The sequence below is a fragment of the Tachyglossus aculeatus genome, chromosome Y4 (assembly GCF_015852505.1).
Source record: "Tachyglossus aculeatus isolate mTacAcu1 chromosome Y4, mTacAcu1.pri, whole genome shotgun sequence".
Taxonomy (NCBI): Eukaryota; Metazoa; Chordata; class Mammalia; order Monotremata; family Tachyglossidae; genus Tachyglossus; species Tachyglossus aculeatus.
In genome coordinates, this window is record NC_052096.1 from 7,539,710 (window position 1) to 7,600,657 (window position 60,948).

Sequence of the window (60,948 nt, forward strand, 5' to 3'; positions counted from 1 at the left end):
GCTCACAGTCTTAATCCCCCTTTTACAGATGAGGGAACTGAGGGTCAGAGAAGTGACCCTTGGACCTTGGACCCTTGGACCCTTGGACCCTTTGCCCAAGGTCACGCAGCAGACAATTGGCAGAGCCAGGATTAGAACTCAGGTCCTTCGGACGCCCGGGCCTGGGCTCTAGCCATTAAGCCGCATTGCCTCTGTAACCGTTCAGAACCATCTGCCTTCTTTCTTTGGGGAGGACCGCGGCCAAAGCCCAGAAAGGCAGTGGGTTTGCTGAGGGCGCCCCGTCGTCCTTCGCACAACCCTGGGGGTGGTTAAATTCTGGGAGTTCTGCTTTGAGGTTGGGTCCTAAAATGTGCCCCTCTTCCCTGGTGGCCATCCCTTACCCCCATGGTGCTGTGCCTGAGTCACACACCCCGGTGTGTGAGTGTGTATGTAGGGACTTGGTGCATCCCGGGGGGAAAGAGACGGAGTTGATGGGTAGAGATTGATGGAATGCCCTCCCTCTGCCCCTCCGCCAAGCTAGCTCTCTTCCTCCCTTCAAGGCCCTGCTGAGAGCTCACCTCCTCCAGGAGGCCTTCCCAGACTGAGCCCCTTCCCTCCTCTCCCCCTCGTCCCCCTCTCCATCCCCTCATCTTACCTCCTTCCCTTCCCCACAGCACCTGTATATATGTATATATGGTTGTACATATTTATTACTCTATTTATTTATTTATTTTACTTGTACATTTCTATCCTATTTATTTTATTTTGTTGGTATGTTTGGTTCTGTTCTCTGTCTCCCCCTTTTAGACTGTGAGCCCACTGTTGGGTAGGGACTGTCTCTGTGTTGCCAATTTGTACTTCCCAAGTGCTTAGTACAGTGCTCTGCACATAGTAAGCGCTCAATAAATACGATTGATTGATTGATTGAAAAGTAGCTTGGCCAGCCTGGGAGTCAGAGGACCTGGGTTCTAATCCCAGCTCTGCAACTTGCCCGCTGCGTTATCTTAGGCATGGCATTTAACGTCTCTGTGCCTCAGTTGCCTAATCTGTAAAATGGCGATTAAGATGGTGAGCCCCGTGTGGGACAGGGACCGTGTCCAACCTGATCATCTTGTATCTTATTATTAAGTGACGTCGAGTCGTTTCCAATTCATAGCTACTCCATGGATATACTTTCTCCAGAAAGTTCTGTCCTCTGCCGTAATCCGCAACCTTTCTAACGGTTATTCCGTTATCGTCGTTATGGCCTCTGTCTGGCTAGCTGCCGGTCTGCCTCTTCCAGGTTTTCCCTGGACTTTTCCTAGCATTAGCGTCTTCTCCAGAAAATGAGTCCTCCCGATTATGTGTCCAAAATATGCTAATCTAAATCGAGTTATCCGGCCTCCCAAAGACCACGTCTTCTCCAGAAAATCAGTCCTCCCGATTATGTGTCCAAAATATGCTAATCTAAATCGAGTTATCCGGCCTCCCAAAGACCACTTTGGTTTAATTTGCTCCAAAATCCATCATCAATCGTATTTATTGAGCGCTTACTGTGTGCAGAGCACTGTACTAAGCGCTTGGGAAGTACAAATTGGCAACATATAAAGACAGTCCCTACCCAACAGTGGGCTCACAGTCTAAAATCCAGTTGTTTGTTTTTCGGGCAGTCCACGGTATTCACAAAAGCCTTCTCCGACACCGTATTTCAGAGGAATCGATGTTCTTTCTAGCCTGTTTTTTCCCAGTCCAGCTTTCGGATCCATACACTGTCCCTGGAAACACCATAGAGTTGACAGTTGGTGTTTTTGTGGCAATTGTTACATCACACATTTCGTGACTTTTTCCAGGCTCTTTATAGCAAGCCTTCCTAACGTTAATCTTCGGCGTAGTTCCTTTGTTATTGATTACCGATCCCAGGAGGGGAAAATTGTCAACTATTTCAATCTTCTCTCCACCCACTGCAAATGTATTAAAACTTCCAGTCGTCGTGATCTTTGTTTTCTTGACATTCAGATGTAGGTACATTCTTCAGCGCTTCGTACAGTGCCTGGCATATAGTAAGGGCTTGACGAATACTTTTATTAGTATTTATTATTAGTCATATTTATTGAACTTTTGTTGTGTGCAAAGCACTGTACTAAGTGTTTGGGAGAGTACAATATAATATCCAACACATTCCCTGCCCTAATATCCATTAAAAAAAAAGACGAGGAGGACTTTGGCATGGGTCCCTGTTCTAAAATGAGCCCTTGTCCCCTGGTGATCCTCTCTTCTCCCCATGGTGCCATGGCCAGAATGAGTCTCACACACACACACACACAATGGGGGGCGAGGGAGGAGGAGGAGGAGGGAGAACCTGCCTGGCGAGGACCAGGGTGAATTAGTAATAATAGTCATTCTGCTACTTGTTCAGCTCTTACTAAGTGCCAGGCACTGTACTAAGCGCTGGGGTGGATACAAGCAAATCAGTGAGGCTGGTCCTGGGAGGAGAAGGATGTTCCCAGGAATGCCTGCAGCCCAGGTCTGCGAACCAGGAGGTCACCCCTGCCCTACACCCACCCAGGAAGCCCCTCACAATCACCACCTCATCTATCCCCTCCCCACTTTTCCCAATTGGGAGAAACCCCGTCCCCCCCCGACCCTCCCGCGTCCTCCTCCCGGGAGCCGGCCCGAGTGCCCGGAGAGCAGACGGAGGGTCGGGGCCCTTCGCTGGCCGGGCCCGCCGGAGGGCCGAAGGCTTGTGACCTAAAAAAACAACAAAGAACTAAATCCAGAAAAAAAGAGAGCTGCTATTTTGGGAGCCGGAGAACTGGACAGGGCTCCTGGGGACCGGGTGGGAAGGGGGAAGAAGGGGGGGAGGCGGGGAAGAATGGGAAAATCCCTTGGTCCTGGCTTGTCCTGCAGCAAGCGCTGTGGGGAGTCCCTGTGGGAAGTTCAATCAATCAGTGGTATTTTTTGAGCGCTTACTGTGTGTAGAGCACTGCACTAAGCACTTGGGAGAGTACGATTCAACAGAGTTCTTAGACACCCTCCCTTGTCCACGTGCTGACTGTATGCAGAGCACTCTACTAAGCGCCTGAGAGTTGGTAAGTACATTCCCTGCCCGTGAGGAGTTTCCAGTCTAGAGGGGGAGAGGGGCATTAATAGAAATCAGTAAATGACGGCTATAGACGTAAGTGCATTGGGGCTGAAGGGGGGGTGAATCCAAGAGTGCAAATCCAAGAGCATGGGCGACGCAGAAGGGAGTGGGAGAAAAGGAAATGAGGGCTCCCTCTCCCCGAAAAAGGGACTGTGGTGGAACGGGTCGGGGGAGAAAGGGGCGGAGGGAGGGTCTTCTGGCTGTCCTTCTCCTCGTAACTCCTCTCAAATGAACCCGCCTTTCCAACTGGACAAAGCCAGGCGATGGGACAGGCTGAGTGGTGACTTCACCGCAGAGAGGGTTAATGATGGGTCAGTCGGTTGTATTTATCGGGCCAGGCATTCGTTGGATCATTCATCATTCAGTTGTATTTATTGAGCGGTTACTGCGTGCAGAGCACTGGACTAACCGCTTCGGAGAGTGCGATACAACAATAAACAGACACATCCCCTGCCCACGATGAGCTCACGGTCTAGAGGGAGAGACAGACATGAATAGAAATGAATAAATAACGGATATGGATGGAAGTGCCGTGGGGCTGGGGGGGGGATTGTATAAAGGGAGCGAATCAGGGTGACACAGAAGGGAGCGGGGGAAAAGGAAAGGAGGTCTGTTGGGAGGGTCCATGGACACAATGGGCAGTGTCTGCTCTGAAAGGCCCGTCAAGGGCCTTGGGAGGGCGAGGTGGGGAGGAAGTGGAGGTTGGGGAAGGAAAGGTGGGTCTGGGGGTGGGAAGGCAGGGCACCCAAGACCCCGAGGTCAAGGGGCGCAACTCACAGCTGGGTAACAGGAGAGGGGCCTGGCAGTGGGGATAAGAGCTGGGGAGCAGGAGCCAGTGGGCTCCAGAGAGTGTGGGAAGAGACTCCCGCCCCCAAGCCCCATCCATCCATCCATCCGTCCATCCATCCATCCATCCGTCCATCCGTCCATCCATCCACCCTCGGGGCCTCGTTTCCCCCCAGCCATACCCAGCTGTCGCCCAGTGGCAGCCCCCGAGTGGGCGGCAGCGTCACCAGGGCTTGCCCGTTGCCAGGAAACAGCAGCTGGCAGCGGAACTGATGACGCATGGAAACAATTTGGGCCTCAGGGTGGGAGGTTGCGGGGGGAGGGTGACCCGAGTTGCCGGGGTGGGGTGGGGGGGGGTCAGTCTCCGGGGCACATCCACGATCCCTCCCACTTTGCGTCCTCTTACCCAGCGGCGGCGGGGCGGGGGAAGGCCCCGGTCGCCACCAGCCGTGGCTTCAAAAATCAACGATGGGGGCACCCAGCGCCCTTTTGGGGGAAGGAGCTGGGGTGGGGCACGATACCCATGGGGGCTTCCCGGCGTCGATTCAATGGGGCTTGACCTCCCACCGTTGGGGTTTGAGCCGTTGAGGAGCTGAGTTGTGTGTCCGTGTGCGGGTGGGTGTATGTTTGAGGCCAGCTCGCCGTGGGCGGGAAATGTGTCCATCAACTCTCCCAAGCGCTTAGTACAGTGCTCTGCAAACAGTAAGTGCTCAACAAGTCCCATGGATGGATTGATTGATTGATTGGGCCCTGAAGCGGGGCGGGAAGGGATTGGGAAAAGTGAGGGTCGGGCAAGGACTTTCCGGGAAGCTTCCAAGGAAGACTGCCAGAGTGTGGAAGTGGATGCCGAGTGGGGGGTGACCTGCCCCCCTGCCTCCCACGCTAACGAGCGGTCCCCGGGAGTCAGCGGGAAACCGTTGCTAAGGGGCAGTGGGCAGGTGAGGGCTGGTATCTCTCTGGCATTAGGAAGGCTCCTAGGGAGAAGCCTCCAGGGGCCAGCTCCCCCAACTAGGCCTCCCCTTCGGAGAAAAAGCGTGGCTCAGTGGAAAAAGCCCGGGCTTTGGAGTCAGAGGTCAAGGGTTCAAATCCCGGCCCCGCCAATTGTCAGCTGAGTGACTTTGGGCACTCCTCTGGGCCTCGGTTACCTCATCTGTAAAATGGGGATGAAGACTGTTAACCCCCCATGGGACAACCCGATCACCCTGCTACCTCCCCGGCGCTTAGAAGAGTGCTTTGCACATAGTAAGCGCTTAATAAATGCCATTATTATTATTATTATTTATTATCCCCACCTCCCGTAGTTGGGGCTGAGGGAGGTCCCCCCCCCCCCAGCCCACTGCAACTTTTCTAACTCCCTGTCTCCTCCCCTCAGCTCCGCACCAGTGAGTCTCCCTCGGCCAACCAGGCTTCCAGCCCCGAGGAGAAGGGTGAGTGGGGTCCAGGGCAGCTGAGAGGTTCCTGGTGGTGGGGAGGTGGAGCCCCGGCTCCTGGGCCGGTCCAGGCGCGTTGGGGGTGGGGGTGTTGTGGCGGTGGGGAGGGGGACGGGACGGTGAGGGAGGGACCCATTCATCACCACCATCCCGCCCGTAGGCAAAGCCGGGGACGCCAAGAAGGCCGAGGAGGAGGAGATCGACATCGACCTGACGGCGCCGGAGACGGAGAAGGCGGCCCTCGCCATCCAGGGCAAGTTCCGCCGCTTCCAGAAACGGAAAAAGGACCCCAGTTCCTGAGCGGCCCCTTCCCCCCCAGCCCCCTCTTCCTCCCCCAGCCTTCCCCCACAGCCCCCTAGACCCCCAGCTCCTTCGATTCTCTGAACCCCATGCGCTCCCGTCCCCGGCCTCCAGCGCACGTTGGGTGCTGGGCCACCCCACCGGTTGCCCACGGCCTCCTGGCAGGGACCGGGCGCTGCCGAGATCGGGGATGGGGGGAAGAGCGAGCGGGGCGGTCCGTGGGCTCAGGGGCAGGACGATGGATGCTGCGTCTACACTTCAGGTGATCTATTTATTCCCCCACACCACTGCGTCCCCTGCCCACTCCCCTAAAGAGCTGAGCCACGGGGGGCTGAAGGAACCTCTCCACCCTGCTGCCCCTCTCGCCCAACCTTCCTCTCTCCTCCACCTCACCTAAACGGCTGTCCTCACCAGTGCATAACGGGTAGATGATTATCCCCAGGCCGGAGGGAACGACTCCTGGCTCTTTGCGCCAGGGATCCCGGGGGTGGAGGTGGTGAGGCCCTGGGTGAGGAGGAGGGGAATCAGGCCCAAGACTGGGCAGCTGGCAGGGGAAACTTCTTGGGGTCACCAGCCCGCCTCTCTCGACCCCCATTCCCCGCCGGCCCTTCAAGTCGTGTCCTGCCGTCTGCGACGTCCATCGCGGAGCCCCTTGCTGCCCTTCTCCAGCCCCTCCCCAAGCCCAACGTGGGGCAGCCCCTCCACCGTTTTAGCATGTTTCTAACTAATAAAAAAAATCTCAAACGGGGGTCTCCGCCCCTCTTGCTTCCTGGTAAAATGGATGGGGGAGTTGGAGGGGTGGTGTATGTGTGTGTGTGTTTGTGTGCACTAAGTGAGGGTGAAGAGTGAGACTGTGGGACGTGTTTCCAGGCAGAGCCTGGCCTGGGCTAGCTCTGCCCCCAACCTAACGTGCCGAGATGGCTCTTTGTGAGGTGGAGAGCTTGGCCTTTGCTTTGCCAAACTTTGCTTTCACTTGGACTACCCTCCCCCCCCGGTTCCTTGTCTCCTGTAGTCCGTTTCCTCCACGGTGCCCTTCGGCTTGCGATCCTTTACTCCTACCCTGGGCCATCCTCTTTCCTGGCACAGGGTTGGCATCTGCTGATTCTGGACTTCCTGCCCTCTGCTACCCTCACCCCTACCCCCTCTAGTTCTCCTTTCCCTTTCTCCTTTCTCCTCTCCTTTCTTTTCTCTCTCTCTCTCTCAAATGGTATTTGGTAAACACTTACTATGTGCCTGCCACTGTACTAAGCATTGGCGTTTGTACAAACTAATCAGGTTGGACTCAGTCCTTGTCCCCCGTGGGGCTCAAAGTCTTAATCCCTGTTTTACAGATGAGGTAACTGAGGCCCAAAGGAGTCAAGGTCACCCAGCAGACAAGTGGTGGACCCGATATTGGAACCCGGGTCCCTCTGATTCCCGGGCCCTGGCTCCATCCACTGGGCCACGCTGCTTCTCCTCTGTAGTCTCCAGGCCACCTCCCCTGCTTCCAGCTCCCCTTTCCCACGGGCCCTCAGATCCTGAGCTGAGAACCTTTGCCCGTTGGTACACCATCGCTGGATCTGATCCTCAGGGTGGTGGAGAGGGTCGGGAGGCGGTGGAGGGGGTCTTTTCCACTCCTTTGTGAAAATCACGGGAAAAAGACAGAGCTGACGGGTGTGGAAAGGTCAGTGTTTATTACGGGCGAGAGAGGGATCTGTGTCGGGGGCAGGGGCGGAGGGGAAGGGAACGTCCGGACTGCGGAGACCCCCAAGGCATCACCCCCCCCCACCCGACTTGGCCAGGGCCAGGCCTCCTGTCTTCCCATTCCTGGTTTACGGTTGTTTCTGAGATGTTCCGTGAGGCCAAAGCCCCTGCCCTCCCGAAGCGGGGCTCCTCCAGCCCTCCACCCCCCTCCACTTCCCCTCTGCCCCCCACCCGGGCCGCTCCCCCCAGCCTCCCCCTCTCTCTCTAAGGTCACTTGACTGTCTGGGGAGGTCAGAGGTCAGGAGTCAGAGACTCCCGCTGCCTGGGCTGGCCCTCTCCTTCAGGGGAGCGGTAGACCGAGGGGTTGGCGGGTGGTGGGGGGCACCCAGAGGCAGCCGCATGACGTCATTGATGCTCAGTCATGGGGGGGGAAAGGGTCCCGGGAAAGGTCAAAACAGAACAAAATGTAGAAGCATTAAAAATAAAATCCCAAACCAGTCCTCAGTGAATATCTGCTCCAGGGGGGTTAACCTGGGGAGGTGGGATGGGGGAAAGAGAGTGGGGGGGGATGACTAGAGAATTGGGGTGAGGGGGAGGAGGCTTGTCTCCTTTTCTCAGTGCCTGAGGGAGGTGGGCACCAAACACACAGCCCTGCAGAGAGCAGCCGGGGTCGGGGGGCTGTGGGGTGGGGGGGAGAGAGGGGAGGGGTCCTGGGGAACCGTGGGGTGGAATGAAACTTACATCTTGGGGGAGGAGTGGGAAGGTGAGGGTGGGAAGGCTCAGGGGGCCACGGTCGGGAAGAAGAAGAAGAAGGGGCGTCGTGGGGGTCAGGGGCCGGGCTGGCGGATGGCGGGACCGGGGCGGTCAGGGGGCCGGGGGTGGGGGGACCGGGCAGGCGTCCCCGGGATCACTTGTCCGAGTCCAGGCCGATCATGTTCTTCAGGGCGTTCTTCAGGCTGGTCCGGCTGGGGGACTTGACCGCGGGCCGGAGATCCGCGCCGCCCGCCTGGTCCCCCCGCAGCTCCATCTCGATGACCACCACCTTGGGGCCGCGGGGAGGCTCCGCCCCCGGCCCCCGGCCCGCCGCCCGGCCCGCTGACCGCTATTTCTTATCCTTGCGGGAATCCCCCATGCCCTTTGACTTTTTGTCGCTGGCGGACTTGGTGAGGCGGCTGTGGTCCAGCATGGCGTACAGAACCGGGGTCTGCAGGGCCGGGGTCGGGGGGGAGGAGAGGGGACAGTGAGGCTCAGGCGTCCCCCGGCCACCTCCTCTTCCCCCCCTTGCTCCCCTCCAGCTTCGCGCCTCCTGAATCCTCTCTCTGTCCGGGCCACCCCCCCCTCGTCCGGCTCCCCAATCCCCATCCCGAAGCCGGACACTTCCCCCCCATCCCACCTCCCTCTCCGGCTCAATCAGAAGCTCCTATTTGATATTTTGGAGATTTCCCTCCCCTCTCCCGCTGCCCTCTATCCCCCTGCCCCCCGATTTGCTCTGATCCCCACTATCTCCTTGGCACAAAGGCCTCCGTCCCTTGCTACCCTCGTGACCGCCAAAGAGAAGCCACGTGGCCTAGCGGGTAGACCCCCGGGCTGGGAGTCAGAAGGACCTGGGTTCTAATCCCCGTTCCGCCAAGTCACTTAACGTCTGGGGGCCTCAGTTACCTCATCTGGAAAACGGGGATTAAGACTGTGAGTACTATGTGAGACAGGGATTGGGTCCACCCCAATTCGCCTGTATCTACCCCATGATTTAGCACAGTGGCTGGCACACAGTGAATGCTGAACAAGTACAACAGTCTCTCTGTTCCACCCCACTGGCCCCCTTCCCTCCCAGCTCCTCAACAGAACTCCCGAAAAGGCTGCCCCGTCCAGGAAGGCTTCCCGGATTGATCCCGCCCCCGCTCCGACGGGCCTGCGCTCCCGTGGCTCCTGCTTTGACCGTGTCCACCTGTCACCGCGGATGTGGACGGCCCGTCGGTTCGTCCTCTCGGCCTCCACTTGGAGACTGGGGGGCTCCGGCGGGGAGCGGGCCTGCTCCCTAATCCCACCCGGAGCCGCCCCGCCCGGGATGACCGACGGGATGACGGACTGACCTGCCGGCCACGCTTAGAGTCCTTCGCTCTAAGTTTCCCCTTCTCCATGGCGCTGCGGAGAGAGAGCAGGGCGGGAGGTTGCCGAGGAACCATGTGGGACCATTAACGAGGTACCATCGTTGTTGTCTATCTCCCCCTTCTAGACTGTGAGCCCGTTATTAATAATAATAATAATAATAATGACGGCATTTATTAAGCGCTTACTATGTGCAAAGCACTGTTCTAAGCGCTGGGGGGGGGGATACAAGGTGATGAGGTGGGGCTCACAGTCTTCATCCCCATTTTCCAGATGAGGGAACTGAGGCCCGGAGAAGTTAGGTGACTTGCCCAAAGTCACACAGCTGACAAGTGGCGGAGCCGGGATTTGAACCCATGACCTCTGACTCCAAAGCCCGGGCTCTTTCCCCCTGAGCCACGCTGCTTCTTGATGCATCAATAAGCATCAGTGCTTATTGACGATGATGGCATTTATTAAGCGCTTACTATGTGCAAAACACTGTTTTAAGTGCTGGGGGAGGGACCGTCTCTAGAGAAGCAGCGTGGCTCAGTGGAAAGAGCACGGCTTTGGAGTCAGAGGTCATGGGTTCAAATTCCAGCTCCGCCAATTGTCAGCTGTGTGACTTTGGGCAAGTCATTTAACTTCTCTTTTAGACTGTGAGCCCACTGTTGGGTAGGGACTGTCTCTATCTGTTGCCAACTTGTACTTCCCAAGCGCTTAGTACAGTGCTCTGCACACAGTAAGCGCACAATAAATACGATTGATTGATTGATTGATTCTCTGTGACTCAGTTACCTCATCTGTAAAATGGGGATTAAGACCGTGAGCCCCCTGTGGGACAACCTGATCACCTTGTAACCTCCCCAGCGCTTGGAATGGTGCTTTACACATAGTAAGCGCTTAATAAATGCCATTATTATTATTATTATATTTTGATGATTTGTACTTCCCAAGCACTTAGTGCAGTGCTCTGCACACAGTAAGCGCTCAATAAATACGATTGAATGAATGAATGTGGGGGAACCTCTCGGAGCCTGCCTCCACAGCGTGGCTCAGTGGACGGAGCTTGGGCTTGGGAGTCAGAGGTCGTGGGTTCTAATCCCTGCTACGCCGCTTATCAGCTGTGTGACTTTAGGCAAGTCACCAAACTTCTCTGGGCCTCAGTTCCCTCATCTGTAAAATGGGGATTAAGATTGTGAGCCCCATGGGGGACAACCTGATCACCTTGTATCCCCCCAGTGCTTAGAACAGTGCTTGGCACATAGTAAGCGCTTAACAAATGCCATTATTATTATTATTATTATTAATAAATGCCATCATTATTATTCTCCGGGCCTCAGTCCCCTCATCTGTAAAATGGGGATTAAGATTGTGAGCCCCACGGGGGACAACCTGATCACCTTGAATCCCCCCAGCACTTAGAACAGTGCTTGGCACATACTAAGTGCTTAACAAATGCCATTATTATTATTATTATTAATAATAATAATAATAATAATAAATGCCATCATTATTATTCTCTGGGCCTCAGTTCTCTCATCTGTAAAATGGGGATTAAGATTGTGAGCCCCGTGGAGGACAACCTGATCACCTTGAATCCCCCCAGCACTTAGAACAGTGCTTGGCACATACTAAGTGCTTAACAAATGCTATTATTATTATTGTTATTATTATTATTATTAATAAATGCCATCATTATTATTCTCTGGGCCTCAATTCCCTCATCTGTGAAATGGGGATTAAGATTGTGAGCCCCACGGGGGACAACCTGATCACCTTGTATCCCCCCAAGTGCTTAGAACAGTGCTTTGCACATAGAAGCAGCGTGGCCCGGTGGAAAGAGCCCGGGCTTTGGAGTCAGAGGTCGGGGGTTCAAATCCCGGCTCCGCCCGTTGTCAGCTGTGTGACTTTGGGCAAGTCACTTCACTTCTCTGTGCCTCATCTGTAAAATGGGGATTAAGACTGTGAGCCCCCTGGGGTGCAACCTGATTGCCTTGTATCCCCCCAGCGCTTAGAACAGTGCTTTGCACATAGTAAGCGCTTAATAAGTACCATCGTTATAGTAAGCTGGTAACAAATATAGTGGTATTATTATCACCCGCTAGCCACGCCCCTCAATCGGGCCACGCCCCTCCTACTGACCACGCCCTCTCCAAATTGGCCACGCCCCTAACTGGCCACGCCCCTCTGACCTCCCCCTCCCTCTGACCTCCCCCCTCCCATCTGGCCACGCCCACCATATCGACCACGCCCTCCCATTGGCTGCGCCCTCCCCTTGGCCACGCCCCCATTGGCCACGCCCTCCCGTTGGCAACGCCCTCCACCCGCCCTCATCCTCCCTCTGACCACGCCCCTCCACTTGGCCACGCCTCTCCCATGGGCCACGCCCCCACTGGCCCCGCCCTCCCGCCGAGCGCGCCCTCCCATTGGACAGGCCCCCCTCTGGCCCCGCCCCTCCCTCCGGCCCCGCCCCCGCCCGGTACCTGAGCCGCCTCTGCAGCGCCGCCCGGCGGCGCAGCCAGCAATAGCGGATGAGGTAGCCCAGCAGCACCAGCAGCAGCACCAGGCCCAGGACGCCCCCGATGACCGCCCCCAAAATCAGCCCGTAGCGCGTTGGCACTGGGGGGGCAGGGGGCAGGACGGTGAGCACGAGGAGAAGGAGCAGAAAGAGGGGAACAAGTTGCAGGCGGCAGCGGGATCCCCCCAATCAGCAACTCGGACTTCCCAAACTCTTAGTCCAGTGCTCTGCACACAGTAAGCGCTCAGTAAATACGATTGAATGAATGAACATCCCCTGGCCTGGAATGCCCTCCCTCTACACAGTGTGGCTCAGTGGAAAGAGCCCGGGCTTTGGAGTCGGAGGTCATGGGTTCAAATCCCGGCCCCGCCACTTGTCAGCGGTGTGACTTCGGGCAAGTCACTTCTCTGGGCCTCAGTGACCTCATCTGGAAAATGGGGATTAAGACTGTGAGCCCCCTGTGGGACAGCCTGATCGCCTTGTAACCTTCCCAGCGCTTTGAACAGTGGTTTGCACATAGCAAGTGCTTAATGAATGCCATTATTATTATTATTATTATTATTATTACACATCTGCCAAGCTAGCTCTCTTCCCCCCCTTCAAAGCCCTACTCAAATCCTGGCTCTGCCAATTGTCAGCTGTGTGACTTTGGGCAAGTCACTTCACTTCTCTGGGCCCCAGTTACCTCATCTGGAAAATGGGGATTAAGACTGTGAACCCCCTGTGGGACAACCTGATCGCCTTGTAACCTTCCCAGCGCTTTGAACAGTGGTTTGCACATAGCAAGTGCTTAATAAATGCCATTATTATTATTATTATTATTACACATCTGCCACGCTAGCTCTCTTCCCCCCTTCAAAGCCCTACTCAAATCCTGGCTCTGCCAATTGTCAGCTGTGTGATGACTTTGGGCAAGTCACTTCACTTCTCTGGGCCCCAGTTACCTCATCTGGAAAATGGGGATTAAGACTGTGAGCCCCCTGTGGGACAACCTAATCGCCTTGTAACCTTCCCAGCGCTTTGAACAGTGGTTTGCACTTAGCGAGCGCTTAATAAATGCCATTATTATTATTATTATTATTATTATTACACATCTGCCAAGCTAGCTCTCTTCCTCCCTTCAAAGCTCTACTCAAATCCTGGCTCTGCCAATTGTCAGCTGTGTGACTTTGGGCAAGTCACTTCACTTCTCTGTGCCTCAGTTACTTCATCTGGAAAATGGGGATTAAGACTGTGAGCCCACTGTGGGACAACCTGATCGCCTTGTAACCTTCCCAGCGCTTTGAACAGTGGTTTGCACATAGCAAGCGCTTAATAAATGCCATTATTATTATTATTATTATTATTATTATTATTATTACACATCTGCCAAGCTAGCTCTCTCCCCCCCCTTCAAAGCCCTACTCAAATCCTGGCTCTGCCAATTATCAGCGGTGTGACTTCGGGCAAGTCACTTCACTTCTCTGTGCCTCAGTTACCTCATCTGGAAAATGGGGATTAAGACTGTGAGCCCCAGTGGGACAACCTGATAGCCTTGTAACCTTCCCAGCGCTTAGAACAGTGGTTTGCACATAGCAAGCGCTTAATAAATGCCATTATTATTATTATTATTATTACACATCTGCCAAGCTGCTCTCTTCCCCCCTTCAAAGCCCTACTCAAATCCTGGCTCCGTCACTTGTCAGCTGTGTGACTTTGGACAAGCACAGGGAAGCAGCGTGGCTCAGTGGGAAAAGCCTGGGCTTTGGAGTCACAGGTCATGGGTTCAAATCCCAGCTCCGCCAATTGTTGGCTGTGGGACTTTGGGCAAGTCACTTAACTTCCCTGTGCCTCAGTTACCTCATCTGTAAAATGGGGATTAAGACTGTGAGCCCCCCATGGGACAACCTGATCACCTTGTTACCTCCCCAGCGCTTAGAACAGTGCTTTGCACATAGTAAGCACTTAATAAATGCCATTATTATTATTATTATTTTTCACTTCTCTGGGCCTCAGTTACCTCATCTGTAAAATGGGGATGAAGACTCTGAGGCCCACGTGGGACAACCTGATCACCTTGTATCCTTCCCAGTGCTTAGAACAGTGCTTTGCACATAGTAAGTGCTTAACAAATGCCATCATCATCATCATTATTATTATTACTGAGAGCTCACCTCCTCCGGGAGGCCTTCCCAGACTGAGCCCCCTGTTTCCTCTCCTCCTCCCTGTCCCCCTCGCCCTACCTCCTTCCCCCGCCAAAGCACCTGTGTATTTGTACAGATTTATGACTCTATTTATTTTTCTTGTACATATTTACTCTTCTGTTTATTTTGTTAATGATGTGCATAGAGCTGTAATTCCATTTGTTTTGACGACTTTGACACCTGTCTGTTTTGTTTTGTTGTCTGTCTCCCCCTTCTAGACTGTGAGCCCGTTGTCGGGTAGGGACCGTCGCTATATGTTGCCAACTTGGACTTCCCGGGCGCTTAGTACAGTGCTGTGCACACAGTAAGCGCTCAATAAATACGATTGAATGAATGAATGAATAGCCTTATACTCTGCCCTGTCCCCTAATTGGAATTGACTTTATTGCCCGCCATCTCCTTTCATTCAATCGGATTTACTGAGCGCTTATTGAGTGCAAAGCACTGTACTAAGCGCTTAGTGGGCAGGGATCCTGTCCACCAGCTCTTCTGTAGCATGGATTCCGAAGCACTTTTAGGACAGTGCTGTGCACCCAGTAAGCGCTCCGTAAATACCACCGATTGATCGATTGACCGACTGGCAGGGATGGTGTCTACTAACTCTGTTGGACTCTCCCAAGCGCTTAGTACAGTGCTCTGCACTCAATAAGCCCTCCACAAATGTCACTGATATATTGATCGGCAGAGATAGAGAAGCAGGATGGCCTAGTGTGCAAGGGCCCAGGCTTGGACGTTAGAGGTCATGGGTTCTAATCCCATCTCCGCCACTTGTCTGCTGCGTGACCTTGGGTAAGTCACTTCACTTCTCCGTGCCTCAGTTGCCTCATCTGGAAAATGGAGATTGAGATGGCAAGGCCCATGTGGGATAAGGATTTGTCCAACCTGATTTTGTTGTATCTACCCCAGCGCTTAGAATCGTGCACATAGTAAGCCCTTAAAAATACCGTAATAATAATCATTATTATTATCATTATTACCTTTTAGACTGTGAGCCCACTGTTGGGTAGGGACTGTCTCTATATGTTGCCAATTTGTACTTCCCAAGCGCTTAGTACAGTGCTCTGCACATAGTAAGCGCTCAATAAATACGATTGATGATGATGATGATAATAATAATAATGGCATTTATTAAGCGCTTACTATTTGCAAAGCACTGTTCTAAGCGCTGGGGAGGTTACAGACTGAGTCCCCTTCTTCCTCTCCCCTTCCTCCCCCTTCCCCCCACCTTACCTCCTTCCCCTCCCCACAGCACCTGTATATATGTAAATATGTTTGTACGGATTTATTACTCTATTTATTTTATTTGTACATATTTATTCTATTTAATTTATTTTGTTAATATGTTTTGTTTTGTTGTCTGTCTTCCCCTTCTAGACTGTGAGCCCACTGTTGGGTAGGGACCGTCTCTGGATGTTGCCAACTTGTACTTCCCAAGCGCTTAGTCCAGTGCTCTGCACACAGTAAGCGCTCAATAAATACGATTGAATGAATGAATACAAGGTGACCAGGTCGTCCCACGGGAGGCTCACAGTTACCTGCCCACTAAGCGCTTAGGACAGTGCTTTGCACCCAGTAAGCGCTCAGTAAATCCGATTGAATGAAAGGAGATGGTGGGCAATAAAGTCAATTCCAGTTAGGGGAAAGGGCAGAGTATAAGGCTATTCATTCATTCATTCATTCATTCATTCAATCGTATTTATTGAGCACTTACTGTGTGCAGAGCACTGTACCAAGCGCTCGGGAAGTCCAAGTTGGCAACATATAGCACGGCCCCTACCCGACAACGGGCTCACAGTCTAGAAGGGGGAGACAGACAACAAAACAAAACAGACAGACCGGTGTCAAAGTCGTCAGAACAAATAGACTCCCCATTTTCCAGATGAGGGAAGTGAGGCCCAGAGAAGTGAAGCGACTTGCCCCAAGTCCCGCAGCTGACAACTGGCAGAGCCGGGATTTGAACCCGTGACCTCTGACTCCCGGGCTCTTCCCACTGGGCAACTCTGTTGTAATAATAGTGATCAGTCAATCAATTAGTCGTATTTATTGAGCGCTTACTGTGTGCAGAGCACCGGACTGAGCGCTGGGGAAGTACAAGTCGGCGACATATAGAGACGGTCCCTACCCAACAGTGGGCTCACAGTCTAAAAATGATGGTATCTGTACAGTGGTTGGCACCCAATAGGCGCTCCATAAATACTACTGATTGACCGATTCGCCCCTCAGGTATCGCCCCCCACCCCATCCTCTCTCCTCCACGGCCATGCCCTCCTCGCCTCCCCGCTTTGTCCCCGCACCCGTTTCCCGCCTCCCGGGGCCCTGCCCCTCATCCCGTCGAGGGGAGCAGCCTCTCCGGCCTCCGCTCCGACCCGCTAGGCCGCGGATACCTTTGTCGAAGACGTAGAGGGTGACCTGCGACGATTTGCCCACGATGTCCGGGGGGTTCTTCACGTCGCAGGTGAAGGTCCCGTTGTCGCCGTAGTCCAGGTTGTGGATGACGATGGAGCCGTCTTTCCAGCGGGCGTCCCCCACCCACTGGATCCGCTCCTTGAAGACGCCCACCTCGTCGATGTACGGCTGCCCCTTGGCGTAGTGGAAGATCTGGAAGGAGGGTGGGCGACGGGAGGGTCGCGGGGAGATCAGCTGGCACCCCGAGGGGAAGGGTCGCTCAAAGAAGGGTTGGTCGCCATGCCGGCTACTTTCTGCACCCCCCCACCCCTCTCCTCCCCAGCTCCCGGAATCCCCCCGGGACTAATTTCTGGGGGTCCCCCCGTGCAGGAGCCGTCAATCCACCTAGTCCCCCCTCTTTCCCCTGCCTCCAGGGCCCAACACCCTAAAAGCCTCAAATGGGACAGGGACTGTGTCCGATCTGCTCATCCGATGATCTGATGATCTACCCCAGAGCTTAGCACAGCGCCGGCACTCAGTTGTCTCATCTGTAAAATGGGGTTTGAAACCGTGAGCCCCAGGTGGGACGGGGACTGGGTCCAACCTGATTTGGTTGCCTGCACCCGGCACCTAGTAAGCGCTCAACAAATACCATCATTATTATTATTGTTATTAGCACAACAATAATATCATATCAACAATATAATAATTTTATATTAATAGCAATAATATCATATTAATACTATAATATTATTATATTAATGCTAATAATATAATTATTATATAATGTATTATATTAGTATAATTATTAATATGATATATGATACTGCCAATTGTCAGCTGTGTGACTTGGGGCAAGTCACTTCACTTCTCTGTGCCTCAGTGACCTCATCCGTAAACTGGGGATGAAGACCGTGAGCCCCCCCCCACCCCGTGGGACGACCCGATCACCTTGTAACCTCCCCAGCGCTTAGAACAGGGCTTTGCACATAGTGAGCGCGCAATAAATGCCGTCATTATGGGAAGCAGCGCGGCTCAGTGGAAAGAGCCCGGGCTTTGGAGTCAGAGGTCGGGGGTTCAAATCCCGGCTCCGCCACTTGTCAACTGGGTGACTTTGGGCAAGTCACTTCACTTCTCTGGGCCTCAGTTACCTCATCTGGAAACTGGGGATGAAGACCGTGAGCCCCCCCCCGCCCCGTGGGACGACCCGATCACCTTGTAACCTCCCCAGCGCTTAGAACAGGGCTTTGCACATGGTAAGCGCGTAATAAATGTCATCATTATGGGAAGCAGCGCGGCTCAGTGGAAAGAGCCCGGGCTTTGGAGTCAGAGGTCAGGGGTTCAAATCCCGGCTCCGCCACTTGTCAACTGGGTGACTTCAGGCAAGTCACTTCACTTCTCTGGGCCTCAGTTCCCTCATCTGGAAAATGGGGATGAAGACTGTGAGCCCCCCGTGGGATGACCTGATCACCTTGTAACCTCTCCAGTGCTTTGCACATAGTAAGTGCTTAATAAATGCCATTATTATTATCATTATTTTTTATTATTAGTATTACGTAGTAAGCGCTTCACAAACGCCGCCGCTCTCATGGCTAATTGTTACCGTGCTCAAACGCTTGATACAGGGCTCGAGCGCTTAGCAGGATGCTTTGCACGGAGCAAGCACCCTGCGAGCTCACTGTGGACAGGGATTATCACCGTGTATTGTACTTTCCCAAGCGCTTAGTGCGGAGCCCGCTCGATGAACGAACAAGTGACCGAACGAAGCCCGGCCCTCACCGAGATGGCATCCCGGCCGCCCTCGGCTTGGAAGCGCCAGGTGAAAGAGACGTCTTCAGAGAGCCACTCACTGGACCAGAAGGAGCAGTGGAGGGTGACTTTGGAGCCCACGGTCCCGTGCACCTCCCGGTCCGTATACACCACGATGGCCCGCGCCGGGGCCAGCACTGCGGAGGAGGGAGAGAGCGATGGAGACCCTCGACGGGGACCCGGGGTGGACCAGAAACAGAGAAAAAGTCACCCCCCTGCCCCTCCCGGGAAGGAAACAGCCCCGCGCCGGGCAGCGTGGATAGAGAAGCATCTTAGTTTAGTGGAAATGTTGCCAATTTGTACTTCCCAAGCGCTTAGTACAGTGCTCTGCACAAGGTAAGCGCTCAATAAATACGATTGATGATGATGATGATGATGGAAAGAGCCTGCGCTTGGGTGTCAGAGGTGGTGGGTTCTCATCCTGGCCCCGCCACTTATCAGCTGTGTGACTCTGGTCGAGTCGCTTAACTTCTCTGGGCCCCAGTGACCTCACCTGGAAAATGGGGGCAGCCACATGGGATAACCTGATTACCTTGGGTCTACCCCAGTACTTAGAACGGTGCTTGGCACATAGTAAGCGCTTAACAAATACCCTCATAATAATAGACTGTGAGCCCACTGTTGGGTAGGGACTGTCTCTATATGTTGCCAATTTGGACTTCCCAAGCGCTTAGTACAGTGCTCTGCACATAGTAAGTGCTCAATAAATACGATTGATGATGATGGTGATGATGAATAGAGCCCTAGCTAGGCAATCACAAGATCGGGGTTCTAATCCCCGCTCCGCGCTTGGGTGTCAGAGGTCGTGGGTTCTCATCCAGGCCCCGCCACTTATCGGCTGGGTGACTCCGGGCGAGTCGCTTAACTTCTCTGGGCCCCAGTGACCTCACCTGGAAAATGGGGGCAGCCACATGGGATAACCTGATTCCCTTGGGTCTACCCCAGTACTTAGAACGGTGCTTGGCACATAGTAAGCGCTTAACAAATACCCTCATAATAATAGACTGTGAGCCCACTGTTGGGTAGGAACTGTCTCTATATGTTGCCAATTTGGACTTCCCAAGCACTTAGTACAGTGCTCTGCACATAGTAAGTGCTCAATAAATACGATTGATGATGATGGTGATGATGAATAGAGCCCTAGCTAGGCAATCACAAGATCGGGGTTCTAATCCCCGCTCCGCGCTTGGGTGTCAGAGGTCGTGGGTTCTCATCCTGGCCCCGCCACTTATCGGCTGGGTGACTCCGGGCGAGTCGCTTAACTTCTCTGGGCCCCAGTGACCTCACCTGGAAAATGGGGGCAGCCACACGGGACAACCTGATTCCCTTGGGTCTACCCCGGTACTTAGAACGGTGCTTGGCACATAGTAAGCGCTTAACAAATACCATCATCATAATAGACTGTGAGCCCACTGTTGGGTAGGGACTGTCTCTATATGTTGCCAATTTGGACTTCCCAAGCGCTTAGTACAGTGCTCTGCACATAGTAAGCGCTCAATAAATACGATTGATGATGATGATGATGATGAATAAAGCCCTAGCTAGGCAATCACAAGGTTGTACATATTTATTACTCTATTTATTTATTTATTTTACTTGTACATTTCTATCCTATTTATTTTATTTTGTTGGTATGTTTGGTTCTGTTCTCTGTCTCCCCCTTTTAGACTGTGAGCCCACTGTTGGGTAGGGACTGTCTCTATGTGTTGCCAATTTGTACTTCCCAAGCGCTTAGTACAGTGCTCTGCACACAGTAAGCGCTCAATAAATATGATTGATTGATTGATTGATTGATTGATCGGGGTTCCAATCCCCGCTCCGCCCCTTGTCTGCTAAGTGACCTTGGGCCAGTCACTTCCGCTGGCCCTCAGTTCCTTCGGGTAAAATGGGGATTGAAACTGTGAGCCCCACGGGGGACTATGTCCTACCCGCTTTGCTTGGATCCACCCCAGCGCTTAGTACAGTGCCTGGCACATAGTAAGCGCTTAACAAAATGCCATTATTGTTATTCTTTGCACAGATTTGTATCCACCCTGCATCTATTTTCCCCCTCCTGGGCATGGCCGGGAAGGAAATATCATCGTCATCGTCGACACGATGACCCCAGCAGATCTTTTGAGTGTCTTTCGAGAGACGAAGGCTGAGTCTCTGGGTTCTTCGTCTCTGTGTCCGCGCTCGGTTCCGCGATACCCTCCGTCTCCGTCTCTCGGGACTCCTGTTTCTAACCCTGCCTCCCTCCATCTGCCTCTGTTCCCCGCCACCTCCTCCGCGTCTCTTGTTTTCTCTCTAATAATAATCATGATTTTGGTGTCTGTTAAGCGCTTCCTCTGGGCCGGGCACCGTACTAAGCGATGTCTCTGCCTCTCCCTCTCCTTCTCCTTTCCTCTGTTTCTATTCCCATCTCTTTCTCCGGCTCCTCCGGCTCTCAATTATTCTCACCCTCCTTCGGTCTCTGAGTCTCTCCCAATCTCCGTGTCTCTCTCTGTCTCTCCACCCGGTCTGTTAAGAGCAGAGTAGAGTTTTAAAGTCCAGGCCGGTTTCCTGGGAGTTCCCGAAGAAGGCTTTGTCTCCCTGTTGCCCAAGGAATTTGGGAGGAAGGGACCCTTCTCTATTCCCCCCCCCCGCGCCCCCAAAACACACCCTCTTAGGACTGAGGTGGGGGGAAGCGTTCTGAGCCTGCGTCTTTTGTTGTCTGTCTCCCCCTTCTAGACTGTGAGCCCATTGTTGGGTAGGGAATGTCTCTATACGTCGCCGACTTGGACTTCCCAAGCGCTTAGTCCAGTGCTCTGCACACAGTAAGCGCTCAATAAATACGACTGAACGAACGAATGAATCTTTGACAGTTGGCGTCGAGTGCCTGCTGAGGAGGGAGGCGGGAGACGAATGAAAGGGGGGTCCAAGGCTCTGGGCTTGTCCTCTTTCCCTCCCTCCTCCTTCAAGGCCCTACTGAGAGCTCACCTCCTCCAGGAGGCCTTCCCAGACTGAGCCCCTTCCTTCCTCTCCCCCTCGTCCCCCTCTCCATCCCCCCATCTTACCTCCTTCCCTTCCCCACAGCACCTGTATAGATGTATATATGTTGGTACATATTTATTACTCTATTTATTTTACCTGTCCCTATCTATTCTATTTATTTGATTTTGTTAGTATGTCTGGTTTTGTTCTCCATCTCCCCCTTTTAGACTGTGAGCCCACTGTTGGGTAGGGACTGTCTCTATATACGTTGCCAACTTGGACTTCCCAAGCGCTTAGTCCAGTGCTCCGCACACAGTAAGTGCTCAATAAATACGATTGATGATGATGATGATGATGACTCCAGTCTCAGAGCCCTGCTGTCCAGGGAGGGAGTGGGGATTGTGCCCTGCAAGCCCTCCCCAGCAGGCCCCAGAAAGAGTTATGCCCTCTGAGAGGGCAGGATCTGGCTCAAGTAACTCCCCGTGTCCCCGTCCCTTCCCTTCCCTCCCCTACCCCAATCCCTAGTCCTGCTCCTCTGCCCAGCTTCCCCGGCCCCTTCCCAATCCCTCCCAGGCTCCGTCCGGCTCCCCTCGGATTCCCAGCTGGCACTGGCCCAGCCCGCCGCCCACTCCCACTGGAGCCGAAAGGCCTCGGGCCCAGCCGGACACTGCCCCATTGTCGGACCTCTTTGAGGGCGCCTTGCCCCACCCCAACCCACTGAGTCAGCCCTTTGGTTTTCCTCTGAGTCTAACCCCCATCCTTTCTGCTGGAGTTTCAACCTGACTCCCAACCACATCCTTGCTCTTTCCCCCTTCCCTGACAGCTCCGGGGCATAGGATGGTATCTGGGAGAATGGGTGAGAGACAGAATCACCTAGACTGAACGCCTCCCCTTCCGTTCTCCAGCTCTGGACAGTCTCTCTCAGATACCGCTGAGGTATCTGAGGAGCAGTGTGGCTCAGTGGAAAGAGCCCGGGCTTTGGAGTCAGAGGTCAAGGGTTCAAATCCCGGCTCTGCCGATTGTCAGCTGTGTGACTTTGGGCAAGTCACTTCTCTGGGCCTCACTTCCCTCATCTGGAAAATGGGGATGAAGACTGTGAGCCCCCGGTGGGACAACCTGATCATCTTGTAACCTCCCCATCGCTTAGAACAGCGCTTTGCACATAGTAAGCGCTTAATAAATGCCATTATTATTATTATTATTATTATTATTACCGCAGCCTGCCCATTTCTCGGCTGTGAAACCGAGGCCGAGGATGAGGCAAAGATGCGCCCAGGGTCATCAGGCCCCTTGAGTCCCGAACCCGTTCCCTTTCAATGCCCCCTCCCCACCTCAATCCACCCCCATTCCGGGCTGGTGGTGGCAACTCTGAGATCCCCGGCCTCTCCTGATGTACCCATTGGGGTGGGAGAGGGGAATCCCCCCCAGAGCCTCCTCAGCCCCTGCCCAGCCCCTTCTAATTCCAGCTTCACCACTCGCCTGCTGCGTGACCTTGGGCATGTCACTTGACTTCCCCTGGCCTCGGTTCCCTCATCTGTAAAATGGGGATTAAGACCGTGACCCTTATGTGGGATGGGGACTGTGTCCAACCTGATCACCTTGTATCTACCCCAGCGCTTAGAACAGTGCCTGACACCTAGGAAGGGCTTAATCAATACCATTATTAGTTTTATTATTATTCCCTCGCCCCCCACCTTGCCCTCAAGACTCCACCTCTGCTCTCTCCCTCCGCCCTGACCCACCATGGCCTGACACCTAGGAAGGGCTTAATCAATACCATTATTAGTATTATTATTATTCCCTCGCCCCCCACCTTGCCCTCAAGACTCCACCTCTGCTCTCTCCCTCCGCCCTGACCCACTGTGGCCTGACACCTAGGAAGGGCTTAATCATCATCATCATCATCAATCGTATTTATTGAGCACTTACTGTGCCCCTTTAGACTGTGAGCCCACTGTTGGGTAGGGACCGTCTCTATATGTTGCCAATTTGTACTTCCCAAGCGCTTAGTACAGTGCTCTGCACATAGTAAGCGCTGAATAAATACAATTGATGATGATGATGATGATGATGCAGAGCACTGTACTAAGCGCTTGGGAAGTACAAACTGGCAACATATAGAGACAGTCAATACCATTATTAGTATTATTATTATTCCCTTGCCCCCCACCTTGCCCTCAAGACTCCACCTCTGCTCTCTCCCCCGGCCCTGACCCACCGTGGCCTGACACCTAGGAAGGGCTTAATCATCATCATCATCACCATCATCAATCATATTTATTGAGCGCTTACTGTGCCCTTTTAGACTGTGAGCCCACTGTTGGGTAGGGACTGTCTCTATATGTTGCCAACTTGTACTTCCCAAGCACTTAGTGCAGTGCTCTGCACACAGTAAGCGCTCAATAAATACGACTGATGATGATGATGAGGATGCTCTCTCCCTCCACCCTGACCCCCCCTCACCCACCGAGGCCCAGATGGGGAAACGGAGGAGAGGGAGCCAGGTGTCCGGGCGTCTGGGCGGGGCAGCCGCACTTACCCAGCGAGGAGAAGAGCAGGGCGGCCAAGACGGGGCCCGGCGGGGCGGTGGCCGCCCCTGAAGCCATGGCTGGGCGTGGGGCCGGGGCTGGGGCTGAGGGAATCCGAGGGGCAGGGAGAGACGGGGAGAGAGCACTGAGTGGGGGCTCCTGGAACTTGCTAAAAAACCCCCTGGGCGCTGGGGTGGCAGGGGCGGGCGCAGCTGGTGGCCAATGGCGACGTGGCATGTGCTTCGGGTTGGGGGGGGTGTGCGAAGGGAGAAGGGGATTTTGGAGGGGGGTGGGCAGGAGGCTGGGGAGGACCGGGCCTAGAAGGGGCATTGTGTGCCCCGTCTGTATGTGGGGGGCAAAGCGGGGGGCCCGCATACCTCCCTACACAGGCCGCTTTGTGTCGGGCCTCCCCCCCACCAGCCGCCTCAACCCCCAGGAATGTGGGGAGGGGGAGAAGGAGAGCCCGAGAGAGCCGGCCATAGGGCAGAGGGTTCGAGACGGAGACCCGAGGCGAGGCAGGGGCAGCCGGACGGAGGCCCAGGGGGAGGCAGGCCGAGAAATGCGGGCATGGGCGGAAAAACGCACAGTCAGGAGCAGAGATGAGGGAGATGGAGGGAGACGGGGAGATATAAACGGAAAGGCGGGGGCGCAGGGCAGAGATAGAGAGATAGATGATAAGAGACGGCTAGGATGGAGAGAGCTAGAGGCCAGGCCGAGTCACGGGGTTATAGAGGCAGAGACGAAGACAGAGGCGCGGAGATGGTGAGAGATTGAGACACAGAGAGACAACAGGTTAACAGAGACAGAGAGACAGAGCTAGGGACATAGAGACGAAGGAAGAAGTCTACAGGGAGGAAAAAAAGCCAAGACATGGACAGAGGCCGCGTCATTCATTCATTCAATTGTATCGATTGAGCGCTTACTGTGTGCAGAGCCCTGGACGAAGCGCTTGGGAAGTCCGGGTTGGCAACATCTAGAGACGGTCCCTACCCAACAGTGGGCTCACAGTCTAGGAGGAGTCAGTGGGGCAGGGACAGATGGACAGATGCTGTGCCCGCTGGGTGACCTTGGGCAAGTCATTTCACTTCTCTGGGCCTCAGTTTCCTCAACTGTCTCTCCTTCTCTCTTGAAGATCAGGGACTAGGTCTGACCTGGTTATCTCGTATCTACTTTAGAGCTTGGCACATTCCATACCCTCGTTATTATTTCCTGGACTCATTATTTCCTCTCCCAGTTACCAAGTCAATCAATCAATCAATCAATCAATCAGTCATATTGATTGAGCGCTTACTGTGTGCAGAGCACTGGACTAAGTGCTGGGGAAGTCCAGGTTGGCAACATATAGAGACGGTCCCTACCCAACAGTGGGCTCACAGTCTAGGAGTCAGTGGGGCAGGGACAGATGGACAGATGCTGTGCCCGCTGGGTGACCTTGGGCAAGTCATTTCACTTCTCTGGGCCTCAGTTTCCTCAACTGTCTCTCCTGCTCTCTTGAAGATCAGGGACTAGGTCTGACCTGGTTATCTCATATCTACTTTAGAGCTTGGCACATTCCATACCCTCGTTATTATTTCCTGGACTCATTATTTCCTCTCCCAGTTACCAAGTCAATCAATCAATCAATCAATCAATTGTATTTATTGAGCGCTTACCGTGTGCACAGCACTGGACTAAGCGCTTGGGAAGTCCAAGTTGGCAACATCTAGAGACGGTCCCTACCCAACAGTGGGCTCACAGTCTAGAAGGAGTCAGTGGGGCAGGGACAGATGGACAGAGTGCTGTGCCCGCTGGGTGACCTTGGGCAAGTCATTTCTCTTCTCTGGGCCTCAGTTTCCTCAACTGTCTCTCCTTCCCTCTTGAAGATCAGGGACTAGGTCTGACCTGGTTATCTCGTATCTACTTTAGAGCTTGGCACATTCCATACCCTCGTTATTATTTCCTGGACTCATTATTTCCTCTCCCAGTTACCAAGTCAATCAGTCAATCAATCAATCAATCAATCAATCAATCATATTTATTGAGCACTTACTGTGTGCAGAGCACTGGACTAAGTGCTGGGAAGTCCAAGTTGGCAACATATAGAGATGGTCCCTACCCAACAGTGGGCTCACAGTCTAGAAGGAGTCAGTGGGGCAGGGACAGATGGACAGAGTGCTGTGCCCGCTGGGTGACCTTGGGCAAGTCATTTCACTTCTCTGGGCCTCAGTTTCCTCAACTGTCTCTCCTTCTCTCTTGAAGATCAGGGACTAGGTCTGAACTGGTTATCTCGTATCTACTTTAGAGCTTGGCACATTCCATACCCTTGTTATTATTTCCTGGACTCATTATTTCCTCTCCCAGTTACCAAGTCAATCAATCAATCAATCAATCAATCGTATTTATTGAGCGCTTACTGTGTGCAGAGCACTGGACTAAGCGCTTGGGAAGTCCAAGTTGGCAACATCTAGAGACGGTCCCTACCCAACAGTGGGCTCACAGTCTAAAAGGGGGAGACAGAGAACAAAACCAAACATACTAACAAAATAAAATAAATAAGTCCTTCCTTACGTCTAACTTCAATCCTCCGTGCTGCTTTCTCTCCCTCCCGTTTCTGCTTCCAGGGTTGTTGTGTTCGCCCTTGTCTCCCGGGCCTCCAATGGGACCTCTATTGGCCCCTTCTAATAATAATAATAATAATAATAATGGCATTTATTAAGTGCTTACTATGTGCAAAGCACTGTTCTAAGCGCTGGGGAGGTTACAAGGTGAACAGGATGTCCCACAGGGGGCTCGCAGTCTTCATCCCCATTTTACAGATGAGGGAACTGAGGCCCAGAGAAGTGAAGTGACTTGCCCAAAGTCACACAGCTGATACTTGGAGGAGCCGGGATTTGAACCCCTGACCTCTGACTCCAAAGCCCGGGCATATAATGGTACTTGTTAAGTGCTTAGATGATGATGATGATGGTATTTGTTAAGCGCTTACTATGTGCAAAGCACTGTTCTAAGCGCTGAAAGAGCACAGGTCTGGGAATCAGAGGACCTGGTTTTAAATCCCAGCTCCACCTGCTGTGAGACCTTGGTCAAGTCACTTCAGTTCTCTGTGCCTCAGTTTCCTCATCTGCGCAATGGCGATTCAATACCTATTTCTCCTCCTACTTGGTGAGCCTTAGGAAGGACAGGGATTTTTTTTTGAGTGGTGTTTCATTCAATCGTATTTATTGAGCGCTTACTGTGTGCAGAGCGCTGTACTAAGCGCTTGGGAAGTACAAGTTGGCAACATATAGAGACGGTCCCTACCCAACAACGGGCTCACAGGGACTTGTTAGGTGCTTACTCTTTGTTGTGCACTGCACAAAGTGCTGGGGTAGATACAAGCTAATCAGGTTGGACCCAGTCCACGGTCCCAATCAATCAATCAATCAATCAATCAATCGTATTTATTGAGCGCTTACTGTGTGCAGAGCACTGTACTGAGCGCTTGGGAAGTACAAGTTGGCAACATATAGAGACAGTCCCTACCCAACAGTGGGCTCACAGTCTAGAAGACACACAGGGCTCAGAGTCTTCATCCCCATTTTATAGTTGCAGGAACTGAGGCACAGGAAAATGAAGTGACTTGTCCAAGGTCACACAACAGAGAAGTGCCCCGTTGCGCCTGATTGGGAAGCAGCATGGCTCAGTGGAAAGAGCCCGGGCTTGGGAGTCAGAGGTCATGGGTTCGAATCCCAGCTCCACCACATGTCTGTTGTGTGACCGTGGGCAAGTCACTTCACTTCTCTGAGCCTCAGTTCCCTCATCTGGAAAATGGGGATTAAGACTGTAAACTCCACAAGGGACAACCTGATCACCTTGTATCCCCCCCAGCGCTTAGAACAGTGCTTTGCACGTAGTAAGTGGTTAACAAATGCCATCATCATTATTATTATTTATCTTCACAGAGGGCATCCACACCAGCGCTCCGCTGCTTATCACATAGATTTATTACTCTATTCATTTTACTTGTACATATTTCCTATTCTATTTATTTTGTTAATGATGTGCATGGGTAGGGACTGTCTCTAGATGTTGCCAACTTGTACTTCCCAAGCGCTTAGTACAGTGCTCTGCACACAGTAAGCGCTCAATAAATATGACTGATTGATTTAAGAGAAGCAGCGTGGCTCAGTGGAAAGAGCACCAGCTTTGGAGTCAGAGGTCATGGGTTCAAATCCCGGCTCCGCCACTTGTCAGCTGTGTGACTTTGGGCAAGTCACTTCATTTCTCTGTGCCTCAGTGACCTCATCTGTCAAATGGGGATGAAGACTGTGAGCCCCAGGTGGGACAACCTGATCACGTTGTAACCACCCCAGCGCTTAGAACAGTGCTTTGCATATAGTAAGCGCTTAATAAATGCCATTATTATTATTATTATTATTATTATTATTATTATTTAGCTTTAATTCTATTTGTTCTGACGACTTGACACCTCTCCACATGTTTTGTTTTGTTGTCTGTCTCCCCCTTCTAGACTGTGAGCCCGTTGTTGGGTAGGGACCGTCTCTATATTTTGCCAACTTGGACTTCCCAAGCGCTTAGTACAGTGCTCTGCACACAGTAAGCGCTCAATAAATGCGATTGAATGAGTGAATGAACTGCTTAACATATGCCACTATCATTATGTTCCATTGTACTTTCCCAAGTGCTTAGTACAGTGCTCTGCACACAGTAAGCGCTCAATAAATACGATTGATGATGATGATAAATACCAATAAATACAGAGAAAGCAACATGGTCTAGTGGATGAGCCTGGGCCCAGAAATCAGCAGGACTTGGGTTCTAATCCCGGCTCTGCCCCTTCATTCATTCAATCGTATTTATTGAGCGCTTACTGTGTGCAGAGCACTGGACTAAGCGCTTGGGAAGTACAAGTTGGCAACATCTAGAGACGGTCCCTACCCAACAACGGGCTCACAGTCTAGAAGGGGGAGACGGACAACACTTGTTTGCTGCGTGACCTTGGGCAAATCACTTCACTTCTCTGAGCCTCATCTATAAAATGGGGAATCAGACTGTGAGCCCCCAATCAATCAATCAATCAATCAATCGTATTTATTGAGCGCTTACTATGTGCAGAGCACTGTACTAAGCGCTTGGGAAGTCCAAGTTGGTAACATATAGAGACGGTCCTGACCCAACAGCGGGCCCGGGACCGCGTCCGACCTGATTAGCAGTGCTTAGAACAGTGCTTGACACATAGTGAGCGCTGAACAAATTCCGTCGTTATTTTCGATTGATTATTATTATAATGATGATTCTTTCGGTTCGGATCTGCTTCCCCTGCCACCACCCCCTCGACTCGGGCCTGAGCCCGTGGGCGTTTCTCCCATAGTCCAGCGCTGGATCCCAGCCCGAGGCGCGATGGGGACCACAAAGAGACTCTGTTTCCCCTTGGGGTAGGCGTCCTGCACATGGGGCGGCTTGGAAGCGGAGTCTGTGCGAGCGGCTTGGGGTTGTGGTGGGAAGCAAGGATTTCCAGTTTGGACCAGTCAGTGGAGACCTGATGGTGGGAAGAGGGGCGGGCAGAGGACGAAAGGAGGGAGAGGAAAAGGGGGCCTTTGGGGAGAATCTGTTTTCGGGGGGACAGAGCAGAGATTGAGGCCCTGGGGTGAGAGGGGTACGGGGACTTCACATAATAATAATAATCACAATTGTGGCATTTGTTAAACGCTTACTATGTGGCGGGCACTGTACTAAGCGCAGGGGTGGATACAAGCTAATTGGGTTGTCCCACGTGAGGCGCACCAGCTCAGTCCCCGCTTTAATCAATCAATCAATCGCATTTATTGAGCGCTTACTGTGTGCAGAGCACTGGACTAAGTGCTTGGGAAGTACAAGCTGGCAACATATAGAGAAAGTCCCTATCCAACAGCGGGCTCACAGCCTAGAAGGGGGAGACAGAGAACAAAACCAAACATACTAACAAAATAAAATCAATAGAATAAATAGATACAGGTAAAATAAATAGAGTAATAAATATGTACAAACATCTATCCAGGTGCTGTGGGGAAGGGAAGGAGGTAAGATGTGGGGGAAGCACTGTTCATTCATTCATTCAATCGTATTCTTGAGCGCTTACTGTGTGCAGAGCACTGGACTAAGCGCTTGGGAAGTACAAGTGGGCAACATCTAGAGACGGTCCCTACCCAACAGCGGGCTCACGGTCTAGAAGGGGGAGACAGACAACAAAACAAAACATATTAACAAAATAAAATAAATAGAATAAATATGTACATATAAAATAAATGAAAATAACCCCCTGCAAACAAAAGGCAAACCACACGCGGAAAAGCTGCATCTCAAATTTATTTATCACCTGCAGTTCAGTCTCTATCTTCCCTGATAGAGGGTTATTCATTCAATCGTATTTATTGAGCGCTTACTGTGTGCAGAGCACTGTACTAAGCACTTGGGAAGTCCAAGTTGGCAACAGATAGAGACGGTCCCTACCCAACAGCGGGCTCACAGTCTAGAAGGGGGAGACAGACAACAAAACAAAACATATTAACAAAATAAAATAAATACGTACATATAAAATAAATAAAAACAAACCCCTGCAAACAAAAGGCAAACCACGCGCGAAAAAGCTGCATCTCAAATTTATTTATCACCTGCAGTTCAGTCTCTATCTTCCCTGATAGAGGGTTATTCATTCAATCGTATTTATTGAGCGCTTACTGTGTGCAGAGCACTGTACTAAGCGCTTGGTTATATTCTCGTGTGTACTGTTGCATCATCATCCTCCCCCTCGTCCCCCTCTCCATCCCCCCATCTTACCTCCTTCCCTTCCCCACAGCACCTGTATATATGTATATATGGTTGTACATATTTATTACTCTATTTATTTATTTATTTATTTATTTTACTTGTACATTTCTATCCTATTTATTTTATTTTGTTGGTATGTTTGGTTCTGTTCTCTGTCTCCCCCTTTTAGACTGTGAGCCCACTGTTGGGTAGGGACTGTCTCTATGTGTTGCCAATTTGTACTTCCCAAGCGCTTAGTACAGTGCTCTGCACATAGTAAGCGCTCAATAAATACGATTGATTGATTGATTGATTGATCATCATCAATCGTATTTATTGAGCGCTTACTGTGTGCAGAGCACTGTACTAAGCACTTGGGAAGTACAAGTTGGCAACATATAGAGACAGTCCCTACCCAATAGTGGGCTCACAGTGGTTTGCACACTATATGCACTCAATAAATACCACTGTTTGTCTACTCATTTGACTGTACTCTCCTGAGCTTCTAGTACAGTGCTCTGCGCACGGCAGACATTCAGTAAAATCAATTGATTGATGACTGATAGCTGGAGAATAATAATAATAATGATGGTATTTGTTAAGCGCTTACTATGTGCCAAACACTGTCCTAAGCATTGGGCTACATGCAAGGTAATCAGGTTGTCCCACGTGGGGCCCACAGTCTTCACCCCCCTTTTACAGATGAGATAACCGAGGCCCAGAGAAGTTAAGTGACTTGACCAAAGTCACACAGCTGATAAGTGGTGGAGTCAGGATTAGAACCCACAACTTCTGACTCCCAAGCCCACCACTGAGCCACGCAGCCTCTCTGATAATTTGTGATTCCTCTCCCCTTGCTCGAGAACAGCTGTTTGGGGGTGCAGACCCACCCCCAGCCCCCTGGTTTTTAGGGACCAAACCTAAGACCTTCAAAGCTTTATGAGGGCACACCTCCTCCAAGAAGCCTTCCCTGACTAAGCCCTCCTTTCTTCTTCTCTCATTCCCTTCTGCGTCACCCTGACTTGCTCCCTTTAATAATAAATAATAATAATAATAGCATTCATTGAGCGCTTACTCTGTGCAAAGCGCTGTTCTAAGTGCTGGGGAGGTTACAAGGTGATCAGGTGGGCCCACGGGGGGCTCAAAGTCTTAATCCCCATTTTCCAGATGAGGTAACTGAGGCCCAGAGAAGTTAAGTGACTTGCCCAAAGTCACACAGCTGACAATTGGCAGAGCCGGGATTTGAACCCATGACCTGTATATATGTATATATGTTTGTACATATTTATTACTCTATTTATTTATTTATTTATTTATTTATTTATTTATTTATTTATTTATTTATTTATTTATTTGACGTACATATCTATTCAATTTATTTTATTTTGTTAATATGTTTTGTTTTGTTCTCTGTCTCCCCCTTCTAGACTGGGAGCCCACTGTTGGGTAGGGACTGTCTCTATATGTTGCCAACTTGTACTTCCCAAGCGCTTAGTACAGTGCTCTGCACACAGTAAGCGCTCAATAAATACGATTGATTGATTGATTGATTGACCTCTGACTCCAAAGCCCGTGCTCTTTCCACTGAGCCACGCTGCTTCCCTTTATTCATCTCCCCTCCCAGTCCCACATCACTTATGTCCATATCTGTCATTTACTTATGTGCCCACTGTTGGGTAGGGACCGTCTCTATATGTTGCCGACTTGTGCTTCCCAAGCGCTTAGTACAGTCCTCTGTACACAGTAAGCGCTCAATAAATACGATTGATTGATTGATTGACAGGTTGCCGACTTGTACTTCCCAAGCGCTTAGTACAGTCCTCTGCACACAGTAAGCGCTCAATAAATACGATTGATTGATTGATTGACAGGTTGCCGACTTGTACTTCCCAAGCGCTTAGTCAATCAATCAATCATCATATTTATTGAGCGCTTACTATGTGCAGAGCACTGTACTAAGCGCTTAGTCCAGCTTAGTTTACTAAGTCCAGTTAGTCCAGTTAGCTTACTAAGTCCAGTGCTCTGCATACAGTAGGCGCTCAATAAATACGATTGAATGAATAAAGCGATTGATTAATAATCCCGCTCCTCCAATTGTCAGCTGTGTGACTTTGGGCAAGTCATTTAACTTTTCTGTGCCTCAGTTACCTCATCTGTAAAATGGGGATTAAAACCCCGTGGGACCACCTGGTAACCTCCCCAGCGCTTAGGACAGTTTTTTGCACATAGTAAGCGCTTAACAAATACCATTATTATTATGATATTTGGTATTATTTGGTATTATTATGGTATTACTAATGAACTCAGCACAACTCCCTCGTCGAAGGCCAGGGCGGGCGGGCCGCATGCCTCAAGCCCTTTAAAGGCGCATGCGCCGCCCCACGTGACAGGGGTGCGCTTTCCCCCGCCCGGCTTCGCGGCAGCGGGCGCCCCTGACGTCACTTCCGGCCCCTTCGGACTCGCAGGATGGCGGCCCTGTTGTTGAGGTGATTTGACCCCTGAGGCGGCGGTTGGGCCTGAGGGGTTGTCGACGGGCCTTTTCCCGGCGCCGCGTTTCCCGGGCGGTGGGAGAAGTTGGGATTGGGCCGATCAAGTGGAAGGGGGATCGGCTGTGTGCCGGGATCCCCCGCCATTCCTCCCCAACTTCCCCCCGTCTTTCCCTGGCGCGCTCCCGACACGGGGTGGGGGGGGCGGTGTTACGGGCAACGGCGCCTAAGGCCTAGTGCGCATGCGCCCGCCTGCCACCCCCCCCCCCCCCCCGCCGTCACCTTACTACTAATAATAATGATGGCATGTGCTAAGCGCTTACTATGTGCCAAGCACTGTTCTAAGCGCTGGGGTAATAATAATAATAACAATAATAATAATAATAATAATAGGTATTTGTTAAGCGCTTACTATGTGCCAAGCACTGTTCTAAGCTCTGGGGTAGTAATAATAATAATAATAATAGGTATTTGTTAAGCGCTTACTATGTGCCAAGCACTGTTCTAAGCGCTGGGGTAATAATAATAATAATAATAATAATAATAATAATAATAATAAGTATTTGTTAAGCGCTTACTATGTGCCAAGCACTGTTCTAAGCGCTGGGGTAATAATAATAATAATAATAATAAGTATTTATTAAGCGCTTACTATGTGCCAAGCACTGTTCTAAGCACTGGGGTAATAATAATAATAATAATAATAATAATAGGTATTTGTTAAGCGCTTACTATGTACCAAGCACTGTTCTAAGCGCTGGGGTAATAATAATAATAATAATAATAATAATAATAATAAGTATTTGTTAAGCGCTTACTATGTGCCAAGCACTGTTCTAAGCGCTGGGGTAATAATAATAATAATAAGTATTTGTTAAGCGCTTACTATGTGCCAAGCACTGTTCTAAGCGCTGGGGTAATAATAATAATAATAATAATAGGTATTTGTTAAGCGCTTACTATGTGCAAAGCACTGTTCTAAGCGCTGGGGAGGATACAGGGTAATCAGGTTGTCCCCCGTGGGGCTCCCAGTCTTCATCCCCCATTTTCCAGATGAGGGAACTGAGGCCCAGGGAAGTGAAGTGACTCGCCCAAGATCACACAGCAGACGTGTGGCGGAGTCGGGATTCGAACCCATGACCTCCGACTCCAAAGCCCGGGCTCTTTCCACTGAGCCACGCTGCTTCCCAGATGCGGGGTAGATACAGGGTAATCCGATTGCCCCACGTGGGGCTCCCAGTCTTCATCCCCGTCTTAGTAATGATAATGATGGTATGTGCCAATCAATCAATCAGTCGTGTGTGCAGAGCACTGGACTGAGCACTGGACTAAGCGCTTGGGAAGTACAAGTTGGCAACATATGGAGACAGTCCCTACCCAACAGTGGGCTCACAGTCTAGAAGGGGGAGACAGAGAACAAAACCAAACATACTAACAAAATAAAATAAATAGAATAGATATGTACAAGTAAGATAAATAAATAAATAAATAGAGTAATAAATATGTACAAACATGTACATATATACATGTGCTGTGGGGAAGGGAAGGAGGTAAGATGGGGGGATGGAGAGGGGGATGAGGGGGAGAGACGCTTACTATGCTTGCTAAGTGCTATGCTTGCCAAGCGCGTATTATATGCCAAGCACTGTTCTAAGCGCTGGGGTAGATACAGAGTAATCAGATTGCCCCACGTGGGGCTCACAGTCTTCATCCCCATCTTAATAATGATAATAAGAATGATGGTATGTGCTAAGCGCTTACTATGTGCCAAGCACTGTTCTAAGCGCTGGGGTAGATACAAGGTAATCAGATTGCCCCATGTGGGGCTCACAGTCTTCATCCCCATCTTAATAATAATAACAATGATGGCATTTGTTAAGCGCTTGCTATGTGCCAAGCACTGTTCTAAGCGCTGGGGTAGATGCAGGGTAATCAGATTGCCCCACGTGGGGCTCACAGTCTTCATTCCCATCTTAATAATAATAAGAATTGTGGTATTTGTTAAGTGCTTACTATGTGCCAAAGCACTGTTCTAAGTGCTGGGTCAGATACAAGGTGATCAGATTGTCCCAAGGGGGGCTCACAGTCTTCATCCCCATTTTCCATATGAGGTCACTGAGGCCCAGAGAAGTGAAGTGACTTGCCCAGAGTCACACAGCTGACAAGTGTCGGAGTCGGAATTAGAACCCACCTTCTCCAACTCCCAAGCCCGGGCTCATTCCACTAAGCCACGCTGCTTCTTATCTTACAGTTGAGGGAACTGAGGCCCAGAGAATAATAATAACTCATTCATGCATTCAGTTGTATTTATTGAGCGCTTACTATGTGCAGACCACTGTATTAAGCGCTTAGGAAGTACAAGTCGGCAACATCTAGAGACGGTCCCTACCCAACAGCGGGCTCACAGTCTAGAAGGGGGAGACAGACAACAAAACGAAACATGGAGACAGGTGTCAAAATCGTCAGAACAAGTAGAATTAAAGCTCTATGCACATCATTAACAAAATAAATAGAATAGTAAATATGTACAAGTGAAATAAATAGAGTAATAAATCTGTGCAAATACTTTACAAGTGCTGTGAGGAGGGGAAGGAGGTAGGGCAGGGGGATGGGGAAGAGGAGAGGAAAAACAGGGCTCAGTCTATAATCATTCACTCATTCAATCGTATTTATTGAGCACTTTCTGTGTGCAGAGCACTGTTCTAACCGCTTGGGAAGTACAAGTCGGCAACGTATAATAATGATGGCATTTGTTAAGCGCTTACTATGTGCGAAGCACTGTTCAGAGCGCAGGGTTAGATACAAGGTGAGCAGATTGTCCCATGTGGGGCTCACGGTCTTCACCCCCAATTTACAGTTGAGGGAACTGAGGCCCAGAGAATAATAATAATATTAATTGCGGTATTTGTTAAGCGCTTACTATGTGCGAAGCACTGTCAGAAGCGCCGGGGGTGAGGGGGAATACAAGGTAATCAGGTTGTCCCACGTGGGGCTCACAGTCTTTACAGATGAGGGAACTGAGGCCCAGAGAATAATAATAATGATATTAATTACGGTATTTGTTAAGCGCTTACTATGTGCGAAGCACTGTCAGAAGCGTGGGTGGTAGGGGGGATACAAGGTAATCAGGTTGTCCCACTTGGGGCTCACAGTCTTTTACAGATGAGGAAACTGAGGCCCAGAGAATAATAATAATGATATTAATTGCGGTATTTGTTAAGCGCTTACTATGTGCGAAGCACTGTCAGAAGCGCGGGGCGTGAGGGGGGTACAAGGTAATCAGGTTGTCCCACGTGGGGCTCACAGTCTTTACAGATGAGGGAACTGAGGCCCAGAGAAGTGAAGTGACTGGCCCAAAGTCACACAGCTGACAAGTGGCGGAGGTGGGATTAGAACCCACGACCCTTGACTCCCAAACCCGAGCTCTTGCCATTAAGTCACTTTGCTTTTTCCTATTTTCCCCAGCCCAACCCCGAGGCACTGGGCTTTTATAAACGGCTCGGCGGCCACCGCCTAACGGGCCTGGAGAACAAGAATAATAATAATAACTGTGAGCTTTTAGACTGTGAGCCCACTGTTGGGTAGGGACTGTCTCTATATGTTGCCAATTTGTACTTCCCAAGCGCTTAGTACAGTGCTCTGCACATAGTAAGCGCTCAATAAATACGATTGATGATGAATAATAACAAAAAACGATAGTGTTTGTCAAGCCCTCACTATGTGCACGCCCTGTTCCAAGCGCTGAGGTAATAATAGTAATAAATGGTATTGAGAAGCAGCGTGGCTCAGTGGAAAGAGCCCGGGCTTGGAGTCAGAGGTCACGGGTTCTAATCCCACCTCCGCCACTTGTCAGCTGTGTGACTTTGCTTAAGTCACTTCACTTCTCTGGGCCTCAGTCCAAGGTCCCAGAGAAGGCAAGAGGCAGAGCCAGAATTAGAACTCAGGTCCACTGTCACCCAGGCTTGTGTTCTACCCAGTAGATTCCGCTCTCCCGTCGTCCCACCTTGGGCTCGTTGTTACTTAGTCCAGATGGGTTGAATTGAGTTTCAGGAAAAGCATTTCCCTCCTTTCATTCATTCATTCAATTGTACTGAGCGCTCACTGTGTGCAGAGCACTGTACTAAGCGCTTGGGAAGTCCAAGTTGGCAACGTATAGAGACGGTCCCTACCCAACAGCGGGCTCACAGGCTAGAAAGGGGGAGACAGACGACAAACCAGAACGTATTAACAAAATAAAATAGAATAGTAAATACGTACAAGAAAAATAGAGTAATAAATCTGTACAAACATATCATCAATCGTATTTATTGAGCGCTTACTGTGTGCAGAGCACTGTACTGAGCGCTTGGGAAGTCCAAGTTGGCAACATATAGAGACGGTCCCTACCCAACAGTGGGCTCACAGTCTAGAAGGGGGAGGCAGAGAACAAAACCAAACATATTAACAAAATAAAATAAATAGAATAGATATGTACAAGTAAAATAAATAAATAGAGTAATAAATATGTACAAACATATATACATATGTACAGGTCTCGGCCTGGCGACCCATCCGCTGACAGGTCGCTTAGCCTGTCTGGGCCTCGTTTTCCCTGCCTGGGTCCTGAGCACTCCCTCCCCAACCCATCCCGGGATGAGAAGCAGCATGGCGTAGTGGATAGAGTGAATGAATGAATGAATAGAGCCCGGGCGTGGGAGTCAGGAGGTCATGGGTTCTAATCCTGGCTCCACCACTTGTCTGCTCTGTGACCCTGGGCAAGTCACTTCACTGCGCCTCCGTTCCTTTATCTGTAAAATGGGGATTGAGACAATGAGCCCCACATGGGATCTGCTCGTATCCACTCCAGCGCTCAGTGCAGTGCACATAAGTGCTTAACAAATATCACAATTATTATTATTAGGTCTTGGGGCAAGCGACCAAGAAATGAATTAACATTGCCTGCAGTATAGATTGGATTTGAGGGTGGGGACTGGATTATCTGGATTATCCCCACCCCACCTCCTGCGCCCAAGCCCTTCCCGTTTGGGTGCCGCCGTGTCCTTGCCCAAAGGCCCCTGGGACCTGCCTTCTCTGTGCCTCAGTTGCCCCATCTGTAAAATGTCACAGTCTTACTCCTGTGAGCCCTATGTGGGACAGGGACTGTGTCCAACCTGATTAGCTTGTGTCCATCCCAGCGCTTAGAACAGTGCCTGGCACATAGTAAGCAGTTAACAAATGCCATTTTTTAAAAAAAGCAACCCACCCCCACCCTCCCCCCAGGCCCGTGGTGCCAAGGGCTCGGAAGCTGGTCGGTCACTGGTTGCCCTGCGTGGGCAGTCTGGTGGTGCCAGGCCCACCGGGTGGTCGGTGACGCTGCCTTGGCCCAGGACAATTGGGGATTGCGACTGTGAGCCCCACATGGGACAGGGACTGTGTCCTACCCGATTTGCTTGTAATAATAATAATACTAATGGCATTTGTTAAGCGCTTATTATGTGCGAAGCACTGTTCTAAGCACTGAGGGGGATACAAGGTGATCAGCTTGTCCCACATGGGGCTCACAGTCTTCCTCCCCATTTGACAGATGAGGGAACTGAGGCTCGGAGAAGCGAAGTGACTTGCCCAAGGTCACACAGCGGACAAGTGGCGGAGCCGGGATTCGAACCCACGACCTCTGACTCCCCAGCCCGGGCTCTTTCCACCGAGCCACGCTGCTTCTCTGTATTCACCCCAGCGCTTAGTACAGTGCCTGGCACATAGTAAGCACTTAACAAATACATATTTATTTATTTATCTATCTATTTTACTTGTACATATCTATTCTATTTATTTTGTTAGTTGTTTGGTTTTGTTCTCTGTCTCCCCCTTTTAGACTGTGAGCCTACTGTTGGGTAGGGACCGTCTCTAGATGTTACCAACTTGTACTTCCCAAGCGCTTAGTCCAGTGCTCTGCACACAGTAAGCGCTCAATAAATACAGTTGATGATGATAATTATTATTATCATCTGTTGCGGCACAATCTCCCCAGGAGCTCAAAGCGCTCTCCAGACCATTAATTAATGGTATCTAGTAGCAGCGTGGCTTAGTGGCTAGGGCCCGGGCCTTGGAGTCAGAAGGATCTGGGTTCTAATCCCGGCTCCGCCACGTGTCCGCTGGGTGACCTTGGGTGAGTCGCTTCACTTCTCCGGGCTTCAGTTACCTCATCTGTCAAATGGAGGTTGAGAGTGGGAGCCCAGTGGAGGGCAGGGACTGTGTCCAATCTGATTAACTTGTATCATCCTCAATCGTATTGAGCGCTTACTATGTGCAGAGCACTGTACTAAGCGCTTGGGAAGTACAAATCGGCAACATATAGAGGCAGTCCCTACCCAACAGTGGGCTCACAGTCTAAAAGGGGGAGACAGAACAAAACCAAACATACTAACAAAATAAAATAGAATAGATATGTACAAGTTAGAGTAGTAAATATGTACAAACATATATACATATATACAGGTGCTGTGGGGAAGGGAGGGAGGTAAGATGGGGGGATGGAGAGGGGGACGAGGGGGAGAGGAAGGAAGGGGCTCAGTCTGGGAAGGCCTCCTGGAGGAGGTGAGCTCTCAGCAGGGCCTTGAAGGGAGGAAGAGAGCTAGCTTGGCGGATGGGCAGAGGGAGGGATTAACTTGTATCTCCTTCTGCCAAGAACAGTGCTTGGCACATAGTAGGAGCTTAACAAGTACCATTTAGACCCCCGGGACCACCTCCTCCCGGGGTCCCCTACCTCCCGACCAGCGGGCAAGGCCCGGGGAAGAGGCAACTGGGGCCCCGCGCCCCGTGGAGAGGGCAAAGAGGGCGGCGGGGCCTCTGAAGCCCATTGTGTCTCCCAGGGAACGCTAGCCTGGCGTTGGAGTGCGACCGCGACAATAAGGAGAGCGGGAGCGAGCCGTAGATTCCAGCCCACACGCGCGGGACTGTGAATGCCCCGGGACAGGGGAATCACAGTTCCATCCTGCAGCTCCCGAGACTTGTTCTCACTTGTTTCTCCCGACGAGGGAGGGGTGAGGAGGGGGCCTGGGCAGCACAATGGCATTGTTTTCCCGCAAGGGACTCGGACCGGGGGAATCGGGGAGCCCACGTCGCCGGGCCGGAGACCAGGGGACCACCCAACCGCCCAGACAATAATAATAATAATCGTGGTATTCGTTAAGCTCTCACTACGTGCCAGGCTCTGTGCTGAGCGCCGGGGTCGATACGGGCAAATCAGAACGGACGCAGTCCCCCGTCCCCTACGGGGCTCGCAATCCGAATCCCCATTTTCCAGATGAGGGAACTGAGGCCCAGAGAAGTGAAGTGTTTTTCCCCGAGGTCACGCAACAGGCAAGTAGCGGAGCCGGGATTAGAACTCGGGTCCTTCCAACTCTCAGGGCCGGGCTCTTGCCATTAGGGCACGCGGCTGACGGAGGATTTGGTCATCGGCAGCCGCCTGGGCGGGAGGAAGGAGTATTTTTTTCCCCCTCCAGGGAAAGGAGTCACTGGCTGAGCCCCAGCCTCAGAGTCAATCAATCAATCAATCAATCAATCGTATTTATTGAGCGCTTACTGTGTGCAGAGCACTGTACTAAGTGCTTGGGAAGTACAAGTTGGCAACATATAGAGACAGTCCCTACCCAACGGGGCTCACAGTCTAAGAAGGGCAACGCACGTCTCTTTCTGCAGCTCAGAGACCTCAGGTTTCCCTCCAAAGGAGAGTCTGAGCAGTCTTGCACCCCAAGGCTCCTTCCTTAATAATGGTAATAATAATAATAATGATACTTAAGTGCTTAGAAAACGCGAGGCATCGTTCTAAGCGCTGGGGTGGATGCAAGCAAGTCGGGTTGGACACAGCCCCAGTCCCACGTGGGGCTCACAGTCTCAATCCCCACTTTACAGATGAGGTAGCTGAGGCCCAGAGAAGCGAAGTGACTTGCCCAAGGTCACCCAGCAGACATGCGGTGGAGCCGGAGTTCGAACCCATGACCTTCTGACCCCCAAGGCCGGGGCTCTATCTATTAAACCACACTGCTTCTCTGTTCAGTGGTTCGTTGTCTGAGCACGGGCTCTCCCGCCCTAAAAGAGCGGGACTGTGAACCCGTTATTGGGTAGGGATTGTCTCTATCTGTTGCCAAATTGGACTTTCCAGGTGTTTAGTACAGTGTTCTGCACACGGTAAGCGCTCAATAAATACGATTGAATGAATGAATGAATGAAAGAGCCATTCCCGACTCATCGCGTCTGTCTGGTGGATGTGTGTGGGGGGCTCATCTGCTGTCCCTTGAAGGGTGGTGAAGGGTGGGACCCCTCTCCCGGCCCCCCCGAGAAGGACATGGGGTGGAAGGTGTTTTGTCTCTCTCTTTCTCTTGCAGACACGCCAGTCGCCACTGCCTCCGCGCCCACCTCAGCCCCCAGCTCTGCATCCGGAAGTAAGTTTCTGGTCCTCCCGCGGCTCAAAACCGAGAGGGACGGGTCTTCCGCAGTAGGGGGTGGCCAGTTGAGGAGGTGGAAATGGGTCCCAGCCTGCGGAGGGGTGATCGGCAGAGTGGGAGGGAGGTTGGGTCGAAGACGGGGGTGCCGGCTATCGTCAAGGTGGAGTCCTGGCCCCAGGGGAGTCGCATCAGTGGTCCGGGGAACAGGGACCAGGTAACTCGGTGACAGCGACCCCAGGCCTGGAATCCCAGAGTCGCCAGAACTTGGAAGGAGATCTCAAGAGGTCCAGCCCTCTGCCTCTACGAGGAGAGACCCCTAAGCCATTCAGGTCTTTTGACTGCCCCTTTGAAAAAAAGGCAGAAGCACCACCACAAATCCTCCCCGTTCCTTGCCCCCAACTCCCAACATCGCAGCCTCCCTCGGTCCCCTGCCCCAGGGTTTAGTACCATTCCCCGTACCCCGGCAGTCAGGTAGTGCTTCCTCATTTCTAACCGGACTCCCTCCTGCTGCAGTCCGAACCGAAGTCCTCTGGTCACGGGAGAATAACCGGTAATTGGACTCAATCAGTCGTATTTATGGAGTGCTTACTGTGCGCAGACCACTGTACTAAGTGCTTGGGGGAGTACAGTATAACGATATAACAGACACATCCCCTGTCCGCAACGAGCTGACAGTCTAGGGGACTGTAAGGCCTCCTCAGATGAACACTTCAGGGGCTTGAAGACCCTGAATAGGCCCCTCCTCGGTCCCTGCCCCTCTTCCTTTATCCCCCGTGGCAGGAGCATCCCCCCTCCAGCTTCCACTCTCCCGACTTCGTCCCTACACGGTCCTGCTATTCCAGCCCTCCTAAAACCGCATCTCCCCAAGGAGGCCTTCACTAATTAATTGCTATCTTTATATTATTTACCATCTCCGTTATCCATCCGCTACTTCCTCTCCCTGGACCACTTAAGCACACCCTCTCGTGAGGCAGTAATGTCCCCATCTCCTAAACTCCACGTCCGTCTCCCCCGCTGGATGTCAAAGCCTTAAGGACAAGGGACCGTGTGTCTTGTAACTGCGTTGAATTCTCCCAAGGGCTTTGTCCATTGATCCCCGGACCCGGCAGGCTCTCAGACAGAACTATCGATCGGTCCATCCCGGTCTGTGCCAGCCGCGTCCGCCTTGCCAATCTCGCCTCTTCCCGGCCTGGTTGGATTCATCATCCCCGTCCCCATCTGGCCCGATTCCCGCTTTGTGGAGCTCCGGGTGTCTGAAGGCTTAGCCAACTTGGCTCTCCGGCTCCTTCCCCGACCCGAGTTCCTCAGCTCCGGATCCCGTGTGAAGGGCAGCCAACGCCGTGGAGCGCCCCGGGCCCTCGACTTCCTCCCCAGAGCCCGTTGGGATGTACCGGCCTCGAGGGCGTTTCGTTCCGGGATAATTCGGTTGTATTGTCCTCTCCCGAGCGCTCCCGTACGGTGCTGTGCACGTAGTAAGCACCCAGTAAATACCGCCGATTGATTGAGGACGTTCCCGAATCCCCGCTGCCGGCTCCCAGTTCTCCGGGCCGTGAATTCGGCCAGTGTAACTGGTTCCGGCGGGGAATTCCCGGGGGAAGTTCCGTCCTGTTCCGTCCCGACCCACCGACGAACTGAAACCCCCCTGGGGTGTGGCAGGTGGCCGTGGTGTTTCTGAAGCCCCGTAAGAGCCTTCCTGCTGTAAGCCGTCCTCCCCCGCCCCCTTTTTAATGGTGTTTGCTAATCAATCAATCAATCAATCGTATTTATTGAGCGCTTACTGTGTGCAGAGCACTGTACTAAGCGCTTGGGAAGTACAAGTTGGCAACTATATGCCAGGCTCCGTACTAAGTTCTGGGATAGATGCAAGCTAATCAGAGTGTACACGATCCCTGTCCCACATGGGGCTCTCAGCCTTAATCCCTATTTTCCGGCTGAGGTCACTGAGGCCCAGGGAAGCGAAGTGTCACGCCCAAGGTCACGCAGCGGACAGGTGGTGGAGCCGGGATTAGAACCCAGCTCCTTCTGACTCTCAGGCCGAGCTCTAGCCACTAGACCATGCTGCTCAGGTGGGGATCCTGGTTGGCCGATCCGGGAATGACCCCTGGCCTTGCCCAGAGGTTAGGAGTCATTTCAGAGACCGTTGGAGTCTCTGTAATAATAACGATGGCATTTGTTAAGCGCTTACTTTGTGCAAAGCACTGTTCTAAGCGCTGGGGAGGATACAAGGTCATTAGGTTGTCCCACGTGGGGCTCACAGTCTTAATCTGTGAGCCCACAGAGAAGCAGCGTGGCTCAGTGGGAAAGAGCATGGGCTTTGGAGTCAGAGGTCGTGGGTTCAAATCCCGGCTCCGCCGGTTAGCTGTGTGACTTCGGGCAAGTCACTTCACTTCTCTGGGCCTCAGTTCCTTCATCTGTAAAATGGGGATGAAGACTGGGAGCCCCCCCCGCCGTGGGACAACCTGATCATCTTGTAACCTCTCCAGCGCTTAGAACGGTGCTCTGCTATGCACATAGTAAGCGCCATTATTATTTATTGTTATTTAATCCCCGTTTTACAGATAAGGGAACTGAGGCCCAGAGAAGTCAAGTGGCTTGCCCAAAGTGACCCAGCTGACAAGTGGCGGAGCTAGGATTTGAACCCATGACCCCTGACTCCCAAGCCTAGGCTCTTTCCACTGAAAGGGCCTGGAATGCCCTCCCTCTGCCCATCTGCCAAGCTAGCTCTCTTCCTCCCTTCAAGGCCCTGCTGAGAGCTCACCTCCTCCAGGAGGCCTTCCCACACTCAGCCCCTTCCTTCCTCTCCCCCTCGTCCCCCTCTCCATCCCCCCATCTTACCTCCTTCCCTTCCCCACAGCACCTGTATATATGTTTGTACAGATTTATTACTCTATTTATTTATTTATTTTACTTGTACATATCTATTCTATTTATTTTATTTTGTTAGTATGTTTGGTTTTGTTCTCCGTCTCCCCCTTTTAGACTGTGAGCCCGCTGTTGGGTAGGGACTGTCTCTAGATGTTGCCAATTTGGACTTCCCAAGCGCTTAGTCCAGTGCCCTGCACACAGTAAGCGCTCAATAAATACGATTGATGATGATGATGATTTGTTAAGCGCTTTACTTTGTGCAAAACACTGTTCTAAGCGCTGGGGAGGATACAAGGTGATCAGGTTGTCCCACGTGGGGCTCACAGTCTTCATCCCCATTTTCCAGATGAGGGAACTGAGGCCCAGAGAAGTCAAGTGGCTTGCCCAAAGTCACCCAGCTGACAAGTGGATTAGAACCCATGACCTCTGACTCCCAAGCCTAGGCTCTTTCCACTGAAAGCCGCGGGCCTGTGGCCAGCCTGAGCAGCAGGAGTCCTGGGGGGGGGGGAGGGGGGGTCTATCATCATCAATCGTATTTATTGAGCGCTTACTATGTGCAGAGCACTGTACTAAGCGCTTGGGAAGTACAAATTGGCAACGTATAGAGACAGTCCCTACCCAATATCGATTCCTCCCCGTCCCCCCCGTCCCCAATGATCTGACTGACAGGAGAGGCCCCCCCACCCCCTCTCCGTGCTTTCTGGACGGTCCCGGGGCCTAGCTGAAGTCACGGAAGCCAGCCTCCCCCCTGGATAGGGGCGAAACCACACACGGGCAGTTGTCCCAGAAGCCTCTGGGGCAACTGGCAAGTGCAAGTTGCGGGTTCTAATCCCGCCTCCCCCACGGGTCTGCTGGGTCACCTTGGGCATCTCACTTCTCTGAGCCTCAGTGACCTGTCTGTATGCATATAATAATAATAATGGCATTTATTAAGCGCTTACTATGTGCAAAGCACTGTCTAAGCGCTGGGAAGGTTACAAGGTGATCAGGTGGTCCCACGGGGGGCTCACAGCCTTAATCCCCATTTTACAGATGAGGGAACTGAGGCCCAGAGAAGTTAAGCGACTTGCCCAAAGCCACACAGCTGGCATTCGGCGGAGCCGGGATTTGAACCCAGGACCTCTGACTCCAAAGCCTGTGTTCTGTTCCACTGAGCCATGCTGCTTCTCTATATATGTTTGTACATATTTATTACTCTGTTTATTTTACTTGTACATATTTATTCTATTTTGTTGATGTTTTGTTTTGCTGCCTGTCACCTGTATATATGTTTGTACGTATTTATTACTCTATTTTATTTGTGCATGTTTATTCTATTTATTTTATTTTGTTAATATGTTTTGTCGTCTGTCTCCCCCTTCTAGACTGTGGGCACGCTGTTGGGTAGGGGCCGTCTCTATGTGTTGCCGACTTGTGCTTCCCAAGCGCTTAGTGCTCTGCACGTAGTAAGCGCTCAATAAATACGATTGAATGAATGAATGAATGAATGGTATTAGTGCTTTATGCCCCCTCTCACCCCCCCCCCACTGCCAAGGGGGCCTATCTTCCATCCTCTTCGTCTCTTCATCTCTTCATCTTCCATCCATCTGGGGGTACTTACTGGCAATCTCCTGGGCTCTTGGGAGCATCGGGTGTGGGTATCAAGCCCGGGCCCTGCCCTCGAGACGCTTACGGTGCTCTGAGGAAGACTGCAGCGGTGGTACATGCAAGTCCAGCGTCCAGGAGCACTCGGCTTGGACTGGCTATGGCAACAAGCGGGGAGAGGAGAGGGGCGATACCGGAGGTTGGGGTGGGAGGGGCTCCGGCGGCCCTCGGACCAGGGCCGCTCACCCCCCGGCCCCCGCTCCCTTGCAGTGCCATCCCCTTGGGCACGACGGCCAAGGAGGAGATGGAGCGGTTTTGGAAGAAGAACACCAGCTCGACCCGCCCCGTGTCCCCCCATATCACCATTTACAGGTCAGAGCCTCGCCCGGGGACGGGATGGCGGCGGGTGAGGGGAGCTGGGCAGCAGCGGGGGGTTGACTGACAGGGGAGGGGGGCAAGCCAGAAGCCTCCCCCTCCTCTTTGTCCACCACCTTCTGGACCAGAGGGGACAACCGAAAGAGTGAAACCCCCTCTGAAGCCTTTCCTGACCCTCCCCACCTGCCACCCACCATTGTTTGTTTTTTAAAGGTATTCGTTAAATGCTTCCTTTGTGTCGGGCACTACAAGCCGATCAGGTTGGATACAGACCCTGTCCCACGTGGCGGCTCGCGGTCTTGATCCCCATTTTACAGGTGGGGGAACTGAGGCCCAGAGAAGCAAAGCGACTGGCCCAAGGTCCCACAGCAGACAAGGGGCAGAGTCGGGATTAGAAGCCAGGGCCTTCTGAATCCCAGGCCTGGGCTGTACCCACTGGGCCAGCTGCTTTCCCAGCTAGGGGGGCTTCCGGGAGCACGCCGGGAGTGGTCAACCCTGGGGGGTTGGGATTAAGGACAGCCACTCCGTGGGTGGGGATTGCCCCCGGTGGATTGCTCTGCTCCCAGAATATCCCAGGCTTCCCGCCGCTCCGTCTGCCAGAACCACTGCAGTTAGCTGAGGAAGCAACCGCCCCTGGTCCGGGCGACTTTACTAAGCAACAACAATCCTCAGGCTGGGAGTGTGAGATAATAATAATAATGCTGATGATGGCATTTGTTAAGCGCTGACTATGTGCCAAGCACTGTTCTAAGCGCTGGGATAGAAACAAGGTGATCAGGTTGTCCCACGTAGGGCTCACCGTCTTTATCCCTATTTTCCAGATGAGGGAACTGAGGCCCAGAGAAGCTAGCTCTCTTCCTCCCTTCAAGGCCCTACGGAGAGCTCACCTCCTCCAGGAGGCCTTCCCAGACTGAGCCCCTTCCTTCCTCACCCCCTCGTCCCCCTCTCCATCCCCCCCTCTTACCTCCTTCCCTTCCCCACAGCACCTGTATATATGTATATATGTTTGTACATATTTATTACTCTATTTTACTTGTACATATCTATTCTATTTATTTTATTTTGTTAGTATGTTTGGTTTTGTTCTCTGTCTTCCCCCTTTAGACTGCGAGCCCACTGTTGGGTAGGGACTGTCTCTATATGTTGCCAATTTGTACTTCCCAAGCGCTTAGTACAGTGCTCTGCACATAGTAAGCGCTCAGTAAATACGATTGATGATGATGATGATGAAGTGACTTGCCCAGAGTCACACAGCTGACAAGCGGCGGAGCTGGGATTAGAACCCAGGTCCTCGGACTCCCAAGCCCGGGCTCTTGCCACCGAGCCACGCGGCTTCTCTGGGGATCAACCCAGGGACCAAGGGCCGTGGGTGGGGGACTCTCATCTTGGAAACAGCCCGCTAGCCAGAGGTGGTGGGGAGATTTTGGGAGGGGTCCCCGGGGCCTCCTCAGTCTCTCCCCTTCAGCCCTGGGAGGAGAGACGGTAGTGTGGCCTAGTGGATAGAGCCCGGGCCAGGGAGTTGGAAGGACCTAAACCCGCTCTGTCACTTGTCTTTGGGTGACCTTGGGTAAGTCACTTTACTTCCTCCCTTCAAGGCCCTACTGAGAGCTCACCTCCTCCAGGAGGCCTTCCCAGACTGAGCCCCTTCCTTCCTCTCCCCCTCGCCCCCCTCTCCATCCCCCGCATCTTACCTCCTTCCCTTCCCCACAGCACCTGTATATATGTTTGTACATATTTATTACTCTATTTTACTTGCACCTACCTATTCTATTTTATTTTGTTCGTATGTTTGCTTTTGTTCTCTGTCTCCCCTTTCTAGACTGTGAGCCCACTGTTGGGTAGGGACCGTCTCTATATGTTGCCAGCTTGTACTTCCCAAGCGCTTAGTCCAGTGCTCTGCACACAGTAAGCGCTCAATGAATACAATTGATTGATTGATTTACTTCTCAGGACCTCAGTTCCCTCATCTGTAAATTGGGGATTAAGACCGTGAGCCCCATGTGGGACAGAGACCGTGTCCGACCCGATTAGCTTGGATCTACCCCAGCGCTTAGAACAGTGCCTATCGTCCAGTAAGCGCTTAACAGATACTATAAAACGGGGCAGAATCACCTGAGGAGAAGGTGTTTGCATTGGAGGTGCGGGATGGCCCAGGGCCACTCCAGAGTAGGGGGGCTTAGGGCCGTACATCCTCGTGCCACCCTCAGCGACCGGCTGTTGCCCCGGCTGGCCGGGATGGGGTGACTTCCCGAAGTTGGGAAGGCCGCAACTGTTTCCGGAGCCCCGTCTCCTGCCCGGGTACCGAACGCCCGGCGCGTCAGTGGCCGTCGGGCTCCCTAAGTCCGCTCGGTGCCCCCTCTCTCCGGGCCCGGATCGCCGCTCTGTGGGACCGCTGTCGGGGGTCCACCTCCATACATTCCTCAGTCCTTCCCGCGCTCCCCCTCGGTCGGATTCCGGGAATAGTTCCCGGGACCGAAATAGGTCATTCCGCTCAGACGAGCGCACCCAGGATGATGAGCGGGGGCCGGGGTCGGGGGGCGGGTGTCAGGGGTGGGGCCGCCCAAGGGCTCCCTGGCCGCCTGCCCCTGGCAGGGTCTGGGGGCCCAGCCTAGTCTTTTCCCCAGGGTTCCTTCCTTCATCATCATCAATCGTATTTATTGAGCGCTTACTGTGTGCAGAGCACTGGACTAAGCGCTTGGGAAGTACAAGTTGGCAACATATAGAGACAGTCATCATCAATCGTATTTATTGAGCGCTTACTGTGTGCAGAGCACTGGACTAAGCGCTTGGGAAGTACAAGTTGGCAACATGCAGAGACAGTCATCATCAATCGTATTTATTGAGCGCTTACTGTGTGCAGAGCACTGTACTAAGCGCTTGGCAACATATAGAGACGGTCCCTACCCGACAGTGGGCTCACAGTCTAAAAGGGGGAGACGGAGAACAAAACCAAACATACTAACAAAATAAGATAAATAGAATAGACATGTATAAGTAAAATGAATAAATAAATAGAGTAATAAATATGTACAAACATATATACAGGTGCTGTGGGGAAGGGAAGGAGGTAAGATGGTGGGGATGGAGAGGGGGACGAGGGGAATTGAGGCCTGATTCAGGGTTCCCCCAACCCCACTCCCTCGCGCCCACCCACCCTCCATCGGTCCGCCCGTCCTGTCTTCCCCCGCAGCTGGTCCCTGCCCATGATGATGTCCATCACCCACCGCGGCACCGGTGTGGCCCTCAGTGCAGGTGCGTAGGTGGCGGGGGCTGGACGGCGGGAGAGCGGGGGGCTCGAGGCGGGGCTCCCCAACGGCATCCGGGCAGACTCTGCCCACTCCGGGCGGCGCCTTGCCCGTAATGAGTAACCAGGCGGGTCAGAGTCCACCCCGGGGCCCCGCGTGCCCCTGGGTGGGGGCGGGGGGGCCGGGGGCCGTTGGCCAGAGGGCCCAGGTCCAGCCTGCCGTCCCCTCCCTCTCCCCAGGCCGCAGCGTGGGGTGGGCCGGGTGGGTGAGGATGGAGAGAGGGGAACCCTGGGGGCGAGGTCCGGGTGCCCCCCGCCCTCCGGCTGTGTCTCCCCTCCCCTCCCGTGTGCCCCAGGCGTCTCCCTCTTCGGCCTGGCGGCCCTGCTGCTGCCCGGCTCCTTCGAGTCTCAGCTGGAGCTGGTGAAGTCGCTGAGTCTGGGCCCGGCGCTGATCTGCACGGCCAAGTTCGCCCTGGCCTTCCCCTTCATGTACCACACCTGGAACGGGGTCCGCCACCTGGTGAGCGGGGGCCGCCCCGGGGGGGCTGGGGGCCGCTTGCAGGGGTCTCTCCCTGGGGACTCTGGGGCTTCTGATGGGAGCCAGCCCCCCCACCGCCCTGTGTGATCCCCACAGCTCCCTCACTTCCTGGCACATTGTCGTATTTATTGAGCGCTTACTGTGTGCAGAGCACTGGACTAAGCGCTTATCACATTTATACACACGGCTTCCTCACTTCCCATTTGAGCCCACAGCTCCCTCAGGCTCCCTGTCGGAGCTCCCCATCACCCCCACCCTTGCCCGATGCCCCCCCCCCCCCCCCGGAGCATCTCCTGATGAACCCCGATTGGAATGGGTTCACATCCCGACTCCGCCGCTTGTCAGCAGTGGGACTTGGGGCAAGTCACTTCACTTCTCTGGGCCTCAGTTCCCTCATCTGGAAAATGGGGATTAAGACGGTGAGCCCCCCGTGGGGCAGCCTGATCACCTTGTAACCTCCCCAGCTCTTAGAACAGTGCTTTGCACATAGTAAGCGCTTAATAAATGCCATCATTATTAACCCCACAACTCCCCCCGTTCCGTTTAAACTCCTCGGCTCCTGCAATTCCCGGCGCAGGGCCCACAGCCACCCTTCCCCCAAACGCTCTTCCTGAGTCGTGCCCGCCGCTCTCTGTTATGATCCTGAGGGGCGAGCACACACCCACCCCCACACTCACTCACTCACTCACTCACTCACTCACTCACTCTCACCCTCCCTCACCCTGACAACTCTCTGGCTCCGCTAAGAGGTTTCCAGATCAGCCTCCGGGAGGACGTTTAATGGCATCAGAGATTTGCGAGGCCGAATCCACCGGTGCAATTATGAAAGGCTCATCCCTGGTTTGAGGCAGCTCTGCCTCCCCTCCCCTCCTCAATCCGTTGATGGTTTCCCCAAGAGGCAGCTCGCACCCCCATACCCAACCACCCTCCTCTAGCCCTGCCCGGTGGGGTTGGGGAGGGGAAAGTCCCCCCTCCACCACCCCCGCCGAGGTTTGGAAACTCCGGCCCTGCTTTGGGCCCCTTTTCCTTAGCTTTCCGGAGCGCTGATCCCTGCCCCTGTGGCACGCGTACCCACACGCACGCAGCCTTCCCTCATTCCTCCTCCCTCCCCTCTCCCCCGCTTCCCATGGGCCCCGTGAGAGCCGTTTGTTGTCGGAAGCGCCCAGAGCCTTTTCATAAACCTTGCGAATGGCTCCCGAATCCTGCTCTTGCCAGGCCCCATGCCCCTCCTCTTGCTCGCTCGTCCGCCCACCCGCCGTTTGACCCCGGGGGCTTTGATTTGGTCTCTCCTAACATCCTGCCCCCCACACGAGCAGCAGCTTGGCTCGATGGAAAGAGCCCTGGCTTGGGAGTCAGCGGTCATGGGTTGGAATCCCGGCTCCGCCGCTTGTCAGCTGTGTGACTTCGGGCCAGTCGCTTCACTTCTCTGGGCCTCAGTTCCCTCATCTGGAAAATGAGGATTAAGACCGTGAGCCCCATGTGGGACAAGCTGGTTAGAACAGTGCTTAACAAATACCAAAATTACTGTTAAATTCTTATCCTCCCAGGCCAGCCCTCATCCCAGTTTGGCTTCTGGGCTCGCAGCGGGAGGTGATTCCGGGCTGGTGTCTCCACCTGCTTTCTCTCCTGAGTGGGGGCCGTGGGAATGGGGCAGGTTGCGGTGGGGGGCTGCCCTCCAGAAGCTTTGACTGCATTCCCTGAGCTTGCTCTCTCTCTCCCCTCCCTCTCTCCTCCTCCCCCCACCCCCGCTCGCAGGTGTGGGACCTGGGGAAAGGCCTGAAGATCCCCCAGCTCTACCAGTCGGGAGTGGCCGTCCTGGTCCTCACTGTACTGTCCTCCGTGGGGCTGGCCGCCCTGTGAGGTGCCCCCCCCCCCCCCCCCCCCCCGTCCACACCACCCCCTCTTCACACTGCTGCTCTGTGCCCTCTGTCAGCTGGTGGCCGGCTCCCTCCCGCCTCCTCCCCCGACAAAGCTGTGGACACAATGGGTATTCTGTGGTGGACCGCCCCGGGCCGGGGCATGGGCACGGCGCCGTGGGTGCCAGTGCCCGTGCGTGGGCAGGCGCAGAAAGGCCAACCTTGCCCCTCCGTCCTGGCAGCAGCACCGAGCCCACCCGGTTGACGGTTTGGGGGGTGGGGTTCAGAGAGGGAGCCAGGCCCCACCTCGAGGGGAGGACTGGGGTGCCTGGGGAGGTGGGGAGGGAGAGGCGTCCTCCCTCCCCAACCCCCCCCTTTCCACTTCTGGAAAAACCGAGCTTCTTAATCCCTTGTTTTCCACTCTCTATCCCATGGCCGCATTTCCTGTCATTAAACGAACACCAGCCTCCCCGCGTCTCTCCGTGCCGCCTCGCGTCCACGTCTGCCAAGCCGAGCTGGCTGCGGCCCAGGTCTCTGCCCGGGGACGGTCTGTACTTGGGGGGCTGGGGGGGGCCTCGACAAGGGGAGGCCAAGGAGGATGGAGCTGGCTGAGGAGATGGGAGGGGGGTGTGGGTTTGAGGGGAGGGGTGGGTCCCGCAGGGGGATGGGGACGGGGATCTGGGCAGCAGCCGTGTCAACCCCCAAGCAGGACCTGTGAGGGAGAAGGGCCGACGGGGAGGTCGTCTCCGTTGTCGCAGAGGGGATCGCTCCCACCCACCCCCAACCCCACGATGCGCCTCAGGAGGAAGGGCCCTGAGGTCTCCTGGGGTCGGTGGGCAAGGAGGGAGGGGTTGGAAGCTGGACCTGGGGGGAAGGAGCCTCGTCCTCCCCTTCTGGGCCCCCACCCCACAACAGATGGAGGGAAGCATGTGGGGGCCGGCCCCTCTGGCCCCGATCCTAGGCCTGATCCCACTCCCTCATTTTGGCCAGGCCGTGGGGAGCGGCGGCCGGCGGGAGGGGTCCCTTGCCTATCGCTCCCTGGGCCGGCCGACCTTGGGGAGAGCACGTGCCGCCGGCCTGGCACGGGAACCTGGCAGGAGGCGGTGGCTCCGACCGATGCCAGAGGGGAACGGCGCGGGGCCGAGGGTGGACTGTGGCACCGTGGCCGTGGGGTGACTCCCCTTTCTGGGCCTTCCAGCATCCCCCGCGGCCCGCAGGGGCTGGTGGGCGGCGGGGGTTCGGCCCCGGCGTCCGCTCTTGGTTGTGTGTGTGGAGGGGTCACGGGGCTGGGGTTTGGGGGGTGGCGGGTACAGCCAGATGGGTAGAGTCGCTCAAATTGAGGACTCAGCCCTTCTGGAGCCTCTCAGATAATAATAATAATAATAATGTTGGCATTTGTTAAGCGCTTACTATGTGCAAAGCACTGTTCTAAGCGCTGGGGGGGATACAAAGTGATCAGGTTGTCCCATGTGGGGTTCACAGTCTTAATCCCCATTTTACAGATGAGGTAACTGAGGCTCAGAGAAGTTAAGTGACTTGCCCAAGGTCACACAGCAGACAGGTGGCGGAGCCGGGATTCGAACCCATGACCTCTGACTCCAAAGACTCCAAAGACTCTGACTCCTCTGACTCTTTCCACTGAGCCATGCTGCTATCCCCAAGATCTTGGTCGGGGCTTGCTGTCCCTCCTTCCCTGGTCGGAACCGGTGTCAGAAATCACTGGAAGGAGGATGACGAAGGCCTCAGACGAGGGAAGCCTGGAGAGAGAGATTTATTTCTTTATCCGACTCTCTGACCCTCCCCGGCTCCGTGCTCGGCCTCACGGGTCACGGAGGGGCACGCTTAGCACGGCTGCCTCTCGGGGCCGGACGAAGCCCGGCTGCCCGTCCGGCCCTGGGTCCGGACGTTTCCCGCGCTGCTGCCCGGTGGCACCGCTGGGCCGGAGCCCGAATTAGGGGTCGGGGCGGGGGCCTTAGGGCCGGGGTCCGGGCTCCCCGCCGCTCCGGTCGGGCCGGGGGAGCGGGGGGGAGTCAGGCGGCTGGGGTCCGGGTCGCGGGGGCTCAGAGGGGCACGGCCCTTGGAGGGCGGGCGGCTGGGGCCCGGGTTGGGGGCCTTGGGGCTGCGGGGGCTCTGAGGGTCGAAGCCCTTGGACGGGGGGCGGCTGGGACCCGAGTTGGGGGCCTTGGGGCTGCGGGTCGGACTGTGGGGGCTCTGAGGGTCGAAGCCCTTGGACGGGGGGCGGCTGGGGCCCGGATTGGGGGCCTTGGGGCTGCGGGTCGGACTGCGGGGGCTCTGAGGGTCAAAGCCCTTGGACGGGGGGCGGCTGGGACCCGAGTTGGGGGCCTTGGGGCTGCGGGTCGGGCTGCGGGGGCTCTGAGGGTCGAAGCCCTTGGACGGGGGGCGGCTGGGACCTGCGTTGGGGGCCTTGGGGGCGGTGATTTCAGGCTTGCAGGCCGGAGTTCCGGCTAGTTGAGTCGGACCGCGGGGGCCCGAAGAGGCCCGGAGTTTGGAAGGCGGGCGACTGGGGGCCGGAGCCAGGGGAGTAGTCCCTTTGGGGGCTTGCGGGGTTGCGGCCCCTCCGTCGGGGACCCTTGGGCCTTCTTTGGGGGCCTCCGGCGGCTCCTGGGGCTGAGGGGTGTGGGAGATGGAGATAATTACAACAATAATTCTGGTATCCGTTAAGCACTTCCTACGAGCCAGGCGCTGTACTAAACCCCGGGGTGGATACAAGCCAATCGGGTTGGACACAGCCCTGTGTCCAGCTCTCAATCCCCATTTTCCAGATGAGGTAACAGGCCCAGAGAAGTGAAGTGAGTTGCCCGAGGACACACAGCAGGCAGAGCGGGGATTAGAACTTAGGACCTTCTGACCCCCAGGCCCTGCTCTAGCCACTACGCCATTTATATCGGGAGATACACGGAGAAGCAGCGTGGTTCAGTGGAAAGGGCACGGGCTTTGGAGTCACAGGTCATGGGTTCAAATCCCAGCTCTGCCAACTGTCAGCTTTGTGACTTTGGGCGAGTCACTTCACTTCTCTGGGCCTCAGTTCCCTCATCTGTAAAATGGGGATGAAGACTGTGAGCCCCATGTGGGACAACTTGATCACCTTGTGACCGCCCCAGCGCTTTAGAACAGTGCTTTGCACATAGTAAGTGCTTAATAAATGCCATCATTATTAAATAAAGCTGCTTGTCAAGAGCGGCCCCCTCCCCTCCTGAAGACCCGCCCCGATCTCTTCCTTTACCCACCCCCTCCGTCGCCCGCGGGGGCTTCGGGAGATGGAGGGCACCGGGCCGGGCAGGAGAGCCCTGCCAGCCATTTGTCCACTCCGGGGCTCCGGGGAAGGGTTGGGAAGGGTTGGGAAGGGAGAAAAGGGGTGGGGGGCGTCGACTACCTTCCCCCGGATTTGGGGGCGCAGCCCGTTGCAGGCTTCAGTGAGACTCCGGCTCTTCCGCACCCAGTCGGTGAGGCGGGCCGCGCCGGCCGCCGATCGAGCCGTCAGGGTCAGCTGAGCTGGGGGGATCCGGAGGGGCATCTCCCACGTGCCCATGAAGGTGCCCCAGGGCTTGGCCTAAGAGGAAGGAAATCGGGGCCGAATCCCTCCCGATTCTCCCCAGGACTCCTCCCTTTCCCCCCCGACCCTAGGTCTGAGAAGGGACAAGGGGAAGCGGTGTGGCTCAGTGGAAAGAGCCCGGGCTTTGGAGTCAGAGGTCATGGGTTCAAGTCCTGACTCCGCCAATTGTCAGCTGGGTGACTGGGCAAGTCACTTAAACTTCTCTGGGCCTCAGTTACCTCATCTGTAAAATGGGGTGGGACAAACCTGATCACCTTGTAACGTCCCCAGCGCTTAGAACGGTGCCCTGCACATAGTAAGCGCTTAATAATAATAATGGCAGCATTTATTAAGCGCTTTCTTTGTGCAAAGCACCGTTCTAAGCGCTGGGGAGGTTACAAGGTGATCAGGTTGTCTTACTGGGGGCTCACAGTCTTCATCCCCATTTTACAGTGAGGGAACTGAGGCCCAGAGAAGTGAAGTGACTTGCCCAAAGTCACACAGCTGACAATTGGCGGAGCCGGGGTTTGAACTCGTGACCTCCGACTCCAAAGCCCGGGCTCTTTCCACTGAGCCACGCTGCTTTTCTAAATAAATAATCGCTTAATAAATGCGATCATCATTATTATTACGACACTCCCCTACTTCAAAGCCTCAAGGGGTCTTCCCTGGCTAAGCCCCCTTTTCCTCTTCTCCCGCTTCTGCATCCTCCAATCAATCAATCGTATTTATTGAGCGCTTACTGTGTGCAGAGCACTGGACTAAGCGCTTGGGAAGTACAGGTTGGCAACATAGAGAGACAGTCCCTACCCAACAGTGGGCTCACAGTCTAGAAGGGACTTGCTCACTTTATTCATCCCCCTTCCCAGCCCCACTGCACTTGTGTCCGTATCTATTTACTGATTTCTATTAATTTTCTCTCCCTCTAGATTGTAAGCTCGTTTTGGGCAGGGAATGTGTCTACTGTTGTACTCTCCCAAGCGCTTAGTCCAGTGCTCTGCACACAGTAAGCGCTCAATACGTACAATTCAATGGCTGAATGAATGATAGGAGCCCCATCCCGTTCCACCCAGTGACCCCCGGGATGCGGAAACCCCCTCCGTGGGGTTATCCCCTTCCCATTGCCCGGAACGGGAAACGGGGGGGAGGATCTCACCTGGGAACGCGGGACTGAGGGCAGCAGGTGGCCACGGTCATTGGCGATGATCTGGGTGTAACCGTCGTGGGTGGAAGGGAGCTGGGGAAGCAGAGGGAGAGGGATGGGATGGTACAACTGAGGGAGGGGAGGAGGATGAGGAGGAGGACGAAGGTTGGGGGAGAGAAGGGTGGAGGAAGGCCTGGGGCGGTTGGACTGTCGAAGGGAGGGGACTGTCGGTCAATCGTATTTATTGAGCACATACTACACGCAGAGCGATCAATCAGTCGTATTTATTGAGCGCTTACTGTGTGCAGAGCACTGTACTAAGCGCTTGGGAAGCACAAGTTGGCAACATATAGAGACAGTCCCTACCCAACAGTGGGCTCACAGTCTACAACAGCACTGTACTGAGCTCTTGGGAGAGTATGATATAACAGTAAACAGGCACATTCTCTGCCCACAATGAACTTACAGAGCAGAGGGGCATGAATAGAAATAAAGAAGTGACAGATAAGGACATAAGTGGTGTGGGGCTGGGAGGGGGGGGATGAATAAAGGGAGCAAGTCAGGGTGACGCAGACGGGAGTGGGAGAAGAGGAAAGGAGGGCTTACTCTTAGAGCTTTTAGACTGCAAATTCGTTGTGGGCAGAGCATTCGTTCATGCATTCGATCGTATTTATTGAGCGCTTACTGTGTGCAGAAGACTACTAAACACCTGGAAAGTACAATTCTGCAACGGGCTCACAGTCTAGAAGTAGGTGAAGTAAACAGGCATCAATATAAATAGAATCATCAGTATATACACATCAAAAGTCAACAGGCATCCGTATGAATAAATAGAATTACAGATATATGTCTATGTTGCTATATTATATTCCTCCAAGCGCCTAGTATAGTGCTCTGCACACAGTGCTTAGTAAAAACAATTGACCGATTGACTTAGGGGAAGGCTTTCTGGAGGAGGTGTTCCTTCAGTAGGGGGTTGAAGGGGGAGTCATTGTGGGATTATGAGCGCTTACTTTGTGCAGCGCCCTGGGCTAAGTGCTTAGTAAGGGCAGGGGTAGTATCCACCGTCTCTGTCGTGTTGTACTCTCCCCAAATGCTCAGTACAGTTAGGCACTCAATAAACTCCACCGACTGGCTGATTTTACTTTAAATGCTGGCTTTCCTCGTGGTCTTCTTGAGCGATGGGTGGCAACCTGAAGCCTCACGTGTACTCTCCAGGCGCTTAGTCCGGTGCTCTGCACCCAGTAAGCGCTCAATAAATACCATCGAACGGATGAGGAGGGAGGGCGTTCCAGGCCTGAGGAGGGACGTGGGGAAGAGGTGGGCAGGAGAGGGCGGGGGGCAAAGGTGCCACCTTAGTTGCCTTGGGGACATCCCAGCTTGAGAGGAGTGAAGCTTTGTAGGCATCTTCGAACTGCGGAGAGAGATCCTGGTTACGGGCCGGACTGGCCCCCATCTCTAGAACAGTGTTTGGCACATAGTAAATGCTTAACAAATATTATTAGCATTAATATTATTATTATTATTACCCCCCATCCTGTGCTCCCGGCCCAGAGACCTCTCCCCCCACCCCCCCACCGCCTCTTGAGCCCGGGCTTGGGAGTCAGAGGTCGTGATTTCTAATCCTGGCTCCACCACCTGTCAGCTGGGTGACTTTGGGCAAGTCACTTCACTTCTCTGCGCCTCAGTTCCCTCATCTGGAAAATGGGGATTAAGACTGTGAGCCCCATGGGGGACAACCTGATTACCTTGTGTCCTCCCCAGCGCTTAGAATAGTAAGCGCTTAACAAATACCGTTATTATTATTAAAGGAATCCTCCGTTGGACAGGCCCCTTCCGTCTGTTAATAATTAGGGCACTTGTTAATTATAATACTGGTATTTGTTAAGCGCTTACTGTGTGCCAAGCACTGTTCTAAACACTGGTGTAGTTACAAGGTAATCAGGTTGTCCCACCTGGGGCTCACAGTCTTCATCCCCAGGTCACTGAGGTGCAGAGAAGTGAAGTGACTTGCCCAAAGTCACACAGCTGAAAAGCAGTGGAGCCGGAATTAGAACCCACGACCTCGGACTCCTAAACCCGGGCTCTTACCACTAAGCCACCTTGCTTACGGGCCGAACACTGTTCTAAGCGCTGAGCACGGTTCAACCATCATCCTCATCATCAATCGTATTTATTGAGCGCTTACTATGTGCAGAGCACTGTACTAAGCGCTTTGGGAAGTCCAAATTGGCAACATATAGAGACAGTCCCTACCCAACAGTGGGCTCACAGTCTAAAAGGGGAAGACAGAGAACAAAACCAAACATACTAACAAAATAAAATAAATAGAATAGATATGGACTAGTAAAATAAATAGAGTAATAAGTATGTACAAACATATATACATATCTACAGGTGCTGTGGGGAAGGGAAGGAGGTAAGAAGGAGGGGATGGAGGGGGGACGAGGGGAAGAGGAAGGAAGGGGCTCAGTCTGGGAAGGCCTCCTGGAGGAGGCCTTCAACCCCCACCCCCTCACTCCTCCTCCTCGAGGGGAGATTCATTCATTCATTCAATCGTATTTATTGAGCGCTTACTGTGTGCAGAGCACTGGACTAAGCGCTTGGGAAGTCCAAGTCGGCAACATCTAGAGCCGGTCCCTACCCAACAGCGGGCTCACAGTCTAGAAGGGGGAGACAGACAACAAAACATGTGGACGGGTGTCGTCATCATAATAAATAGAAATAAAGCTAGAAGCACATCATTAAGAAAATAAATAGAATTAAGGCTTGGAGGGGGACTTTGGGGCAAGGGGACCCCCCGAGGACGGGTCGGAGGGGGAGGAGAGGGGCGAGCCCGACCTGGTTGGCGCTGTAGTTGGCCATCTTCCCCCGGCTGTTTATCCCGTCTCCTAGCAACGGGGAGGAGCCGGTCCTCCGGCCCGATCGACCAATGAGAGCAGCATGGCTTCATTCATTCATTCATTCATTCATCCATCCATCCATCCATCCATCCAATCGTATTTATTGAGCACTTACTGTTTGCAGAGTACCGTACTAAGCGCTTGGGAAGTCCAAGTCGGCAACATATAGAGACGGTCCCTACCCAACAACGGGCTCACAGTCTAGAAGCCACAGTCAGTCACACAGTGCTCTGAACACAGTAATCAATCAATCAATCGTATTTATTGAGCGCTTACTGTGTGCAGAGCACTGTACTAAGCGCTTGGGAAGTACAAGTTGGCAACATATAGAGACAGTCCCTACCCAACAGTGGGCTCACAGTCTAAAAGGGGGAGACAGAGAACAAAACCAAACATACTAACAAAATAAAATAAATAGAATAGATATGTACAAGTAAAATAAATAAATAAATAAATAGAGTAATAAATAAATAGAGTAATAAATATGTACAAACATATATACTTATATACAGGTGCTGTGGGGAAGGGAAGGAGGTAAGATGGGGGGGATGGAGGGGGGACGAGGGGGAGAGGAAGGAAGGGGCTCAGTGTGGGAAGGCCTCCTGGAGGAGGTGAGCTCTCAGTAGGGCCTTGAAGGGAGGAAGAGAGCTAGCTTGGTGGATAAATACGATTGATTGATTGATTGATAGAAGGGCTGGAGACAGACAACAAAACAAAACATGCAGACAGGTCCCCATTCCCTAGTTGGAGCTAATCGATATGTACATACTTATAATTATAATTCTATTTATTTTTATTAATGACGTGTATGTATCTATAATTCTATTTATAATGATGCTACTGACGCCTGTTTACTTGTTCGGATGTCCGTCTCCCCCCTTCCAGACTGTGAGCCCAGTGTGGGCAGGGGTTGTCTCTGTTGCTGAATTGTACTTCCCAAACGCTTAGTACAGTGCTCTGCACGCAGTAAGCGCTCAATAGATACGATTGAATGAATGAATGGATGAGCAGCCAAATGTCCGCTCATTTGGCTCCGTGGAAAAAGCCCAGGCTTGGAAGTTATAGGTCATGGGTTCTAATCAAAGCTCCGCCACTTGTCAGCAGTGTGACTTTGGGCAAGTCACTTCACTTCTCTGCGCCTCTGTTACCTCATCTAATAATAACAATAATAATAATGATGGTATTTATTAAGTGCTTACTATGTGCAAAACACTGTTCTAAGCACTGGGGGGATACAAGGTAATCAGGTTGTCCCACAGGGGACTTACAGTCTTAATCCCCATTTTCCAAATGAGGGAACTGAGGCACAGAGAAGTTGTGACCTGCTCAAAGTCACACAGCTGACAATTGGTGGATCCAGGATTTGAACCCATGACCTCTGACTCCAAAGTCCATGCTCTTTCCAGTAAGCCACGCTGCTGCTTTGTAAAATGTGAGCCTCACGTGGGAC

At 53.0% G+C, this 60,948-nt stretch overlaps 4 protein-coding genes across 4 annotated transcripts in view; 2 read left to right on the forward strand and 2 right to left on the reverse strand.

Moving 5' to 3' along the window:
- PCP4L1 (Purkinje cell protein 4 like 1) overlaps positions 1 to 6,358 on the forward strand; it is a 15,600-nt gene extending 9,242 nt beyond the window's left edge. Inside the window, exons 2-3 of the mRNA XM_038768982.1 lie at positions 5,259 to 5,313; positions 5,477 to 6,358. Coding sequence (XP_038624910.1) covers positions 5,259 to 5,313; positions 5,477 to 5,616 — 195 coding nt within the window. The 3' untranslated portion in view covers positions 5,617 to 6,358. The remainder of the gene's footprint in view (positions 1 to 5,258; positions 5,314 to 5,476) is intronic.
- A 1,814-nt stretch (positions 6,359 to 8,172) lies between these two features.
- On the reverse strand, positions 8,173 to 23,841 carry MPZ (myelin protein zero). Its single transcript, XM_038768928.1, is given in 6 exon segments — positions 8,173 to 8,503; positions 9,390 to 9,441; positions 11,871 to 12,006; positions 16,473 to 16,686; positions 18,253 to 18,419; positions 23,774 to 23,841. Coding segments are annotated over 6 exon segments (933 nt in total). The 5' UTR covers position 23,841; the 3' UTR covers positions 8,173 to 8,206.
- Positions 23,842 to 32,993: 9,152 nt separating this feature from the next.
- Positions 32,994 to 51,917, forward strand: SDHC (succinate dehydrogenase complex subunit C). Its single transcript, XM_038768638.1, has 6 exons — positions 32,994 to 33,013; positions 41,377 to 41,433; positions 46,156 to 46,257; positions 49,451 to 49,512; positions 49,861 to 50,024; positions 51,798 to 51,917. Exons 1-6 carry the CDS (start codon positions 32,994 to 32,996, stop codon positions 51,900 to 51,902), a joined length of 510 nt encoding a protein of 169 aa, XP_038624566.1. The 3' UTR covers positions 51,903 to 51,917.
- A 1,721-nt stretch (positions 51,918 to 53,638) lies between these two features.
- CFAP126 (cilia and flagella associated protein 126) lies at positions 53,639 to 59,465 on the reverse strand. Its single transcript, XM_038768350.1, has 5 exons — positions 59,437 to 59,465; positions 57,950 to 58,009; positions 56,608 to 56,688; positions 55,293 to 55,469; positions 53,639 to 54,526 (listed from the first exon to the last, which is right to left on the reverse strand). Exons 1-5 carry the CDS (start codon positions 59,458 to 59,460, stop codon positions 53,741 to 53,743), a joined length of 1,128 nt encoding a protein of 375 aa, XP_038624278.1. The 5' UTR covers positions 59,461 to 59,465; the 3' UTR covers positions 53,639 to 53,740.
- Positions 59,466 to 60,948: the final 1,483 nt, after the last annotated feature.

Bases quoted from the DNA above. Each gene is read 5' to 3' on its own strand.
- SDHC (XM_038768638.1), top strand. From the start codon at position 32,994: ATGGCGGCCCTGTTGTTGAG. The intron at 41,434-46,155 runs GTAAGTTTCTGG...GCTCCCTTGCAG, and splicing joins CCCCAGCTCTGCATCCGGAA to TGCCATCCCCTTGGGCACGA. The intron at 50,025-51,797 runs GTGAGCGGGGGC...CCCCGCTCGCAG, and splicing joins GGAACGGGGTCCGCCACCTG to GTGTGGGACCTGGGGAAAGG.
- CFAP126 (XM_038768350.1), bottom strand. From the start codon at position 59,460: ATGGCCAACTACAGCGCCAACCAG. The intron at 58,010-59,436 runs GTCGGGCTCGCC...CTCTCTCCGCAG, and splicing joins CCAACTACAGCGCCAACCAG to TTCGAAGATGCCTACAAAGC. The intron at 54,527-55,292 runs GTAGTCGACGCC...CACACCCCTCAG, and splicing joins GCCCCCAAATCCGGGGGAAG to CCCCAGGAGCCGCCGGAGGC.